At 41.8% G+C, this 72,089-nt stretch overlaps 1 long non-coding RNA gene across 1 annotated transcript; it reads right to left on the bottom strand.

Moving 5' to 3' along the window:
- Positions 1–37,178: 37,178 nt before the first annotated feature.
- On the bottom strand, positions 37,179–63,552 carry LOC129735667 (uncharacterized). The gene is made up of 4 exons (XR_008731465.1): positions 63,441–63,552; positions 61,663–61,737; positions 40,103–40,225; positions 37,179–37,970 (listed from the first exon to the last, which is right to left on the bottom strand). It is a non-coding gene; the product is annotated as an uncharacterized LOC129735667 (long non-coding RNA).
- Positions 63,553–72,089: the final 8,537 nt, after the last annotated feature.

The following is a 72,089-nucleotide window of genomic DNA, read 5'->3' as shown; positions in this document are numbered from 1 at the left end:
CTACAGACTATAGGAAAACACACTTTCAGTCAACAGTCAATGCTTTGGAAGAGGGAAGACATGGGAGAAAAAAAGGTAAGTTGATCAGCAGATCTGTTGAAAAAGAAAAGCCATGGACAGAGCTTGGAGCACTTTGTGTCATGCTGCTTCAGTGCTTTGTCTTGGCCAGGGAACATACCGAGTGTGGCTTTCCCAGCTGAAAATAGGTGTCTATTGTTTTCACTTTTGGTAAGAAGCCAGTTAGTTGTCAAATGGGGTCATCACAAAATTGTTAGTGTGCATGGCAAAGTAAAAAAATACTTTACTTACACATTCACTTTGTCAGAAACAAATTATAATGCAAGAATTTCCAGTGAGGATAGAACAAGGATTATATCCTTGATCACAGGGTAATCAAGATGCAAACTTTTATGTTAAGGTAGGCTTGAACTGATGAGGAAAATGGGTGAGGATTTATAGAAGACTGGTCTGTAACATGCAGAATAGGCATTACACAGAGTGTTTTAAATACTACAGGACAACTCCTCTTACATAATTACACCAGCTCTTGATCAGATACATAGTACTTGGGATCCAATATAGTCAGACAATAAGATTTTTCTTTTTGTTCTCAATGGTATTTGAAGAGGACATGAAGAAAACCACATTGTCACAGGTGCATGAAGCCAAAGTTGCGCAGTGTCCGAAAGGATAGATCTGCACTAGGGCTGAGCAGCAACAACAGATTTGAGATATATCACATGCCTGTTTCCACCTATTAGCATTGCAGCATTCTTTCAGTACATAATTAACACTGCTTCCCCCTCTTAGTCAATAGCTCTCTGCCTAATATGTGGCATTAAAACTAATCACCCAGGCACTGCAGATGCCACGTTTCCAGTTCAGGGATGTACACTGCTCAACCACCGCATCCTTCAAACCAGCCAAAACGACAGTGAGCAGAACAGTTTTCAGTAAGAACACTCACAGCACCTCCAAGCCTAATGAGCAGCTGTTTGGGCAGGGCTTTCCAGGCTGCCCTTGGAGTCCAGCTGAGCAAGCTCAGGCTGTGTCCAGCCTGCCAAGACCTATCATGCCTGGGGCCTCCAAGACTGGTCACTGTATGTGTGCGGTATGGTGAAGGATGATGAACAGCTGATGCACGGCTGACCTTTCTTAATATTGCTTAAATTCTTAACCACTTGCTCTGCCCGGACACAGCAAAGCTAACCATTCGTACCAGAAACAATGGCTACTGAAGGCACAGGAGGTTAGCAAAGGCCAGCAAGCATTGCGGTCTACCAGCTTGTCGTGGTTTAAGCCCGGTAGGCAACCCAGCCCCACACAGCTACAGTGGAACAGGGCAGAGAATCGGAAGGGTAAAAGGGCAAGAACTCATGGGTTGAGATAAAGAAAATTTAATAAGTAAAGCAAAAGCTGCGTGCACAAGCAATGCAAAGTGAGGAATTAATTCACTCCTTCCCATCAGCCATCTCCACGAAACAGGGCTCCATCACACATAACAGTTACTTGGGAAGACAAATGCCATAACCCCGAACATCCCCCACCTTTCTCACAGCTTTTATTGTTGGGCATGGTGTCACATGGTATGAGATATCCCTTTGGTCACTTGGGGTCAGCTGTCCTGGCTGTGCCCCCTTCCCAGCTTCTTCATCCCCCCAGCCTCGTCACTGGTGGGACAGTACGCAAAGCGGGAAAGGCCTTGGCACTGTGTAAGGACTGCTTAGCAATAAGTAAAACATCCATGTGCTATTGAGGCTGTTTGCATCACAAATCCAAAACAGGACACCATGCAAGCTACTACGAACAAAGTTAACTCTATCCCAGCCAAAACCAGCGTGTAGCTGAAGAACAGAGTTCAGGAAGACCATGTAATTTGCCTATGATGAACAGATAAACCCATGGCTACATCAAACCTGGATCTGATTCTTCCTCTCCAGTGTTGTATATATCATACCGCGGATAAAAACTTCTTTCATCTATAGCATCAACTTTTGATCCTAGACAGACTTTCATTTCCTGAGACTGCCATGTCTGTACAAGGCAATGCCTGCTCTACTAAACCCTTGGAAGGTCCAAAATCTTACCCTGTTCATTGGGCTGCTGTGCCTGCTGACCAGGCAGCAAGCCCCGGGTGAGACAAACCTGCCTGAGATTTTTGTATTCAGCCACAACCCCTAGGCACTGCTGAACTAGGCCCTTCCACCAAGGTAACAACAAATCACTGTGAACGCTGATGGAAGGAAGAGCTAGCACAGTAAGGGCTTGTTCTTACCACAGGTACCGCACATGAAATTAGGCTGAGGGATACTCCACCTCTTGGCCAGGTTTGGCTGGAGAGACCCAAACCAAATTATCTTTTCCTTGTACACATCTCTTTTATGTTTACCACAAGCATATGTGGCACATACGTTTACATTCTCTTTACAGTGGTAGGTACCATGTCTAATGCTCCATTCCCACCATGTGCATGGCTGAATGTGTATAATATACAAGGCACGCCATCCAAGTTTATTTTCAATTACTTAAGAGTATGTTTCTCCCTGAGGCACAGTTTCTGTTTAGCTTGTTTAGATGCCACAAATCCAAACATTTAAAAAAGAAAAAAAGATATAGTTGAAGAGCATTAAAAAAGCTCTGTGAAAGACTGCCCCTGGGAGGGAGCAGATGCATTGCAATTTTAAAAACTAAAACTCCTGCAACCAGTTTGCCAGTTCCTTTGATGATGAAAGCAAATTTCATTAAAGTGATAGCAGTCAATTTCCCGCAACTGCATCAATGTCTTCCTGCAAAGCCAGGCCAATAAATAAGTACATATTTAAAGGTGGATGGAACTGACATGCCAATACAGCATTAAGAAAGGCATCAGGAGTCTCTGCCTCTCCTTCCTCAAACATTCCTGTGTCAAGGCTTCCTTCCTGCAGCAGGCTCACCTTCACTAATATCCTCCTGCCTTTGCTTTTCTCCCAACAGCAGGTCAGAGGAAGGGACAGTCTCCTCTAGTGCGGTGGGTTACTTGCTCTCATGTACCAAAATAGTAACTTGTTCAACTGACACAAAAGAAAGAAAACATCCTCGCATCCTGTCCTGCTGCCAACTTTCAAAAGGTAATTAAACATCCCCCTTTTTCAAAGAGCAGAGTTCTCCAGGATCATGGTGTTTGAGCTCTGATGTTGTCAAACAACAGGGGGTTGCTTAAGCTTTGACTGACCTTTCTAAAGACCTACAAGCAATTTAATGGGAGCCCTCCTTAGTGGTGACAGAAACGTCCCATTATCTGCTTCCTATTTTCTAGACTGCTTGGGGTAATGGGGAACTTTGAGTCTCGTGGCCATGAAGGCAAAACCAAACCACTTCAGGCAGATTCACATTAATCTGTATTTCCAGGGCAAAGAAAAAAATTTCTATGCATAACTTTGTGACGTCTTGATCATAGTAATTTTATTTCCCCCCAGTTCTGTTCTCTTTGCCTACTGTTTCTTTCTTACACTCAAAAAATTGTAATAACTAAGAGCTATAAAGATCCAATCCCACTCCCAAACTAGAAAGCCATGTTCCCCATGTGTTCCAAGATTATCTGTCCATCTCAGAGCTGCTGAGAGGTGGGAATGGCTCTGAAAGACCTGACTGACAGCCATGTTCTGTTGGTATCCAGCTTACCATGTACCAGCTGCACCCACTTCTTCCCTATCCTATACAGGAGATGCTGCAGAGATGGAGGTAGTAGAAGAAGAGTCAAATAGGCTGATGCTATGCTGGGCAAGAAATCCTTACACCAGGAAAGTTTCCTTGTTCCTTCACAATCATCTAGGAAAAATCAAAAAAACACTAGGGAGCAGAATTCAGTTCAAAATTCACTCTGCCATTTATATTTCTTTTCTTTCCATTTTTCCTTCAGAGAAAATAGGAGGCCAAAATCAAACGTTGGGTCAAATTCTGTGGGCTGCAAAGCAGTAAACAACACACTTATTCCAAGGGAGACCTGCTCAATTAAGACCCATTAAGTCTAGCTCTGTTTCATGGTTTTATTGTTTGCTGAAAAGTCCCTGGAAGGCAGTCTCCCAGAGAATCAAACCTCCACCAGCCAACAGGAGATGAAGAAGTTATACTTCTGCTGTTCCTGGACTCACTCAGGCAGGACCCTTTAATTTGCAAAGTGGAAACAAGGGCCTCTCCATGCCATCCAACGTTCAGCCAGTTGCTTTGTCTCAAATCAAAGGGGAGAAGTACAGCAGGCTCCTTTTCAGCTGGAGAGAGCCCTACAGCAGGCCAGCTAAGGGGCCAGCTGGCTCCAAGCAAGGCTCTGGCTTCTGCATTTTGTCTTTGCCTCAGTGAGATCATTCTTCGCACTGCCTTCCCCTCCTTCAAGTTTTCCTCTGCTTAGCCTATGTCAAATAATTACTGGCAGGAAACCTGGCTCTGTTTTCTTCCCCTCTCCCCAGTTATCTGAAGGGCAACAACCTTCTGGGGCAATCTAGAAGTTTGAAAAAAGAATAAGAATCATTGCATTTTGCTCCTTCTGCAGCATGGTCCCTACACAAGCCTCCCCTTCGCTCCCCCCGTGAGGTACGGGAGAGGACATGGGGTTACCAAAGCGTCTGGAGCAGGATGCAGTCATATTAAGCAACATAACTTGCCCAAGCCTTTTCAAGACATCCGTGGTGTGGTGAGGGTTGGCGAGTGTTTTGACTCAGCCCAGGTAATAAAGGGAGATGCTTAAGGCAGCAGACTCCCTGCTGCTGCCCGCACCAGAGCCTGGGAAAGCCAAGCTCGCTGCTGTGCGTAGGGAGAGGGGGTGCAGCGGAGTACGAACGATCATCACACAGGGGTGATGGGGGGGGAAAGAGCAGCCTTCCTAAAACAGCTATTACTGCCTCCAGATGTCTCATCACACAAAAGAAGCAGCAGCAGCCAGCCTGGGTTTTCTTCAGGGCACTTCCCCAGCTTGGTGGCAGGAGCAGACAGGCATTAGCTCTTTTACCTTGGTCCAGCAAGTTTAATTCTGCCAGATGTAACAAAAAGATGCCTGAACTGGCCGTGCTCAAACACAGGTCAGGGTCATCCCTTGGGAGCTTCAAAAATATCATAGCAACCGTAATGGCCACAACAAATTAAAGCAATGCGTCAAACAGTCGCCGGCATTTCTGGAAAGTACCTTTGGATTATGCTTCTAGCAAAACACATCCTCACCAAAAACACACAAGTTCTGCAGTCATATGGGGTGAAGAGGTGTTGGGTCTGTTGGTTTTGTTTTGTTTTTTTTTATACCAGCTGTTGTAAATTTGTAAAGGAAAATAGTGAGATAATCTAAAAATTACTAATGTAAATACTATTTTTTTTTTACCAGTCCAAAGCACATTATTAAGTAGAGGGCTGCTTCGTAAGCTACCTGAGTGCATCCAAAGGTAATACCAACTCTGAAAAGGATTTGTGAATGCATCAATGATTTATTGATGTGGCCTCAAATTGGGCAGTTGTCAGTGCTCACATCACACCGAGGTAACTCCATCAAGTATGGTAGAGTAGCTTCATATCAGTCCCGGGATAAACAAAGAGCACTGGGCCAGCTCCATTCCCTGGAAACACCTTTTGACTTTTTATGACAACTGCAGGGGATGTATTTCTTTTCCACTTCTCTGAAAGAAAGAAGGGTTACGTGCTTTTTGTTATGTCTCATGGACTCCTCCTTTTCACCCATGACTGTGGGCAGTGCTACCCTAGCTGCAACAGAGCCCCAAAATAACACAGTTAAGACACCCCAAGTTCTGTGACCCCCTCTGGAACATAGTATGAATCTCTGTAGCATGCACGCATTTGCCTGGCTTCCTTCTTCACTCTGTGCCTGCATCCTAGATCCCATTGGAGTAAAAGCATGCAGAGGGCCTCAAGGGAGTTTCTGAGTCCGGTTAAGATGACAAAAAATTTCTGGTGTGTCTTCTTCTCTAATTAGTGTGGGCAAACAACAAGATGGAAGCCAGTGTGAATCTCTACCATCACCCCAAAACAGCTTCCTCTGAAATGGCAAAAGAACTCAGAGTTTTCACAAGCCTCGTAATGAAATTATCTAGATCCCACACTTTGTGGATTTCAAGTCTTTTAGTTTCTTAGATGCTTTTGAAAAATTTGACTTGCACTTCCATGAAGATGGAGGCAATGTAAAACATACAGAAACTGAGATACAACTTGCACAAATACAAATGAAATCAATTGAGCTGAGCTCATTCATGTAATGTTGATTTGGCACAGGGCAAAAGTATAACCCAACATAAAGAAATAACTACTTCTTCCTTGTAAGCAACTCTCAGGGAAGTTATCCATACATCATTTTGGTTAATCAATATCCTTAACATCCTTCAGACAGTAGCTCCAAAAAGTTGATTTCTCTGCCATCCAGTATTTATCATCTTCATGCATTGGCTTATCTTATAATAATCCTCCTTTATATGTCTGAAATCTCTGTTTACCTGCTCATCTTGATTTGTTATTGTGGGATTTCTTTTTTAATTTATCATCGTGCAAAGTAACTCATTAAAGCCAGAAGCTGGCAGCTAGACTGTTGGGGTTTTTGTTGGCATTGTTATTGTTTTTTGTTGGTTTGTTGTTGGGGGGGGGGGGAAGGTGGGTGTGCACTTTATTTTTTCTTTTTTTGGGGGTGGAGAGGGGGAAAGAAGAAAAAGGGAATTAGCTATGGAAAACATTAGATTCTTAACCCTTCTCACCTGGTGTATGAAACTGTATTTTGTATATCCAGCTAGTTTTGACTGAGTAAATTTGTTAATGTTCAGGAGACAGGCTCTATCACTGTTGTCTTGATCATGTATCAGTCTACAATGCACAATGGATTAGCTTAATATACTCTCGAAAATTAGACCTACTTTTCTCTACCCTGACCTATTTTTAATAGCTGTAGCAGGAGGAGTTCAAAGAAAAGTTGCTCTGCCTGGAGCTGCACCTTCCCAACACAATTGCATCACCAACAGCCACAAGAACTCTACAGTCAAAGCAGCGAACTCTCATACAAGCTGTGAAATACATTCTCACACTCAAATTCAGAAGCAACAACATTAGCAGGCCAGGCTTTGTAGATGGGGTGAAGTGATAAACAACCCCCTCCCTTCCCAATTGAGAACAAAAGAGTCAGATTCTCCACCACACCTACCGAAGGCAAAAACCCCTCTTGCTTACAGGTGTGAAAGCGGTAGGACAAGAGAGTAAAAAAAAAAAAAAAAAAAAAAACAAAAAACCCACAAAACAAAAAAAAAAAAGCTTCCACTTAAATGAATCTGAACACTAAGCTGAGTTTCTCACTCAAACACACCTCACCTTTACAACCAAAATATCTCCCTCACCTTTAATTTGCCATTGTGGATGCCCTGCTGTTGGAAGTCAAAATCTGGAGCTGGTAAGGTACAGAAACATGGCATTATCCTACAACGAGAACACTTTGTCTTGTTCAGATGGGAAAGGAGAGACCATGGCAAGCACATGAGAGGAAAAGGCAAGTACAATCAGCAAGCACAATCCTTTGAAACCTCAGGAGAAACCACAGGAGGTGCCACAGACAAACCCTTCAGTCCATGTAAGTCACCTGAGCTCCAGCAAAATCAGTTTAGCATCTGCATCAGATCACACCTGATAAAGAACAGCTGCACAACGTGACATGCACGCTTCCACCCAGGCTTGCCTCTGAAATAACTAGTTAGTAGTATTGAAATTTATTGCTCCTGAGTTGCCGCATCTTGTGTATTTTAATTTAAGCAGGCAAAGGATGTCTTCGCTTTCAAAACATGGAGTCCTCCCCCCTCCAGTAAATCCACTCAAAGCACAGTAATCAAAACTCCAAGCACCAAAAAGACAGATTCAAAGGAACTTTCGTGTCCTGAGTAAAACCCACAGGCAAAATTCTCTACAGGGACAAACAGGTGAGATCCCATTAAAGTCCACAACACAAGTCAATTCAAGCAGAAGTACAGTGATGAGCATCCAGGCAGTGACTGGGACACCCCTAAATGTAAAGTATGCTGCAAATGTTGTTGGTTATGAAAAGCACACTACTGTAACGAGATTCCAGATAGTGATATCCCGTTTGATTCAAGTAGGAGAGTCAATTTTGTCCTGTCAAGTAAGCTCCATTTGTAAAACTTCTCCTGAGGCACTTGCTTCCATCCAAAGGCTCAGCATTTTTTTAATATATTCTCTTCCTTGAAGATGTATTTTTGTGAAAGTGATGAGAGTGTACAGCACCACTCCCACCTTTTCTAAGATTGCTTTTGGTGTTATTTTGATGCCTCAGGAGTCTCATTTCAGCCTTATAATAACCCACTTACATATGAACAACTCGTAACTGTCACTGAGTGATGTTTCATATCTTCAGGCTTCCCATACCAAAAAAAGCTTGAGGCTTATTCTCTGTTTATGTTTCTCTGATGTGGGGCAGTGGTGCTTTCCTGTACACTGCTTAGAACTTTCCTTTCTAATAAACTGAATTTGGCAGGTCCTTGCAGTTGTCTATCATGGGAAAAGTAAAGGCTTATAAGTGAGTGACTCAGTGATTCGAGAGAAGTGCTGGCTGGATCAAAGCTACTGTACATACAAGTCCTGTCACCTCAGGAGTCCACTTGTGCAACAGATACTGTAGCGATGCTGCAGTATCAAGAGGCACAACTTGCAAGCACAAGCATGCCTGCAGCTCTCCTCAACACAACGGGAGAAAAGGAGCTCTCTGCAGCTGCAGAGAGTCTCCAGGGCCTCTCACATGGTCCCCATCCACACTCTGGGGGAAGGGGGTCATCATCTGGATAACCACAATGAACTTAAGATCCCTGGGTGGAGCTCTGCTACTAGTCCTGGTTTTTGTAAGGGGCTGGAAGAGTTGATCTTGCCATTAACCATTATTTGGACTGATATTAAACTAGAATATGTCTGTCATTGCAAAGAATTCACCCTGCTGTTTGATGGATGCTGTTTATCTAATGCTACACCTCTGCATTTCAAATTGCCTGAATAATAACTGGGAGCTTAATGGATGGTACAAGACATGTAACAAGGACATATTTTTACTCATATAGCCTCGGATCCAGCTAAAAAACAAAGAAACTTCACAGATTTCAAGCAGGAATGTGGGTAATACAATTTCATTTTTACTTCTCAACCTGGATTTGATTTTCCTCTTATTTTGTTTAGCTTCGGTCTGCCTAAGACCTAAGAAATTTCATTCACAGATGCACAGCCCTTATGTCTAAAAAAACCTTCTAGATTACTACTTTTTCCCCCCAGTATTTCATAAATCATTACATTTCATACTATTATTAAATTAAAAGTTCACATGTAACTTGTGTTTTCTAGAAGGGCTTCTGATCTAGATTGAAGGAACCAAGAATTGACCAGTGTACCTCCAGTTCGTTCCAGGGTTCAGTCCACCACTTATAACTGAAGCGTTTTCTCCTTTGTATGTTAAAAGCACCTGGATACAACTTTCAGACACTGACAGCTGCTAGGCTATTGATTCCTCCAGAGACAAACAACCTAATAAACAATTTCTTCATCTTTTGAAGGCATTTATCCACTGTATTTTATTGCCTCATACTCAACTTAGTAAAATGTTACTAGAAGTCCTTCCAATTCTTCTCTCATTTACACAGAAAATGAAGGATAACTTCAAAGCAGTGGCATTAAATTTGGCATGAAAACAGGGATAACTGAGTTCCAGAGTTTTTGACTGCTCAAGTTTAGAAATGCTGCCATGTGCTACTCAGATTGATTTACTCAGGTTATTTTTCCTCTTCACCACCACAGATGTTCCATTGACAGAAAGACGTTTGGGTTTTGAAGTAAACTGCTGTGGAGAAGTCTCACATACCACCTGTTACATAACAAGCACCCGCCTTGCCACCACTCACAAATAACCTGAAAAATCAGAGAGGTTTTGGCATGTTCTTGCACAACTGATGTGAAAGAGATGCTGTCCTGCCCTCACAGGACCCGCTCTGCAGTGCAGCGGGCAGGGGGAAGGCACCTCTTGTGGCTGTCAGCAGCACCCACTACAAGAAGGATTTCAGATCAAACTGGGGGAGTGAGAAACACAAACTACGCGGTTCAAGGTTGATGGGACATTTTTCCCTCATCTCGTTGGGCCACAGGAGACCACACTGTGCCCAGATGCAGAGAAGACCCTGTGTACACAGGTGTGCTGGGTACAGAGCACGCTGGCCTTTGGTGGGGCAGAAAGACATTTCCCAGCTTCTCCCAGTAACAGCCAAGTTACAGGGGGTAGAGGGGAGAAATGCTGTCTTTGCAGTTTTGTTTGGATTTTCATTTCCTCCTTCTCTCTTGGGCCCTGGCTTTTAAGAAACAGGGGTTAAATCGTCGAGACAAATCTATCTCCAGCAGTTCCGTATCCCCTCTGGCAATAAGGAAAAGGACTAGCCCCTTACCCTTTCCTAAGAGGAAAGGGGACGCACACACAAGCACAGGAATGAAAGTCTCAGGTTTTATCCTGAGCTGTTGTATTGGAAAACATAATTACTACAACTCCTTGGATACAGCACAGCTTCTAGCACCTCTTCCCTGCTCCCCTCCTCATCCCCATCTTCTTAGTTCTTGTTTTGGATTTCCAGTAATCAAATACGATAAATTTTCAAAGCAGTCCTGTGCCGATGGGAAGGAGTGCACGTAGCTGCTCACCTGATCACCTTTTCCATACCCCTCTGGTAACTCCAAATCAGCTGACATACCTCAGTAAACTCTGTTCTCAACCAGAGCAATCCAGCTTTACTGGGTTCGATGAAATTCCTCAGGTATAACTGCTCATCATGGTCCTTCATATTAAGAAAAACACTTACACAGATGTTTACAAGTTCATTTAATGTTCCTCTCAGAATACCAAAGTTCAGTGATTTACCACTCCTGCTTTCCTATCTATCTGACCCTGCTGTCCAAGTAACACCATATAAGCTACAGATGTTACACAGACTTCAGCCATCCACCCTCCACTCCTTTCAAGATTTCTAAACAACCTCCTGATGCAGCGAGTGGAGTGTACATACCAGAATGGGATTTGTTCACATACCCAGCTCCCCAGCAAAACGCTTTGGCCCTCTCAAGTGACTAGTATGGTAATAAATACTCCTTATGCTTGCTGTGGCACTCACAGATGAATACTTGGGCCTCTCTGCTCCAACAGAGACAAATGCCACAGATCTCACTGCAATCATGAGAGCTTGATGTGCTCGTGGTCCGTGTGCCAACGTGCTTTCCCTGGCATACTGACGTGTTGCCAGTGACAGTGGGAAACAAAATGTTTCTGAGTAGCCCAATATATGCAGATGTGAGATGCAGAACAGGTATGAAGAGAAGCATATTCCAAAAGCCAACACTCCCTTGCTACAAGAAAAAAAAAAAAACCCAAAAACCAAAAAAACCCACAAAAACCAGAACTCCCCTGCAGATCCCAAAGCAGTCACTCCCAATTCATGTGCTTTCAGGGACCTTTTCTACCGGTTACTTTGCCTTCCAAATCCGCCCCACAACTCTCCACCCTGGCAAAACTGAGCGAGCAACCCAAGAGCAAACAATAAACTGTGACCTCTTTTACTCCATCCGCTTAATATGTAACAGACTTTGCATTCTTGTAAGGCTGTCTGGGGAGTTATTGGGTTTGGTTTGCATCTACCGGGGTCGCCTATAGCTTAGCTCAAAAAGCCGCAAATACATGCACATGTATATCTGTGTACATACACCATATATATGTTTGGATGCACAGATTTTTAGCTCTGTTTCTATATAAAAATAAGCTAGCAATGCATAAATATCACACAGGAAATTTCCAACTGTGCGGTGGTGGGTGGGAGCCTAACAAAAAACTAAGGAGCTGACCCTTTTGACCCCTGGCATACCTGCCTTTTGTCGGAGGGCGATGTTTATTTAAGGAGATGTTTTGCAGATTATTGTATCTTTGGGAGGCACAACTACACATGCATGCACACACTGCTGGCTTTGAGCAGGCTACAATGCAAAAGCGAAGGCGGCAAGGGGTGGGAGGTCTGGGGGGAGTGAAGGAGAGAAAAAAGACTTGTTCTAACACAAAGCCGGTACACTCTATTATGCTTTACCAGCTTTACAGGCCTATTTTTCAAAGCACAGCTTTTCAAAGGAGCTGGGGTGGGGGGAAAGAAACACAACAAAACAACAAAAACAATCTGTGTATGCAACTTCAGTGTAAACTTCCTTTAAGAGCCCTGGAGATTACAGATGGTGGAGCACACAGGAAAGCACCTGTCCACCAGCACTCTATCACCTGATTAGAGGCTTTGTTACCCCTTGGTCACCACAGAGCAGATGCTTTTTCACTGCCAGAGACCAGATACACCCATTTGACCCAACATGATGAACTACACAACCATCCAAACACGAACAAAAGTCTTCATCACTGCAAGGAAAAGCTGACTTCAGATTCCTATCTGATTTGTCAGTAGATCATCTATCACCTTTCAAAGAACCATTTGTAAAAGAAAGATCACCATCCTCCCTGCCTGCCCAAGTCAGACAAACATACTGGAAGCCTTTTCATCCAGGACCAGAAGTTAAGGAAAATTTCCCAGGCAATTCCTGAGAAAACAGAAACAATTCATTTTCTGGAGTCTCTTCATTTCACCAAGTCTTTACATACAGTCTTAAAAAATCTCATTGAGTGAGTTTAGGGTTTGGGTTTGTAACTTTATTAACGTCCGTGCTTTGGTGTGTTTAGTGTGCTCACAGCAATCTCAAATCACTTTGTAGAAGGTAGCAAATAACATTACCCCCCTCAGCAGACAAGACGACCAAGGTACACAAAATCTAGAGGTGCGCTGAGAATGCAAGATGGTTCAACACCCTGTAGTGTGAATGTTCAATGTATTCAATATGTTTTATAGTATTCCAAATTTTTTGAATTATAAACACCATGAAGAGCCTTTGCAGGAAAATCTACAAAGCCACTGCAACTCTTTTGAAAAGATATGCTCTGAAGGGTGCTTCTTTTCTCAGTAGTTTCATTCAGAGATCAGACATTTATTCAAAATGGGAACATTCAACATGCTGAAAAATGCTGTAACAGTTTATGGAAAACATAAAAAAGAAAAAGGAAGACAAGAACACAAGCACTCTTGTCTTGCCTTAGGGCTCATTGTTTATCCGACCTGAATTTAACCATCCCATGTAACAATCAGCCCAGCCCAGCCTATCTCTTAAAGACAATACTCTTCAGCATTAATGGCAGCCAACCTGATTGCAATCGCTAACCTGGATTCAGACGCAGTTTATGGAAATGGCAAACTGAATTTTACCAGAAGCAGAATGAGCTAACACAAACACTGTCGTGAAGCCCTGCCCTTTGTCAACACTTCACTCCTGTCTCCAATCCTCTGTAATGGATTTGTTATACGTGTTCCCACATAACTTCTAACTGTGCTAAAGAAATTATCACTTCATTGCGTCATACCAGCACTGAAATGCCAGAAAAAAAGAACTGCAGCTTGACTGTTAGAATGCAAGAGGGAGACTTTAGACTCCAGGTATTATAAAAGATTTGCACAGAAATCAAGACAGGAAGATTTTGGGTGGGGGTGAAAGTTACAGATGATTGTGGCCAACTAACAGAAGGGGGTTGAATGAAAACAGTCAGCCTTGAAGGTAGTGGTTGCAGTAAATCATGAAGGATGCACTCTGTGTGCAATCAACACCATAGCTTTTAAAATTACTGATGGAGTTTTTTATTTGACATATTTGTGAACTGGTTGCCTTTACATATTTGCACTAGCCCATTGTCCCAGGAAAATCAGACTAAAAGAGCAGTTCTGCCATGAATGCAAAAAGATGGCCACTCTGCTAATTCAGTGCTGCTGAAAGAATAAGCTGACTCACAGACAGAACTGCAATGAATGAAGAAAAAGGAAACACTGGTTATATGATGATATTTGTCATTCCAGCCAAAGACAGTTAAAGGTTTTCTGTCAAACCTTAACAAAAAAGCGGACTCCCCCTAGCCCCTTAAAAGATTTTCCATATTTAAATAGCTGAAGAAACTGTAGTTAAAAGAGAAGACTTGAGAAAAGGGAATTATCAGAGAAAAAAATTCCTCTTTTTTTTCTCCCTTGCTGGAAAATTGATGTTGGAAAATTTTAGGAAAATGTAAGAAATGTGGGAAATTGTTTTTTCTCCCCTCAAATTATTTTGCCACCTTTAAAAAAAAAGGATGAATCTTTTTAAACACATCTCAAAGGAGGAATGAGAAAGTATCAAATTCCCAAATCCTTCTTTCAACAGAAAAAAAAGCCTTTTTTTAATATTAATTTTTTCCCATCAGAAATAAAAATGTGATGCCATTGCTTGGAGTTATATTTTTTCATTCTTTTTAAAGAAATGTTCCTTCATGCCTAACCATGCTTCTGACAATTTGCTTTGGTGGCCTCAGTTAGCACATGCTAATTCCCTCCTCCTCGCCCCAGGGAGAGCAGAGCCATCGTTGCATCCTTGACACCTTGTGGTGCTGTACATGAGGAGGAGGAGAGAAGACAGGGCTATTCACAGCAGCAGCTTGGAAATCCTGCTTAAATCTCTCTTCCCATTGACTCTTGTCGAGCTCCCGACTGCACAGCTCATGTCTCTGCTTCTCAGATGGAACAAACACCACCCTGATTCTCCAACTGGATCTCCATCAGGCTGTAAGCTCACCTGTGTAGATGGCATCTCACAGGATTTAGGGCTGCTGGTGCTGCGTTTCTTGGCTTCTGTTGGGCTACACGTAGGTACTACCTTTCTTTGAAAGCAGTAGCATTCGCTGAGGAGTGTGGCGCTACTCACCAGGAGGAAGAGGCCTGGAAACCAGCCTGGAGTTACATGGCAACTGGTGCATCTAGGGAAGAACAGAGCTCCCCGTATATGTGCAGAGCACTCCATACTTCCCCCTTCCTTTTCTTTTCCCAAACTTGACTAGGATCCTGGTTCAAAGGCAGTAGAAATCTGACTTAATCCTGCCCACATAACCCAAATTCACAGTAACACTCACTTGCTGTGTTTGCTAAGCCTGGGGTGACCAGCTAAGAAGTGCAGAAAGAAGCAGCTCGGCAACAGGTAGGAACAGCCCTAACATTTCACACAGGGTGGAAATTTCAACCTGCACCCTGCTGGAGAATTGGAAGGAAATAATATAACTCCTTTTAAACTGGCATGCCTCCAAAGGGCAATAACTGAGCTTTACTCTTTCAGTTATTCCCATTAAAAAAATAAAATTATCAGAAATGTTTATTCAACAGTGAATAAAACGTTCGAATCAGATAGGCTTTATCTGATAATAAGGTAATGACTGACTACCGAATCACATGGAAGCAAAACATTTTTCATGGATGTGGTAATGTGCCCTTACCTGAAAACCTCTGATTAAACAACAGGGGAGGGTGGGGGGCACCACAGATAAGAGCAGAGAAGTCACGTAACATAGAAATAATCGCAACACAGAGGAAGCCTCTTGGAGGGAGGAAAACCTTTGGGCATTTCTGCCTCTGCCCTGCCCTGTGGTCTGATTGCCTTTCAATTAATTGCCCCCTGACTCCGTTCACCTGGACAAATGAGTATGATCAGGTATTTCTGCATTTTATTTCTGTAGCTCCTATTGCAGGCAATGACAGCTTCCATAAGACTTCTACTATGTACATAAAACTCATAAATAACAAACCTATTTGTTGCCTTATATAACTGGTATCATGTAATTTACCCAGAAGTTTCAGTTTAGCTCCCAGAAAAAGGAGAAAGAAAAAAACACACCACTAAAACCCTCTATGTTCTCAGGGGACATTCTTAAAAAATTGTTAGACAATTACACAGCAGTAAAGTTTACAAGAAGCAATTTACTTTCTCTAAATTCAATATACACTAAGTTGCTGGCAATTTTCAATCCTATTGTATTGCAGCTGCTTTAATACTCTGTGGAAGTAGCAATTTCATTGCTAACCATTAATCTTCGAACATGTTTAGAAGCTCATAAGAGTAAGCCTTGAAAGCTGCAGTACCAGAGAGCACAGGGAGGAAATAGCCCCCAAAAAGTCATCTAAGCAGGATCAGCAATGCCTAAACCACTCCTGGCAGATGTTTGTCTAACCTGTTTGTTAGAAGCTGTGGCAATGAAGGGAAAAACACACAGCAAATCACTGAGACCAAAGACTTCAAACCGAGAAATATTCCAAAACATACCTTCCTCACATGGATAAATTTCCCTGTTAACCTCAGTATAAACGTGTTTACGGAGCGGAAGGTATTTGAGCTATTAGCCACCAAACAGTACGAATCCCACGAGATGAGTAAATTACACCTTATTTTGAATGTTCCTCCCTAGATATTGCCAATCGCTGCAACTGAATCAGACATGACACAAGTGCCAGGGGAAAGCCTGACAGTCTGAGGCACAGGCTGTTTGCAGAAGAGGGAGCTTAAAAAAGCTGAAGAAGTTTCCAGAAGAAATAAAGTCTTGATAAGACTTTCTTGGCACTTTCTAGGCCAAAAATTTCACCACGCGCTGTTCAGATGTCAGTGCTTTTTAAAAAGGTTCCCCTTTGCCCGCAACCAATGTCCTACATGGTTTGCAGACAGAAGGATCACTCACAGGAGAGATCTAAAATCCCAGTGCAGTGATCCAAGAGTGAACATGGAGAAATCAAAAAGCTGCTGTTCCTGTAGCACCTTCTTCATGGCGACCAGCTTCCTCTCATCTTAAAGCGCTAGTATGTCCCACACAGGTTACTTTGCCTTCACACACTCTGAGGGTAGACCTTATTGCTCTCTTCAACTATGTGAAAGGAGGTTGTAGTGAGGTGGGTGTTAGTCTCTTTTCCCAGGTAGTAAGTGATAGGATGAGAGAAAATGCCCTCAAGTTGCACCAGGGGATGTTTAGATTGGAAATTAGGAAAAATTTCTTCACTGAAAGCATTGTCAAGCACTGGAACCAGCTGCCCAGGGAAGTGGTTAGGTCACCAGCCCTGGAGGTATCTAAAGGACATGTAGATGTGGGCTTAGGGACATGGTTTAGTGGTGGACTTGCCAGTGCTAGGTTAACAGTTGAACTCAATGATCTTAAGGTTCTTTTCCAACCTAAATGATTTTATGATTAGGTAATTCCCTAATAGTCCCTTTCAAGATAACCCAATGTGTGGTTAAACCCCAGCCAGCAACGAAGTATCACGCAGTCGCTTGCTCATTCCCCCCATCCTCCCAGAGGAACAGGGAGGAGAATCAGGAAAAGGTAAAACTTGAGGGTTGAGATAAGAACAATTTAATTACCGAAATAGAATAAAATTAATAATAGCAACAACTGTAATGAAAAGGAAGGAGAAGGAGAGGGGAATAAATTACAAAGGGAAGGGGAAAAAAACCCCAAGTGATGCACAGTACAGTGGCTCACCACCTGGTGACCAATGCCCAGCCAGTCCCTGAGCAGCAGTTGGCAGGCCCTGCCACCCACACACACACACCTTATATACTGAGTATGACGTTCTATGGTATGGAATATCCCTTTGGCTAGTTCAGGTCAATTGTCCCTGCTATCCCCCCTCCCAGTTTCTGGTGCCCCTCCAGCCCTCTCACTGGCAGAGCCTGAGAAATGAAAAGTCCTTGACATGGTATAAACATCACTCAGCAACAGCTACAAACATCAGCACATTATCAACACTGTTCTCACACCAAATCCAAAACACAGCACTGCACCAGCTACTAAGAAGAAAATTAACTCTATCCCAGTTGAACCCAGGACACCCAAATACATCTGCAGACATCACTCACTCAAAGGCAATAGTTATATCAAGATAAGCATTTGTATTCAACACCACATGTTGGTAACATCTGGAGCACCTTTGTCACAAATCACTCCTTACATAATTCTTGGTCAATGTGGTATCCATATGGAGGAGGCTACTCTTTAACAGTGTTTTCAGGTGAGATATGGTGCTACTGGATGAAGAAAACCAGCTCAACAGCCAACTAAAAGTTCCTTTGCCCAGTGCACCTACACCTTTGCTATAGCTCCACCACACCTGTGCCCAGCTGTTTCCACTTCCATGACAGGCTCTTCAGGAAGCCTACTCTGCCCTAACTGCTGAGTATTTTGCATGCTAGCTGAGCCTGTGTCCCTGAGGAAGGACAGGGAACGGTTGGCTGTTTATCTCCTACTGCATCAAGGCACAGAGTAAACAGCCCTACAACCTGCAAGGCAGGTCCCCAAAATGGAGCTCCAGCCTGTGCAGCTGCAGGGGCTGATGTAGCTTCCCTGAGACCTTCTGCACAGGGCATCTCTTGAGAAGGCCATTGTAACAACCCAGAGTCTTGTCATATGGATCCAATTTTCCAACTGTCAGATTATTTCCAAACTCTTAATAATAAACCTGAATGTTGCTGCCATCATCTTGACCATCACCCTCATAATCCTCCTCAGGTTCACCGAGGTGAAGCCACGAAGAGGGATTCTATTTTACTGTTCAAATAACGGATCCGAAGAGAAGCTGGATATTATTACAGTTACACATTGCACAAGTATCTGTTCCGCTGCAGAATGCAATTGATGTTACATAAATGCATTAGCAGTATTGCAGTTATATAACAGCGAAGAAAATGAAGAATGACCCTAGCAAGGAAAATATGAATCAGCTTGCCCTATCAAGCAAGTAACATTAAAACAAACTATAGCAGCCTACAGATGCCTTTTAGTCAACCAAGAATTGCTCACCAGAACACAAATAACTGATAATTGAGTCAGAAATTTCATTGAAATGAACATTTTAATATTGAGATTTAAAGAATCTCAAGACATTTCTGTAATTTTAATAAGAAAAAAAGAACACTTGGGATTTGAGAAAGATATTCCCGGGAATTAACTTATCCTTTGCTTTAAAGAAAGATTGCTTTTTTGGAAGCACATTGTGTTCTCATCCCCAACTGGTTCCACGTGCTGCTGCTCCAAATGCTAAATATCTATAGAACAGCTCCAGCTTTGAACTACATTAACGACCATACATCAAGCAATTTTCTCTGGGTATGAAAACAATTTCACTCTTGGACCGAGTTACCCAAAGGAGACATTTTGTATGCAAAAGATTGCTGTGTTTGCTATCTGGAACAGTTCAGTGCAGCACTAGAGGACTCCAAAGAAAATAATTTTGGCAAAACTACATGGCTTATGGAAGACACTGCTTTCCCTTCGAGCTGGCCTTAGAACCCAAACGTTTGTAGTAGGCTGAAGTATGCCTGTTCTTTGATGCAGTGAGGATTAACCTCCTGCTTTGTACACTCAGCTGATGAAGTACACAATTAAAAAAAAAAACAAAAAACAAAAAACACTCTTACAAGTGACCCAGAAAAGTCTGAGTACAATTTGGCTAAGTCAAGGATTACAGCACACAACACTTGCCTGTTACGCTTAGAAACGCTAACGTAGACAGCATGATGTCTGTTAAAGATATGCTAAACCTATTCTCACAAGCACAGAAGAAACCGCAATGTCCTCAATGGTTAAAATTCTTACTAGCTTGTAGAGGACACCAAATGCCTAAGGAAAAGAAGTCCAGTGATACTTTCTGGATTCTTAACGCTAACACCATCAGGTTTCAATACCACAAAGACTGTTTCATGGGTAGTTTCTCAGGCAATAGTGTTTCCTTATTGCATGTGGATTATTGTAACACTTCTAGCATAGACTCGGAGGGGGGGAAAATGCTTTCCACAAGGCTTGGTTGTATTCCAAAGTAGAGAGAAAGAAAAACACTCACTGGCCTACTTGAGTATTGAAACGGCTCCTTAGCAACTGGAGCCAACATGACCTGGAGTTTGTCAGTGCTGAACGCAAGCACGCGAGTTCCAGTGGGCTTACACGCTTGCTGTTCCTCTTGTACCTAGGAATAGTTTTTGGCCTGCTCACTTAAACCCTTGCGACATAGCTTGGCAATGGATTCCAGGCACCGAAACTTCAATGGCATTTTAGAAACAGGTTTAATTTGGTTTGGCTTGGCCTAAGTTTTAGACACCTGCCTGCCATGCAGTTTGACGGCAGATCCCTGCTCAGCACACAGCCGTACCTCCTAGCCCCTAATGCTCCTTCTACTGAGAATTCAGCTGAACACAAACACCAATGATTATTATCTGTGAGAAAAAAAATTTAATATAGCACATAAGCAGAACGCTCAGGTGGCTGATTCGCAAGGAAATGAAACTGAGTTTCTCCAAATCAAATGATTAGCGCAAACTGCTTACCCCACAACGTCAAACATGCTGACAAGACATTGGCACCATTTATTTATTTATTTATTGCGCAGCTAAAATACAGGAGTGACCTGCCAAACCAGGGGATGGAATTAGCAGTTACAGTGTCACTTGGCTTCACTGTTCAATACACATACATGAAGAGGCACGACAACAGATCTAGATGGATAGCATGAGGAAACAGTCAGTACCTGGTGGGATCAGTATGTTGTGCAATTTAAACAAACAGTGTCTAATATCAAGCAGGATGAGTCACGAGCATGCATATGATCTCCAAGGTTTTGCAGTGAGCAGATGCAGATCCCCATGCTTCTTTCACAAGTGTGCAAATATCTTTAAATGCAAAACTTCATTTTTTGTGACATGTTGAACACCGGCTAGTGGTACAGCCCTTCATAGATGCGGTACTAGGCACCCTGTGATGACATTTGACTTTCTGCAGCGTTATCAGAAATGAAGCAGAACTTGCCAGAAAGTAGAGCTGCTCTATTTCAGGGCAGCAGTATTTCCACTGCTAGTTCAATGCATGAAGTTACAGAGTAGGAAGAAACACAAGGTAGATAGGAAACTAACTCAAAATGACAGCTAATAACTGCTCCTTCCTATCAATTTAATCCCTACAAATTACACTTTGTGGATGATGATACGCAATTCTCGTTAACTCAAACCAGAAGGAAGACTGTTAACACTTACAGTAGGGCAGAATGAGAGTCTGAACTCCCAGAATATTTCAAACCCTTGAACAAACAGTTCAAACTCAGTTGCTCAGTCCTCAAAAAAAAAAGCAGCAATGCCTCTAATTTCACAGTTTGATTAGGGAGTATCTGAGTTCACTAATGCATCCAATACTTATTTCAAGGTACGCTTTATGAAGGTTTCCAGAAAAGCTGGCCCATCATTACTGCAATAAACTCCTTATGTTCTGGTTTGGCATTCTGCAGGATAATACCCACACGTATGTGTGTGTGCACGTGGATTTACTCCTCAGTGTACAAAGATCCTGTGTTTGTACCTAAGTACCATGCAAGCAATTAAGAAGAGAAAATCACGTAATTGATAATGAGGGACAGTCATCTAAATCCCTAAATTCACTGCCTGAAACATCTCTGCTTAGCCATCCATCATGTGCTCTAGAGTCATGTTGCATCAGTGTTCAAAAGTCCACATCACAAGATTGTCTGGAGGAACTTTTTCTCTTCAGCCTGAGAACACACACAATATTTCCATGCACGGTATTTCACCATCCACAGAAACAAAAATGCTACCATTGGCTGCCCTGGTAGAAAAGCCATCTTCTGATTTTCAGCAGCAGAGGTTTCAAAGGAATTGTAAAAATTTGAAAATCTTTATTAATTTCTAGACTCATCTAGGAGAAAAGTGTTTGTAACCTGCCAGAAAGAACTGAAGAAATACAACAGGTTTCTGTATGGCATTAATTCTTCTGTATATTTCACAGCTTTCTAATCTCTGCAACACAAGCACCTGGACTTGCACAGTCTGACAATTTATTTGGTCAGCTATGATATATGCAAAAGAATTAACTTCAGTTTGTGGTATACAGATACCTAATCATCCATGGGCTACTTCAAAGGTGCACTCCACCAAATACAGCTCATACAAGTGGTTGTTCTAGCTGTGGAACAACACAACTCTTTCCAAAAAGAAAAACACTGTTGGAAAACTGGAGTAACGGCATTAGGCATGGCAGGCTAGGAGTCCAAAACTATGAATTCATATCAACACTCAGTCCAAAGACTGGATCTGCAATCTAGACAACACAGAGGAGGTATAGTAAGGTTGAGGGGGAGAAAAGAAATAAACGAACAAGCACACATGTGTAAATTATACATATAAATGCTTCTAATATATTATAATTGCCTAAGAGACCATGTCCACTTAGAAGCGACATATGATTCTGCACTTCTTTCTTGGAGCACAAGTTCCCAAGTAAGTGGGTGGAAGCTTGGGGACTGGGCTCTGCAGAGCAATATCTATGTCCCTGGTAGGAATCCCACTCCCCTAGAGAGCACATCAAACACAGCATGTTCTGCGACTGAAACTTCACTGTAACCTTTACCTTCCTAACTCTGGACTTCAGAAAACACAAACCCTTCCTCAAGGGTGGCTGCACTACACTTACCAGAATCCTTGGGTTAAGTTCTGCCCAATGCCCCAAAAAATCCTCTATCTTCCCCACACAGGGAAACAGAAGGCAAGTTGTTGTCTTGAAGGCTTTTAGCATTTATTGCCCGGTTTCTTTGCCTCTTTTAATATTACAAAGACAGTAACAAGTGGCCATGTGCATCTGAAGCCTGGCCATTCTCCCTTTCTGAGCTGTGATGAATAAATAATCATGTAATAAAAAAGGGAGAAATTTAGATTCAATTTTACCTTGTACACTGGTCTGCCCACAAGTTACTCATGGGTATTCCCTGCCCTGTTCAAAGCAGTTTGCTGTGACTAGCTGGTATTTGTAATTCAAGATCACCTGGAATATAACGCTTCTCTTCCCTGATGAATTAACTCCCAGAAGCTGGCTTCTGGTGGGAATACTCATGGTTCTGCATTTGCCACCTGCGCTAAACACACAGCCTTCTTAAACATTCCTGCCAGTAAACACACGCTGGAGAGCAGGAACGCAAAGAAAGAATTTGTTGAAATTTTCTAATGAGTCTTTGAAACAGGGAAAGTCATTTGCTTCATGTTTATGATTAGCACACTGAGTTCCTGACCTGGTCAGACCTCAAGGTGGTACCACAGAGTAGATGTTAATTTGCAACAAATAATACAGAAGAAAACTGGTCTAGTTTGACTCACTCAAATGTCACAAGAAAGGGCTGGTGCTGAGGCTCTTCCCCAGGGCAGCAAGCCAAGAAACCCACTGCTGTGACTCGTTTACCCATATTTCCCTCTGCATCTTCAGTCCAACTACAAACTTAGTATAACGCCCTTCCCTATAACCCTGCATGAAATCTTAGTACAAAAACATTTGCTGATCAGAAGATACCCCATCCCTCAAGCCAGTCCATTCCCCACTCTCTAGCTGCCTGCTTTTTGACTAAATGGATTCCCCGCAGAAATACGGGGAGAGACCCAGGTGAGGTTAATAGCTGGACTCATCTCACCTAACTTTAGCCATTTAAAAGATGTCTGGTTTAAACTAGCTGCCCAGGCTCTCTCTCTGGTCAGTGCAAAGAGCTATCTCTAGGAGCAGATTCAATCCTTGTACACTACAAAGCCACAAGACTGCTCCCATCCCTTTTCTGTAGCTCTGATCGAGCTTCCCGATCAGACTAGGTCTTAGATGTGGAGGTATCACTCTGCGTATTGGCAAAAGTAGCCTAAAAAGTGCCTGATCCACCCAAGAGAACAGGAATGCCAACTCCCAAGCTACAAAAGCCCAGTGGGCAATCCCCTTCTCAACAAGTACAACAATTCTAGAAAACCTAAATGGAATACAGAACATCTTTCATGAAGGGAAAAAGAAAAACCAAACCAAAAGGGGGGATGGGGGGGGTGGGCAAAGAACCAGCAACAATTTTCTATAAGACAACACCTCCAACAGAGATTCAGTCATCATACCGTTGCAAGCCTGAGTGTGCCTTTTATCCAGCATTGCTATAGAGTGATAGCACTTTCAGCCTGCTTCTCCCTAGAGTCTCAGGAGGAAAGCAAAGATTTTTTTGCCAAGTCGCCTGTTGCTATTTTTTATCCTGACTGTTGGCTTTCATCATTACAGAATGGGAATTCTGCCACTGATTTCAAAGACTCCCTGATCATAATTGTAACTTTAACTTTATATTAATGTACATGTGTTTAATTTAATTGCTTTGTTTAAAGATAAAAGGAAAAATGGATTTCAAATCTCTCAACTGATTTCACTGCACATGTTCATAGTTCTGTAGTTAAAAAAGAACTTGTGCAGCTTTTTCCTCCCCCCACGGGGAAACAGCACTATAAGAACCACACCTATCTGTGTAATGAAAGTAGCTATTAAATATTTACATTTTCTCCATTGTAATGGAAATTTCACACTGTTCTAGTGTAAAATTGATTTCTCAAGCCTTTATAATCTAATGTTTTAAGGGTAATTTTATGAAAATCTGTCTGGAGAGTAGGCTAGAGGCTTAATCACCTAAAAAAAAAATAAATAAAGAATGCTTTAAGGCCATAGCACTGCAGGTATAAATCAGTGCAGTTCTGTTACTGGCATTACATTAATTTACACTTGCATAATTTGTTTCAGAGACTTAGTCATTCTGAGGCAATATGTGACAATCTGTAGCCAATTTTATAGAAGAAAGCAATACGTCCATCTTCACATTTACATACACATTACACATTTCCATTGGGAGTAGGTGAGCAGGTTATGCTCATGTGTGCAAAGGAGCATTCACCTCTGAACTCAGGTCAATAGGGAAATTTTCTCTCAACAGCAGTCCTCTTCAGATCAAGAGAGGCTGCACAGAAACATTTACTATAACTTCTGAAGGCAGCAGCAAGCTTGGGGTGCTGTGCAGCAGTAAGCATGCTCCCCACCCTGGCTGGTGGCCAGGAGAGCAGGGATGATCTGGAAAAATCCACACCCACCTTCCCCTACAAGAAAAAAAGAGGTGATTTTATTTTCTGTAGTTAGTAGACATTTGTGGTGGGGGCAGAGGAAAGGGTAGGTTTTCTGTTGGGTTGTGGTGTTTTGTTCTTTTATTCTAATTCAGTGTAAAGGATTTGAGAATTTGGTCTAAAAGGCTGTGGTGATCTCCGTGAGTTTACACAGTCTAATGCCTTGTTCCTAAACCCCGAGACTAAGATCTAAAGGGTTTTATAAATGTTCTTCTTTTAATTACACCACCACATCCATGGGGGTTTTTTGTTGGGGTTTGGGGGCTGGGTGTTTGTTTTTAATGTGAATAGCTAGCTTCCCTTTTACTTTGTTTTTTAAACCAGGCCTTCACTTATGTATTCAACTGAAGTCAGAGATAAATTCATGGTGATTCCATTACTCTTATCTTGAAGCATTCTCTTTAAATCATATTTAATGGTTTGATCTACCGGAAAGATACGTACGTGAGAAAAATTGCTTTGTACTTTAATGGCAGCAGCTGTGGATGTTAGCCTGAACCCAGGCAGAGCAGGTAAAGGAAGTCTGACAAAGTTCACATCATCTGCCCAACTGGAAAAGGGCTTCTCCACATGTGCTCCTGCACCTAAACCAGAGATCTTGTTTCTTGCCACTCATGTAGGGTATTACACAGAGAAAGCATATTTGGTATATGCTAAAACACACTGCTAATGGAACAAGTGGGGCTGAAAGATCAGGAGAATCTGATTCTAGTCACAACATTAGCAGTGTATTAAAATAATTGTCGGTGTTTAATTTATTATGCATTTTTTATTTTTAAAAGATGTCTTATGGCCAGAGTGAGCCAGAATACAGTCTGCATACAGGACCTAATATAGTTACAGCAGAGAAAGATGAAATAGTCCCAACAACAAAACTGCCTGTTTTCTACATACTCTGTTCTCAACAGTTCAAGGGTTGCTGCAAACCATGATAATGACCATCAAACCTGCATTTTCACATTGCTTTAAGCAGGTATCAAGGTAGAGCCAGGTTTAAGTAACTGGAAGTCAAACAGCATGTTACAAGCTCACATCAAAACTGCCTTAAAAATTAACATTCCTGTAAATGGTTATCCAGATACTCAAGAATCAAAGGTAGCCTGAGCTGGTCCTGGCCACATCTCTTCATTTGGCTCCTTTGTTTGCTGAGTATCATACACCTTATCTACCTGTGAACTGGTTAGATGCAAATGAACCTGTGATTCTTTTCTCTCAACCTCTAGTGATCTTCTAAGTTTTGCCATCAGCAAGTAATGGAAGTAAGCCTCCAATGTCTGAGCCAACAATTATAAAAAAAAAAATGTTTTAAAAGCCAAAGGTTCCAAATATTACTGAAAACGACTGTTCTTGTGCTAGCACACAGGTGGGCAGCCTGTCATTACCTGGTGCAACACAAGACATTATTCGTGTGGATGCAAAGTGTTTCAGAGTGACAAAAGTGTCCCCATTGGCACTCACCTGGCTGTAATGACCACCAAATGGCAGGTGGAACTACCTTTGAAATATGTTACCTTTTCCCTATTTCTGACTTAAGTCATATTCAATCATCTGCTCTTCTCTGGCATTTAAAAGATTTATAGGAAAAAGCCTCCTTTCTCCTTTCTTTTTATTTCAGAGGAAATCCTGGAGCAAAATCACTGTTCTGTCCACAGGCACTTTCCCTGAAAAAGGGGGAGACCACCATCATTTCCTGGCCACCCCGCCTCCCTATGTACACCTTCCATTTAAAAGTCATAAAGCCAGAAGTAACGCTACTTGTGTCCAAGCTTTCACAGCTAACTTCACCCGGCCCTCCCATCCTTTCTGGTTGCCAGTATGTGTGTGGGTCAGCTGGGAACCCCATGCCAAGAGTCACATGCTCTCCCTCCTGGACCAGCGTGTCCTTAGCACGAGGAAAGCATTCAGTGCCTGGGCAGCTGCTGCCTGGGCAGAGGATCCTTCTCCAAGGGTCATCCCTCCCATTTTCTGACCTCATACCAGGCACAACCTGAAGGCAAAGAAAATGCAGGGTATTGGGCTGTTAATACCTGCTCTGTGGGTGCTGTGGAGGGGCTGCAGGAGGTGGAGACAAAGCGGGTGAATCTCATGATTAAGGCTAAGAGTTGGCAGCTCTGTTTACAGGGAAAATGGTGGGGAAAGGTTAATAATACGATATAGCCTGAAGCCATTAAAACTTTCTGCACTGCAGAATCCTTTTCCTGTAAAACAGTGAATGCATTCAGGGCTGCTGTAATCAGAAGCAACAAGAACAGAAACCACTGGGAGGCTCTTCTCACTTCAGAGCAGATGCAAGAGTGCTTTTATATTGTGGTGGCCATTAAGTGACATCTACTCTACTCATCATAGACCCCAACCCCTAATAAAGTCACAGCACCCTCCCCTAAACCCGCTCGGACTCAAAGCAAAACCAAAGTTAACGTAGTGTGACTGACAAGCACAGAAGTCAGAAGACATTAGTCTAAGTGGTTGCACCTAACCACCTTCGTTCTTCCTGGTTCTTCAACAAGAGAGTCTTGTTGAGTTGGTTTCTGTATCCAAAATCATAACACCTACTTACACATAAGGAAATCTTACTGTACTTACGGAGCCTGACTCAGCCATCTCTTAAAAATACGCTCATAATTTTTCTTCATGTTTATTTCTTGAAGGCCATAAACCTCATTGCCTAAGGAGTCATCACCATTTAGGTAACAAAATTACTACAAGAGTTAAAATTATCAGTGTGAGGTACAGTCTAAAAATGATGGACCCTGATAGATAGGATGATTCCTTGACCCAGCCCTGTTATCAGAACTTCATTTAATGTCACAGTGATCCCTTTCAATGCAGTCATACAACAAGTGACACCTAGAGATACACATTGTTCAACATTCTTAACACGTTAACACATTGTTCAAATTCTTTTTGCTCATCGGGCTGTGGGTAAGATGTAAGCTCAATGATGCAGTTCACTTTCCAGTACTTCTCCTCAGGTAGCTGGGCATGCTCTAAGCCAACCCCCCTTCCTGCTAAACACCAGCACATTCTTAGACAACTCGTCATCCTGAAAAGCAGCTGAAGCAAATAAACAGTCTGACTGAGAAGCAGAAAATAGTAAACTATGGGTCAAATAGCAATAGGTGTTTCCGGCTCTCTGCATACTGAAAGTTGTGGAGTTTTCTCCTTACTTGGGTTTTGCCAGCTGCTCTAGAGGAGAAACTGATCTCTGCTGTCCACATGTTCCGTGCTTTCATGTTAGCCATTTCAGTTCCACATACCTGTTTCCACACCTGTAGAACATGGTGAAAAATCCTTACCATTTTCCTTCACAAATTGTTGATACATGTTAACAGTGACCTATTATCAGTAAGTAATTAGCCTCCACTTATCTGTCCCAGGTAGAGCTTTAGCCCAAAGAGGTTTCCTCATGATAAACTAGAAAGGTGACCTAAGACTCCCTTCAAGGACTTCTCTTAAGTGATGTGGCAAGAACCTGTCATAATGTGGGACTGGACCAGGCACTACAGTGTACCTTCATGGCCACTCAGTTCCTTGTGGATTGCAGAGGGGAAAGCCAAAGGCTTCCACAGCTCGTCCATGCCACCCCCTCACATGCTGAGAGCCCACACGGAAAGGGTAACCCACCTTCAGTGGGATTCAACTCAGGGCACAGGCAATGGAAGAGTACTCCTTCCATCTGAATAATCCTTCCACATCCATCTTATGCTGGTAGAATATATACCTATATAGCTTTTAGGGGTCTGGTAGCTGTTCCATATACATGGGCCAAGACCAAAGTTTCTCATTCAACCCGAGCATATTGATGGTTTGTTAGGACCTATGAATTACAGGTTAGGTTTGGAACAGAGTATTTTGGAGGGCTGCACCAACTCTCTGTGCTTGTCTCCTAGCACCTCATATTAAGTCCTATTTAACTGTTTTAGTCAGTGCCCAAGCCCTACAATCATTGCTTCTGGTTTCAGTTTTCCAAAAGATCTGAGAGTCACATCCTGCCTCTCCTATAAGGGCTCATGGCGTGGTGCTGCTTCCAGGCTGCAGGACCAGCCTGCTACACCAGGTACACACTTCCTCACACGGGATCACCCCTCCAGGGAACACTGGTTTCTTTCTCTCATCCTCTTGGGCACCTGTTGCCTTGCTGAATAAGTTTGCCTTAGAGGGAAGCATTTTGTTGCATGGACTATGTATTTGGGAGGAGAAGGAGGCCGAGTGCTAAGACTGAAATTACCTATATTCGCTACTACCCCTCTAATCTTTTTCTCCATGTTACTTAGGAGTTGGGAAGAACTTGATGATTTCCTCAGTGCACTGACAGGCAGCCCTGCAAAAACATGTGATGTTACTTAATGTTCTTCCTTGCTCAGGTGTGTTTGGAGTAGTTGTACACAGATGGAAGAAAAGCTGTATGACATTCAGCTGCTATCTTCTATCTGATAGCATAGGATATCAGAGCACTGCATCTCATAGCCACTGGCAGTTACTTGTGAAAGAACATAAGAACAAAGCAAACGTACAGTAACGTATATCCTACCTGTTATCCTTCTGGATTTTGGAAATCTACGGTTTAGACACTGCAAACCCAGGGGCTGTATGTGGTCTTTGGGGTTAAGTAGTCTCTGACTACTTAACTCTTATCTCATCATCTGAGATATCCCAATCATTTTAAATTGAATGACAAAAATACATAAGCACTAAAATGATGTTATAACAAATACACCCTCTTCACACTAGCATGGCTTTGGTATAATGGTGGTTTGCTGTGGAAGACAGTGTGAAATACCTGCTCTGTACTTTAATTAAGATGAAAGGGGGGGGTGTAAAGGAGAAGAAGGGATGAGTGATGTCTCTGCAGATGAGTTAATATAAGCCAAGCATCTTCAGACTTCCTTTTTTAAGAAATACAAAACAGGTAAACAAAATAAAATCTTTCCAAATTACACTGACATTCATAAGTGAAGCTAATTAAACATCCAACTTAAATCAGCAGTTCAGAAAAGCGGTACGTTGCATACTATTTCTGGTTTTAGTTTTCTAAGGCTAAATCCTCATTTCTCAGCTCTTGCAAAAAGCAAACAAGTGCCAGCACTGATCCATGTGTCCAATTTAACTTTCTGACAGCCTTATTCCCTTTATTCAGATCCCTGCACTGAAACTTTTATGCTTCACAGTCTGATCATGGCCAGAGCAAACCTATTTTTTGTTTATACCCCTATAGCCTCCCGAGACAAACCTTCACCACCTGATGTTTTGGTTAGCACTGCATCTTTTGTCTGACCTTGCCTACCTTTACTCCTACCTCAGTCTGTGCTCCAAATAGGCCAAAACAGTTGCCCAGGTCACTTCCTCAGCTCTGCCCATGCCATTCCTCTGCTCACCTAGCACTCTCCACCCACCTGTCACACACAATTTGCTTGCCTTGACTCCTAACTTGAAAAGTCCCTGACAAATTAACTTTGCTCTATTAAAACCTTTTTGTGTGCTTCCAGTCAGGAGTATTCTCCTGCCACCCCCTTGTCACTTCCTTCCAAATGCTGATAAGCACAATGTTTTCATGCAACTCATTCTAGAAAATCCATAAATCTAATGCTTCCTCTTCCTTCAGAGCTTAGTCCATGACAAATGGGTACGGCAGATGGTAAGCTAGGGTCTCAGCTAATAATCTGCTGTCATTTTTGTCAGTGTCTGCATGTACATGATGTTCACATCACTAGTTCAGGAGAATATATTCTCATGTCACCATTGATGGCTTCATTCCAAACACATCAAAGACCTTCTGTATCAGAACAACAACAACTGAGCTGCTCTGGGACAACCAGGAACAAAAGGCCAAGCATAAACTATGCAAGAGCTGTATACAAATTCCCTTGAGAGGAACATGAGCAACAAGGACAGTGTTCCAGAGATGATTAGACAGTTCTTAAGCCTGATCATTTTCAGAGATCTCCATAAAGCCATTGCTTTAAGAGACCCTGTTCATCTGACAGTTCACTTTTTGTTCAAAATGGCTTAGGGCTAACAGCAATGCTTAAACTATCTCAAAGGTCAGCGTAGATTACGACACCGATACCAGTTTTACATAGGGCATGCTGACATACAGTATCCATGACCAGCAGAATAAGAATTGAAAAAAATCACTAATAACTATCAGCAGCATCTTACCCTCTTTTGCACCCCAATTAATCTTGCTTCTTCATGTCAACCACCTATTACCTCCTGTGACATGCTGAAATCAAGACTTCATCAAGATAAACACATGCCCTCTCTTTTTGAGGTTTTAGTTTTATTGTCTCCCCCAGAAAGGCTCAAAAAGCAGAACTTTCACACATTCCTGTAGGATCACAGCAGAAGGCCACAAGGAATACAGAAACAGTCTTAGAGTTTTGGGGTTAAGGTTGTTTGGCTGCTATGAATGCTCCTATGAGTAAATAAATAGCAAGGACAAGAATTTTCACAGCAAAATGCAAAATTCTGCCTGTAATTTGCAGGTTAAGCCATGCAAGGTTTCCATAAGTTCTATGTAATGAGGAATTCCCAATGAGCGTTTTTCAAGAAAGACCCCATTTTAGAGAATCTCAGATCTAAACACCTCCCAGGCTTTGAAGCAAATCCAGGTATCTATGATCCAGAAATGAATGAGATCACTGGAAACCATCACTGTATTACCTTTAAAGTTACTCGAAAAGAACAAATACTACGTGATAGACAAGTGTCATAATAGCTTAGTATAGGAGAAGAAATACAAGGCTGCCCTTGCAGAGGGGACAAAGTCTGCACAGACATTACCTTCGATCATACTTCTTAGCCTGCATACGATAAAACTGGGGCAGGGAGGAAGACATATCAGAAACAGGAGCCAGGCACAGAGATCTAAGAGTAGCTGAAAATGGAAATAAGTCTTGATGTAGAGTTTGGTATTTCTAATTCTGTCAACAAAAACCCTGCCTCAGGAATCAGGCAAGTTTGATCTTGCTAGGTGTATGGGCAACATCTCTGTGCCCATAAAAAAGGTCACCTGCACACAGTTGAGATAGACTTGTTAGTCAAACACAAAAACTGCCCACATCTTCACACATAATTTCACCTGAATTACTTTAGCAGCAAAGAAGCATTCTTACATTTTTCCCCTTTTCCACACACTGTAAATACCTGCTGCTGGACATGGTGAAATGCAAAGGTGCTAAAACTAAATAAATAGCCAAATAAAGCTGTCCCCATCTCCCACCACCTACCCATTCCTGAGGTATGACTGGCTGTTTCATAATCAGGAAATGTGTGAATGCTTGGGGAAGGGAACAAACAAGATCTCATGAAATAGCAAGCCTCTTCCAAAGGCTTAAATACACTCCAGATAAGAATCTAAACAGACAGGAGAGCTCCAGACATCTTGAGCTTTACCCTTCAGTAGTTTCTGACTCAACTGGTTTAGGTGCTCTTTTCAAAAAGAGGAAGAGAATGCACCCATGTGGACAACTCAATTCCATTACGTGCCATGTTTCAGCTTGAAAATTATTTTTTTTCTTGCTGCAGAACATCTCAGTTGGCATTTCCCTGCTTCACAAATCTAATTAAAACAACCCTATAGCAAACTACATGTAAGCCAACTCAACTATGTGTGTTTAGGGTTTTTTTAGTATTATTATTTTTCCTCTGAACTGACATTTACTTCTTTCATTATTCCCTAGTCACAAAATCTTCTTCTACCTTTTTTTAATGAGTCAGACGCTGCTGCTCTTACTCTGGCAAAACTTTCCTCCATTTCACAGAACCCTGGAAGATCGCTGCTAAACCTTTTCAAAAGGCATTAATTTATATCTCTATTCAAACTTGCCTGAGCTACACTTTTTTGCTCACACCCCATGAGTGCTTGTGTGCCCGACATAGCACAAGCCCCATGCCAAAGGCACTAACGTGTGTGAATGCTCAGTTCTCCCATTTGCCTCCCACCTTGCAATCCAAATAACTCAATAATTAGCATTCTGCTTGCAGCATCAGGGAGCAGAAATACTTATGGGCTATAAACAGCTGCGCAAAACACATCAGATGCAAAGACGCAGAGCAAGAGATCATTTCCACAAGAGAACTCGCCTGGTAACAAATCAGCTTGAAAGGGAGCAAACCATCTGAAGGACACGTGAGATACATTATCCACCCTTTCTGCCTCACATTTCATGCTTGTACTGCCTGCGTAAGATGCTCATTAATCCCAGGATCCCGAGTTTGGCAATTTTAGCTGATAGGTGAATTGTCATAAAGTCTCCTGTCAGCTGCTATTTGTAGTGATTGCGCTATGAGCCTGACATGCATTGCATTGTTCAGGCTGGTTTTGTTCTTTTATTTTGCTTGGGCTGGCTGCCTCCTGGAACCTCTACTCTGCCTACTTCCTGAGGATTAAAGCATGTCTTCTGGGCAAGGAGATGCAGGGACCACCTGCAGATTCTGTTTATACATCCAGCCTTGTAGCCTGATTGATCTCACAATAGGACTGCATAATGTAAACACTTCATTATTCCACTAAAGGATATGTGCTGTACCACCTAAGGTCCCCCCAACCAAGAGTCAGTTTTAGATGGTTAAAATCTGCTAAGCCACACCAAAAGAAGCTAAACAAAGGAAAATTCATCCTAGCAACATTTTAAAGTCTCTAAGTTAAAGTAATTAAATGCTATTAAGTTTGAAACTTTACCCTCCCCTTTATTCCAGGATTTTGCCATCAAGCCTCAGCAGTGCTCTGACCCATTGAAACAGCACATCAGAAGCAATGTGGCCAGTAACAACCAAAACCCAGATTATCAATGGGATTTATTCCCACTCTGGGACTAAGACACCACAAATTCAACCTTGGGAACTCCTTCGTCAACACAGGGGACCCGCAGGAGAGAGAGAGGCCCAGCTTTGGCATTGCCTGGGATCCACCTAGCAAGAAATGGGAGCCAGAGGAGACACCTCTCCTTGACTGATTTCACCATGGCACCTAACAACTGTGCCACCTCCCAGCCTGGCGCAGCAGAAAGGCAAGGGGTGAAGGCAAGTCACTGGGGACCCTTCTGTTCCTCCCAAACCACAGGAGCAAAGAGCATCAATGCTTCCAATTATTTCCTACAGGAATTTTGTATTGGTATTTCCTTTTGCCAGATGAGAAACTGAGGAAAAAAAAAAAAAAAAAAAAAAAGAGGTCAATGCCCACTCCCAGATTTTTGGAGGACAGTCACAGTTTATACCTGAACCAGCACCAAGCAGCTCTCGCTGCTTCCAACACTGAGCCCTGTATCACCTTTCCACCCCTGCTTGGGAACAGACACCTCCTCTTAGAGCAAAAGGACAAGTCAAGGGCAGAGTCGTGGCCATAACATTGTATCTCCTGGGACTCAGGGTTTAGCTCTTATGAGTATTTCAACATCGTTCTTGTGGTTTATTTCCCTTCAGGATTTGTTTGTTGGTTGTTTTGTTTATTTAACAGTGTTAATTAAAAACTAAAGACACACCCATCTAAAGCAAGGAGCAGTAATCTGAGGAACTGCCCAAGTTCCTCAAGAGGGAGGAGAAGTTTACCCTGAATTTATCTAGGTAGCTATAAATAAGAAAAGAACAGAAAAATATGGAGTACGTCAAGGTCTGTAACGCACGCACCCTGCACACATCTCAGGCTGCTTCTGAAAGCATAAACCAAAACAATAGAATTTAATTCCGCTTTAAACAAAACAGCCTATTTTGATTAGTAAACAAGGCATGAACATGCACAGATTGTCAGTGTATCTGTTGAATTGGGCATTCATAGCTTGAGTACAAAAAGCAACCATAAGGTCTTGATTGAATAAGACATAAGCTAGGCATGTAAGCACTTACTAAGGTCAATGACACTTCAAACACATACATACTTACATGCTTTACAGAATCAGAGCTTAATTGTTCAGCAAATTTCAATAGCTTGGTGTTTACAGCAAGGTGATTATCAACTGAAATACATTTTAAAAAAAAACAACTAAACTCTTCTGCTTTGGATCATGCTGTAGGCCTTCAAGAAGATGATGTGTGAAACTCTAGAGTGCTTCAATCTGTCTAAAAAATTTACATCATTACCCTGCTGGCTAGCGCTGACCCTCATATTTTAGGATGGACACCTAAATTTAATTCCCTAAATTCACATATAGATTAGTAAACAGGAATAGTTTAAACTCTGAGAATTCTCAAAATCTCTGAAATTGTACTAAGATCATTACAGTCCTAGAGGTAGGTTCTGGTCCTTCCAATCTAGGCTCATAAGAAGAAAAAGAAAAAGACACTTCAGAATGGGTGGGGTGTGCGAAGAAAAAAGAAAAATAAAGACAAGCTCAGAGTCTATCAGAGTCTATGTAGAAGCACCTACACATTAGAAGAAAAAAATTATTTATTTACATTTGACAGAGGACAGATAGAGCCAATACTTTGAAGATGGAACTTGCATTGGTCCAGGAAGGATTTCTGCCTACAAGCTTTGATAGATAAAGCAGCTTTAAAAAATGCTCTGGGCTAGAATTTTCTCTGAATCTCTCTTAGTAAATTTCATCTTTGGATGTTTATTTTTTCTATACGAAACTATACAGTTTATCCCATCTTTACCAGCAGCTTATTGGAGGAACAGCTTCTTACTGTGTGAATTGTTCCATGATTTTATTTGAAAGAAAGTCCTTATTGTAAGAAAGGAAATTGAAGCTGACTCTGAACTCCTATATGCATTGTGCTGACTCTCCCTCCTTTAAATCAATGGAAGTTTAAAACTATTTAAACCAAAAGCAGGATAAATCCATTATTTTTAACAAAACTCACCAAATTGTGCAAAAAAACAACTTTCTCACAGCTCAGTTCCTCACTAGGTCAGGCCTGCTCCTGCAATTGCACGCAGCTATTAACACACCCGATTATGACTTACCTCCGTCACCACAGGAGCAAGGTGCTCTCTCCTGAACCCTGCTAGCACCCAAGATAATAACTCTCCTTGAAAACTTTGCTAGCCCCATCCTTACACAACAGAACACGCTTGATGCTTTAAAAGGCACATGTGTCACCTGCAAAGAGCAGCACTGCTGTGTGGAGACATCAGAGCAGTCTGCAGGAGAAGCAGGCTCTTCCCCCTGCACCAGCCCCAGCAGGGCTCCGCAGGTGAACCTCATCAAGTCATTTGAGCTCCCCAGGGCCCTGGTGTCTTCCTCTGCGAGCAGATGGGCAAACCCCTCAGCACCACAGAGGAGACTGACAAGGCTACGTTTTATACTCTCCCTAACACAACCCGAAACAATAAATAAAAAACAAAACCCAAAATAAAAAGTCCTGCACAATAGAAATTCCTCTTAGCGAATAGGTCTGTAGAGCTTAATAGAGATTTATTTATTTTTAAGACTAGCATAGCTATAATTCAATTCATTCTAATGCGTCCAGACTTGTTCTTCGTGGTCTTTTCTTATGCCCAGTAGCTTTTCGTTAAACCTGCTTTCTCTTTAAAAACTTTCCCACCATCTTAGGTAGGGCCTGTCTTGCAATCCCAAAGCAGAGAAATTTTGGTTTATGATCTCTCCTAAGTTTGCAGCAGCAGAGAGTAAAAAAAAAAGGTATTTTCTCTATCAAGCAAAGCAATCCTGGCTTATTTCTTCACCCTCTCTCCCCCAACACAGAGCGCCAGCAGAGCCAGCCAGCAAAGCTGCTGTCGGCCCCTGCACGACGTGCAGCAGGAGCAGGGCCGCCAGGCTGGCCGCCTCCACGGGAACAGCATCCCTCTTACAGCACCTCTGCGGAGGAACGGCTGGAAACCCAAATCTGTGGAACATCAGTGTTGTTAGAGATGAAGCTAAGCAACAGGTTTGGAACCCAAATCTGAATTTATTTCAGAACTGAAGAACTGGGGACTTTTTTCCATGCTTTATAGAAACAAAGAGCCATGAGGTTTTGATCTGAATCAGAAAAACTCCGGCATGTTCAGAGCCTGGCTTTTGGTTTGGGCCCTGTGCCTAATCACAGCTGGTTATAAAGTGATTACTCAGCACTGCTTGTCCAGTTCATTCATCTTGCAGCCTCTGTACTACTGTGCTGTTATGCATACTTGGCATCCTTTACCTGTTTATGTCCGTGATCGGGTAAAGCTAAATGTATTTTTGCTTTCACACAAAGGAGGTAAAATGTTGGAGGGAGGGGTTGGGGGGATCACATCAAACATTTAACTTTCTCATTTCTGACATCCACACAGAGCCACAAACTGTAGGTGTTCTGTGCAAAAGCAGAGTTCTTAAGTTACCTGAAGTGAGCTGCTACTGGTATGTACCATGCAGATTTTTTCTTTGTTGGTGCTACCGCTTTATAGTGTTCAAAAATAACCCAAACAGGTTAGGTGGTAACTGAGATATTATCTGAGTAAATTTTACCTCAGGGGATTCCTTCAGAGTCAAAAATGTTTTAGTCTGTCTGCACAAATATGGCCCCAAGGAAGATTTTACAAGCAAACAAGTAGAACAGCACAAAAAAGCAGGCAAACATAGAAAGGGTTGGGGGGGAAGGAACAGAAAAAATTGCGACACATTTTAGTAGCTACGTTTTTTAATACCTTAGTACTGATATTTGTCTGTCTTTGCAAAAAACGAAAATACATCTGGGCTTTTGTAAAAAATGACAGCTTGCTTGTTTTGGTTTTGTAAGAGGCACAGGCAGGTCCAAACAAAAATCCCAGAACCAAACACCATTTGTGGTAGGAAGAATCAAACTCCCAGAATACAAGCACTCCTTTAATTTGAGTACTTTACAATCCAAATCCTCTTGTGTCTCTGGATTACACTGCTGGGCATTGTCTGACCATAAAGCCAATTTAATTTTCCAGGGCACAGATAATCTTTCAGTGCTTTTGAGTTGACCTAGAGAATTTTACACCGCTTACTTCTTCCACTGCCAGTTTAATAAGGAAAATAACTGAAGCCAGAGGTGTCTATGTCCCTTGGTAACCTTGATCTGCATATATAGCCTCTTATATTCACAGCAGCCTGGTTTAGAGAGAAGAGACACAGCCAGCTGTCTTCTGACCTGCACCTTTCCATATCTGCAGATCCCACCTTCTTCCCCTGCAACAAGCAAGAACAAAACTTTAGGACACTCATACACACGCAAACTACATGAGTACTCATATACTTATTATGCTGAATTACCCAGCCATGTCTCTCTATAGTAATAGAACAGAGCAAGAAACCTACCTATGAACCCAGACCCAATATTACACCAGCAGATTTGGATCACGTTATATATAGACTACCTAATAAGTGCATTGTAGCTACTATTTTCCCAACAGCACAAAATAAAAATTAATAAATATAGAACACATTTTGGCATGACTCCCTTCATATCTTCTCTTCACGTGCATGCTGATATTAAGTATTTTTTCCTTCACCTGTATATTTGCACAAATGCTCATATACAGGCAAGTGGGCAAATAAGTATCTGTTGTGTCTGTTTATATACAATTTATAATTGCTGTTATATCACACATATATATTAAATACCTTCAATAGGTACTACAAATATGTAACATATGTTTATATATTTCTCCACAAAAGAATATATGGTGTAGTAGTATGTTTAAACATATCTAGATGTGCCATGCTAAAAATATTTTGCCTACTGTCCTACTGTCTCTTTCAGAATGTAACAAATCAAAGGGGGAAATGGAAGAAAAAGAGTGTTTTAGCATAAATCCTCCAACACTTTACTAGCCAACCAGGGCAGACGAACAAAGCCACAGGATTTGGATGATCAGCTGTACAGCTCTGGCTGCACTAATGTCACTACAAACTGATGTTAGGCACAGTTTTATAGCCAAATCGTTTCCACTCTCCCCATTGGGTTTAGTATCATGCATAGGGTACACCAGCTCTTGCAAGGAACTTCTGGACCAAATATGCCACTGACACTAGACAGACAGCCAGAGAAACTCAGCATGCAGTACTATCAGAATTACTTGTGAGTAGCCATTCACAGATAAAAAATTTTGAAAAATATTTGTTCCTGATAAGCACTGACCAACATGATAAGCAAACCTGTTAAAAATCTTGGTCTTCACTGCATTTCTCCAGATCAGTGACTTCAGCAGGCCCACACCAAAGCTGAACTGTATTGAGATATTTGTGAATCAAGCCCAAAATGAGTTCAGAGGGAGATAAGCAGAGGCAATGAAGTCAGGACTCTAGCCAGGGACTCATCCCAGAGAGTCCTAGCTGGGTGGCATGAAGAAGGGAGCTGCATGGGTGATCCGCAGCCCAGAGCTCCCTCCCTGACCCCTGTTTTGGTCACAGCAGTCACAGCCTGTGAGCAGCACTCTAACCCCTGCACAACTGGGATACTGGCGCTATTCTAGGACATTACTCCAAGCTCTCAGGGAAGTGCTGTAAATGTCCCCATTGTATAGATGAGGAAATAAAGTGTGCAAGGACAAGATGTTTTACCATGAGGCCAGGAGATGTAAAGATTAAAAGAAAAAGGGTCATGTCACTACCTTAGATTGAGATTTTCCAGTACTGAAAAGATCAGTGGACTACTCTGCTACTAGTTAGAGAGGAACAGACCTTCTGGGGATACCCAGAAATTATATCAGCCATTTCAGTACCCCAGAGTGGTGCCATTTCCTAGAGGTATTTCTCTATGTCTATTCCCAAAGGCCTCCAAATATGCCCCACAGACAAACCTGTTTCGGTACATCACGACAGTTTATTCTTTGTGGTAAGTACATTTGCAAATTTTGCATTTGCTTCAATTTCTAACTTTCTTTCAAAAGGTTTATCTCTTCCCAGGGGCTGGTTTTGTATCCCTTAGAACAGAACAAATAACAGACAGATGAGCAGAGGTGAGCAGGACCAAAAAGAAGAAAACAACCCAGCTCTTTGTGAATTACACAAACTAATTTCTTCATTGTCTAAAGATATTCTTGCCCTTTTACTCTTAAACTTCACCCATCAGTCATTCTTCTCCCTGAAAATAATTAGTCTGAGAATTTCTGTATATCAAGGACAGCGTGCTTTTGTTATTTTTAATTTTTCATGGTACCTAAAGGGATGGTAAATTCTTAGTTGTTTAACTGGGTTTCATAATAATAAGATCAGAACAACAGATGCAGAGAGCAATGAGTATGGGCTCATTCGTTATCCTGTCCTTTTTAGTACAAGCATCTTTTTCAGATGAAAGCATCCTGAGACAAATCCATTACCTGGATATGAGATGCAGGCTGATTCCCCAGCAGTATTGAAGCTACTTCAGATTTTCATCCAGGGAAACAACAGAAACTGGGCTCTAGTTTCAAGCTGGTGTCTACCCCCATCCATGATGCTAACTGCAAGAGAAACATTACTAAATTACATCAATACTTCCCAGTGTGTAGAGGATTCCTCGGTGTGAATTAGAGCTACGCACTCATCAGAGGAGAAGCCTCGTTTGGAGATTAGAGTAATGCATTGAAAACTGCTGCAAAGCAAAATACTACTGCCATTCAGAGTGGGAAACTACTATGGCATCTCTACCCCATTAACAGAGAAAACTTGCAGACATTGGCACCATGACGGAACTTCTCCTTAGAGCTCAGAAAGGACATCTTCACCCCTACCTCATTCCTCTGTACTTCTTCTGTAACAATGAAGTAATACTTTGAAGTTATACTAAACCTGGAAAGGCTTTGGGTCCCCCAAGCAGCCCTTGGAAGACCCTCAGAGCTACAATGGGGTCAGCTCCTTTCTTCTCACATAGAATATCTGCCTGGCAAAAACCTCTTACTTCTGCTTCTCAATCCAATTAAAGCTTTCAGGGACACTGGCAGCAGGTCCAGTGACAAAGGTCCCTGTAGCACATAATCTGCACTGGCTCCAGACAATAAGGTATGGAGGCAGAGATGCTCTGAAAGCCTCACAACTGAGACTCAACAACCACCTCCATGGAGCCAAAGCTTGCTGAACTGATTTGAAAAAGCGTAGGGCTGTTGTTGAGGACAGCTGTCAGGCAGCAGAGTCTGCAGGCAAATAAGGCCTTTTGTATTTGCAAAGCCTCACGTGTGAACTCTTTCATTCATCTGGGATAAAGTTAAATAGGTGCTGGCTTATGTTTGAAATACGTCCAAGGTGGTTTACCTGAATGGTATTCATGTCAACAGAGTTTTATCACCTTTAAATTGTTTTTATTTGCCTACTCATAAACCATTCCAGGGAGTGTTTATGGTTTATTTAAAGCCTGGTGGTATTGGGACAAGTTGTATAGCATTACTGTTTTTTGCATTTCCTTGATCAGCCTCACCTACTGCACAGAATGGGGAAGGTCTGCCTAGCTTTGGCCAACGGTAACAGAAATGCTTCTTCTCCAGTGTTTGACTAGCAGAGCTACAAGGCCAGTAAATACTTTCAGGCTGCTTTTGCAAAAGACACAGCCTCACACAGCTAACATAAACAATTTTACTAGCTCCATCTATAGATCTGGCATATTCTTGAGCCAAAAATATTTATTGCCAATGGTATTATGTAGAAAATATTGAGAAGGTTTGCTCTGCTGCCACTGAGCTAAGTTTTAGTGCTGTGTTCAACTATGTCTCTCGGAAGACAGCTGGTCTCATCACCTTGATTTGGCCATCTCTAGAGGTGAAATGTTCAGCACTGTCCTGAGAATTTTTGGTCATCAGACTACCTCAACCACAGAGGAATATGAAAAAAAAATCTTTCCCAGGTATTCCCCACTTCCCAATCCCAAGAAGTATTTTCTTTGTCTTCACTGTCCCCATCCTGTTTTTCAGTTTTCGTTTGGACTGTGAATTGCAGAAGACATCACATTCCATATGGTCTTCACCAGTAAAACACTCTTCACCCAGGTAAAAATAAGCCTTAGGCTCCTGTTTACTGCTTTTGCCTGTTTTTTTACACTCAAAGGCTGCCTTAATCCTTTTGGCCATGATACCAGCCTAGGAATGCCTCTGAAGTTAGTTGCCCACTGATCCTGCAGAATCACTGACCTCCAGGATACGTGTCACCCCTTCTTATGCACCAGACCCCTTCCACAGGCATGGCCTAGCACTCCTTGTTCCCAGGTGCGTCCATTTGCATTCAGGTGCAAACTGTTTCCCAAGAGATCTCACTGTTGCATGCACCTTGTCCTCCTGAAAACAAAGCCACAGCTTCCTCTATTGCACTACACACTCACAGCCTGCACAACAGCTGCCTTGTCTTTTTGGAAATGGCTGGTTTATTTCACATTTAGACTAAATATCTAAGCCAGCACAGGCCTCCATTACACTGGAGCAACAGCTCCAATGTCCCAACAAAATCAAGCTATAGCTTACTATCGTTCCGACTCGGTAAACATCGGAGCCAATGCTTGTGTGCAGGGGAATGTATTCGCTCAAAACAGAGCCTCCTGCATACATCATACGTATTTTACTAACTCATCACCACGGAACTTAGTCTCACATGGACATTCCCAAGTAACATTGCTCTTCTCTCACTGGCCTATTTGCATGGGTACCTTTTTGGTTTCAAAGTTTCATTAGAAACACAGAAGGAAGTTTTGGAACACTTCACATGTCACTGTGAATGCAAGCAGCAGCTACACTTGCTGATTTCAAAGCAGAAAAGCTACCGGCTGCTGACCACTGGACCAGCAGCAGCGTAGCCAGCACAGGTGCAAGGGGGAGGCTGTGGCTGCCATCCCACCTGCTCTTCCTGCACTCTGCTGCCAGGTCCTGAAACGGCACAGAGGGCCACGATCATGGAAACACGATGGCAAAGAGAATTTGAAATGAAATTACCCAGTTCTGAACCAAAATTCTGAAATTTTCTAGGATAGTTTAAATAAATCACCCTCTCATTTTGATTAATTATTTTCCCCACCTGGAAAATTCCTTGAAAGATATCCCATTTTTCAGGTTACCAGAAGGAACCCGTTTCAGTGAGTTTTCTAGTATCCTCTCACTGAAGTAGAGGCCAGGCACACTCCAGTTACACTTAGTGCTTCTCTGTGCCAATTGCTCTACACAACAGATCTCAGTCGATCCCTTCTACCTTTACAGAGCATCTATTCACATCCTTGGACACAAAAATGAAATGAAAAGGATTGGAACATGGTTCCGTGAAGACAACTTTTAAGGATCTCACAAGATTATTATTTTTTTTAATAACACTCTAAACTCCATTAAGAAAAAAAAAATCCAAATGTAAGTGGTTTTGTCAATGGTGGGAGTTGGCAGGGAAGACAAGGAGCTCAGCTTTAGCCAGGTTACACAATAACTTGCTACTATTTGTGGCTGGCTCCCAGAGGGCCAAAGAAATTAACTCGTGGTTAGTTAAATAATAGTTTTATTAAAACAACGATCAGATCAAATAACTGGCATGTATGTGCAGGAAGTCTTTCAAAATACTCAGGTCCTGCAAAAAAGTTAGATCAAGAAAATGTCTTTTAAATGTCTGAACCCTGAAGTAACTGAAACCCTTGGAAACTGGATGCCTTAAAAAGAAAAAGATTTTTTTAAACCTTAATCCCGACATTCTCTCCTAAGAATAACACAGTTCTCTACTTTCAGTGTTTTCGTGCAGATGTTTTTGTTCCCTTGTTACAGTAGAGAAATTATTTTTCTGTGACCACAGCTCTCTTTTAACCTTTTATTTTATTTTTTTGAAAGAGAAATAAATGGAAGAGATCTAAAGCTGTGTGGTTTCACATCCCCCCATTGAGTTGTCCAGCGAAAGGAGCAAGTAACTAGAGAAGAGGATCACTGACTGAAGGACAAGCCTCCAGATACCCCACAAGCTGCAGACAACCACAGCTGCAGAAGCACAGGTGGGAGCCACCACAGGTACAGCTCCCTAAGGGTACCTACTCCCCTTTTTGTGCTACTGTGCATTCACGAGCCACCTTCACACGTTCACGTGTTTGCAGGCGAGAAGAGCAAATTCAGTCCCAAGTTCTGGTACTGCATCTGGACAACAAGACTGGACCGGGAGCACCATGGCTCCCTCGGTCCCCCACCTGTGGCGAGGAGCGCTGCCGGGGGCTTGGCGACTGCAGAGTCAGGTCTATGGTGAAATCGCTGTCAGCAAAGTTACCAGCTTCGGTATGAGAGGATCGCGGTGTACAGAGCAGGCTGCACCTGAAAAGGGCCATATTACCTCACAGGGTTCAACGAGAGTGCACACAGGCAGGGTGCCTGCAGGCAGTCTTTGGCCCCTATTCTCTGGGCTTCTGATCCGTGAGACTAATTGCCCAGTGGATGCTTTGTGACTTTTGGGGTTTGGGAAGGTGGCTGGAGGTACTGAGAGTTGTTTATACAATCCACAGTGCAAATGGATGCTGTCAGCAAAACAACACATGTTCAAAGGGAGCACCAACATAAAGCGTGTCTGATTTCTTCAAAACAGAGAATGAGTTTTCTTAAGTGTAAACACATGCACACACTTGTGGCAGATATCCATCTAAAGGTGAATTGCTGCCCCTAACCTGTGCTTGCATCTATCAGTTTGCATTACACTCAGGTAGCGGTGAACACTGCCTTTTGGGTGGGTGTAGAGTACTTGGTGAGCTTTTTGGATGAAGGGCAGGTAAAAACTTGCTATGTCTTGTATCCAAGATTCGAGTATTTACCTGTTGGAGCCCTGCATATTAAGGCCCACGCATTTACCCTGCAACACAACGTGGAATTTTAATGAATTCACGGACTCTGAAGGCCCCCACCCACCTCTTCTCAAACAACTGAAATCCTTTGCATTCCTCTCAGCTATGCCTACTCTGCATGCAATGGCAGCAGATCAGACTGGGAACAAACAAGCCTGCTACTGAACATAGAGAAAGTGACAGACATTTCCAGGTGCCACCTCAACCAAAGCAGAAAGTGTCCCTCTTCTCTCGAAGCACAAGGGGATCAAAAATTAACTTCTGAGTACTCCCCTCCCATGACAGTCCTGTATGGCACTAAGGTATACATCATCACAAGCCAGGCCTGATCACTTTAATCTTCCTGCTGGGAGAAACCACACTTGCTCAAACACAGAATGTTTATGGTAGACATAATCAACTGGTTATCTAAACGAAAAATCCAAACCAGCAGTGAGGTAGACCCTTGCAGAGCCTTGACCGGATTCACCATGCTGCACATCATCCCCATCCAGGGGAAAAAGGGGTGCAAATGGAAGACAACTCCCAGTACGTGGCAGAATCTGTTACTCCAGATATAAAGCACCATCTTAGCCCAAGGGGAGGGACTGTGCTGCCCACCAGAGACAGAGAGAGGCAGAGACAGTTTCTATTCCAGCATCTCAAAATGCAATGAAACACTGAAAAGATAAACTTCAGATCAATCTCGCATGTTATCTTGACAACTACTACTGACAAGGAAGTAAAAAAAAACATGTTCTATGAAGAGAGGACAGCAAAGAAGAATGGGTAGCTGGGATGGAGAAAAAAGATAAAGGAAACAATATTAAAGCTGATCAATCCTTATCTGTCTCTAGCTGGAGCCCAAGGGATTCCTCTCCATAGGCAGTAGTGGTACATCTTCTCATGCCAAGACATCCTGAGTGAATTGGTTTGACAAATCCCATAGCAGGTAAGAGGATTTCAATTAGGATAATATTTGACATTTCAAAGAAGGCATCTTAAAAATACAACCTGCCAATGACAGTCAATACCAAATTTTGGATTAAGAAACATTGGACAGCTCTGTGCTCTTCTAAATCCCAGGCTCAGCATCAAAGGAGAAGAAACAGGGTGAGTAATGCATGCAAATGGCTGTATTCATATTTGAACACAAATCAGAAATGCCTGTCATTAAAGAAATCCCTCAGCTGGTATCTCACCCTCGGAATCAGACTGCAGAACTGAGCACAACAGCACTTACACATGTGCATACTGAAAATAGTCTGCCTGCTACACCCCACGACCTAGATGGCTGTTTCACTGACTCGTGCAGTGATGGAGACCTTCAGTTATAGTGTATCTACCATGTCAGTGTTTTCCTCCTCATCAGTTACTCCTGACTGGTGAACCCCTCACTTATAGCAGAAATTCTTTTAGTAAGAGCCTTGCATTCACCTTTACTATAACCGTTCTCACATCTACTTCTCTCTGTGTCTCTCATTTTATGCCTTGATATATTGTCCAGGTATTTGGTCCTTCTGACATTACCTCCCGACTCTGTCGCAGCCAGTTTCACTAGCACACTTCCACTTTCTGCATGATAGTCCCTAGTAAAATTAGCACAGAAGAGTGGTCCCAAGATCAGTCATTAAGAGATCTCAATAACAACTTCCCTCCAGTCTGAAATGGCTCTTTTCACTTAAATCTGCCCTTCAGCTCACCTATTAGTCACAATTTTTTGCCATTACCCAGCCTGTCTCAACTTCACCTACTACACCATACTCAAAGCTAAGCAAGAAGGACTGCGCTTCTGTGGCTAGAAATACCAGTGCTTTTATCAGAGGGAGAGATTAGGTTTACCTAGACCATGCTAGATCTAGCCTCCTATGTTTTCTTTGCTTTTTTCTGTTACCATATGCCCTACTCTTTCTTTCAGACTGGTAGAACAGTTGCTACAAAGAACATGCACTCTAACGGGCTGATCTTGCCCTTCATCAAAGACAGACCTACATTCTCCAGTTGAATAGCGTCCCCCTCCCTCTGTTGAGTCCTATCAAAAATATTGTTCTTGAGCCTACAATTATATGTATCAGCTCCTTCCAGATAGCAAGATGACAATGATCCAGCCTTCTTCCAATATTGAATTCCTTGAGCTTTTTCTCCCACTTTGGCCAAAGCCATTTTGATTTCCAGGTTTTCGTTGCCACTAAAAACCTGTGATGCCTGCATATTCAGAATCAGCATCCTAACTGAAACAGAAGCAAAGTATCTGGTAAATTATTGGGCCATGCCCAACTACTTTCTTTTTTCCCTTTTATTTATGTGGCTGAATAATTTTTTGTTATTTGTTTGAATTTCCTTTGCAGAATCAAACTCATCTTGACTCCTGCCAATTCTCATTTTAGCTATACATTTCCTGACCTCTTGCATGTGGCTTTCTTTGCTGATCTGTTCTTTTTTCTACTCCTTATCCAGTCATATCTGATAACTTTTTTTCTATGTTTTTCACTTTGCAAGATACACCTGTTTGAGACATTTTTTGCACCTTTGACTCCAAGAAGGGCCTGCACTGCTTTACGATCCAGTCCTCTTGAGCTCTTCAGGCTTTAGCTAGTTCCCTAAACGTATCAAATGCCATCCATCTGGAACTGAGAAGCTTAGCTACAGATCTGGAGTTGTTTATCTTTCATTTTAATTGAAACTGAAATCACTCAAACCAAGGTTATTTTCTATTTCATTCTACAACTTAACAGTGTCAGATCTCAAAAAGTATTGCCTGTTGCTTTTTCAGTGACTGGCAAGGAACTCTGTTGATTATTGCATTCAGAATTTAGCTATTTGTTCCCCCATCTAGTCTGGGAAGTCAAAGCCTCCCATAGCGACAGACCTCTAACAAGCAAGATCTCTTATCTACCAAATCCAGTTCTTGAGGTCATTTGCAGATATAACCACACTGCCTCAGCAATCATACTTCCACAGAATATCTTTGGCTCTGTTAGGTTGGTTATTTAACTCATATTATCTCTCCTTATTTATCTTTTTAAAGGCTCACAGTAACATCACGCTGTTTACCTTTACTTCTGCCTTTCACAAGTTATGTGCGCTCCAGTACCTGCACTCCTGCTATTCCTCTCCTCTCCTACCCTCTCCCTTCAGTAACCATTTCCAGAACTACAAATACATATGTAGCCCCCTGCCCCACCTCCTTTGTCTATATCTTCAATTATTCACTTAAACTCCTCCCACCATTTCCAAATGAAACTGAAGTTGCATGATTTACTCTTCAGGGACCTCCGTTCAGTAACACGTCATACCTGAACAGTTCACGTGAAGTATCTACTCAGTGATAACATGCAACCAACAACCTTCTTAGTTATATCTCCACAATTGCTTTACCATCTCTGTTGCACCTCAGTAGTCATCCTCACCTATCATTCCTTGTCAGAGTATCTAGTAAAAAAAAAAAAAAAAAAAAAGGAAGTATCCTTCTCTGCCTCTCTCCCCCAGGTATCCAACCTTTAATTCCATATCTGTAGGATCTCCTTCTGCTCCTGGCTGTGGGCTATTCAAACTCATTCCTCGTCTAGTACGAACTTAGCCCCTCATTTAAGCATGAGGTCTATAAGACTGACTCTGCCACTACAAACTATAATTTATTTTGGCCAGATTTTATTTCTGTTTAATATATTTATTTATTTCAATATGGCTAGTTAACTATTCATATTTTGATCTCCACCTCATGCTTTATTTTCTCCTTAGTTTTCACAGGTATTACTATAATGAAATATAAACTGCCCAGAGAGTGGAGTCTTTTGTGTTATGACCTAACAGATACAGTTCAAGTTGCTCAGGATATCTTCACAGAGGGATAATATTTCTTACATAATATCCTTAAGCTATAATCTTCCTTATTCCTACCTTAAATCAAACATAAAGTACTCAGGCTCTATCAAATTTCTCCCTTTAACACAAATAAAAATAACTGTGTTTGGCAAACAGGTTGTCTATTCTCATTCTCTCTGCTTGCTGGAATTTCACCTTGCGGGAGCTCATGCAAACCATTTTTTATTGGCTCTGGTTAACATAAGTTCAAATAAACTCAATAGTCAAAGCCAAACTTTCAAAAGGTGTCATATATTTTGCCTGCTTTGAACTCAAGGATTTTGCAGGCTTTCCCTGTAGATCTGCCAAGGTTAGCAAAGTTCAGAGAACCTAGCCCAAACTGCAAGGCTGCAATAAAACCTGAAATGGAGATTCATCTAGTTTGAATGTTTATGACAATTGCTTCATGCTGCTACCTGCTTGGTCCTTCTGATATCCCAAAGAAAAGCACCAGGAGTGGATTTTCCAATATTGTCACCTGGAGAAAACTGTGTTGGGACTTTTAAAGAGCTGTATGTTATACTATTGTTATTGTCATAGCCATCCCTGTTTCTGTTTTACAAGGAACTGGTTTGAAATGAGCTACAAACTCAGATTCTGAATTCCAGCTCTTTGAAATCCCATGTGACTCAGTTTCATACCTGCTCTAACGACATTGTTTCCAACATGGGTCTGACCGCTCCCTCTATTTCCAGAGCCATATTAAAACATGATATCCTGCTCATGTGGCTGGCCTCACGGCATACTGACATCATTCAAGAGATCAGTCACCTCATAAAATCACACAATGATCAAATCTTTTCCCCACAACAAGTCTCAATCAATTACACTGTTCCTGGACTGCCTACAGATTGGAGGTCAAGAAGTGATGCATGCGTATATATATATTTATATACATATATACACACACAAAAAATAATGGTTCCCTCAAAGCTCTACACTGAAAAGAAGCTGAAAGACAGAATTCATGTACATGTTATGTCCCACACCTGATTCTGAAAACAAAGATGATTACAAACCATAACCAGAAGCATCGCTAAGGATGTATACATATTATAGACATTTCTTCCCTGCTCTCTCTTTCCTGCACTCTATATTGGCCATCTTTGCCTGCAGTGGATGTACAATACTACACACTGACCCAGCCTATGGGTACATCTGGACTTGCCATATTATGTACTGCCATTAATAACGCAATATAAAAGGACTGACTGAAGAACAAAATTATCAGTTACTACAGAAATATTACTCCAGGGAATATAAAATAATGTAAGCTGCAAGGGCCATAATATGTGAGTGCCTAGATGCTTTTACAACATATGCACAGGCGTTTCACATGTGTCCTGTTACTGACATTTAGTCAGAATCACATAGATCATCACATCTTTACCCTGTGTCTGTTTCCACCAAGGACAGACACAGTGAGTTAATTCTATAAAGTAACAGCCCAGCACTTCAACCTGTCCATCATATCCTCAGTAAAACTAAGGCCAAAGAGCCTCAAAAATCCCCACGCTGCTTCTGGGATCTCCATTTCCAGGTAGCACCTCTGTCACACAGCAGGCTCACTTTGCCCTCTGCACCATTTAACAAGGACAAAGCAGTTTAAAGAGGACAGGAAACCACCAAGATACTGGTTAATCAAATCTCAGGCCACTGCCACTGCGGTACATTTGCTAATCTCTTAAAAACCGAGATGGGTGAGGAGCAAAACCAAACAAGCAATAAACTCTCCTGTTGGAACATAGCTTCAGATCATAAGCTGCTGACTGCTCTGAGTTTACAGGAGCTGAGGCCCTTAGCTAGGTTCTTAAATATGGACACATGTGAATGAAGAAAGTATGTAGAAATCCTCTGCTAAAGGTGCGTGCCTTTGCCAATCCATTGATCTCCAAATCCTTTCCGTAAAAAATACTTGCTCACTCTCTCTCTTCTCACAGATTAGTTCTGTCTGCTCCTGGGCGCCTACTCTCTCTTTCTATAATGTGATTAAATAAGCTCCCTGTCTCTCCAGGCTTGTGCAACTGCCTCTCGCTTAGTCACCTAAGCGCTCTACAACACCCCAAAGGAGTGGAGTCAGCTGAAACAGGAGCGTTCCCAGCTCTGACATGTAAAGTACTTGCACTCGGTACTAAATAAACTTGGAAAAATGTTCACAATGCAGCTGTGTGCACAAGATGCTGCAACCTCAGGGCAAGAATAATTACACACAAACAAGATACTTAGGATTTATGTTCCCCTCAAATAAAAATGTGCACTGCTCATGCCAATCTCAGCACTTCATGGTATGCCTGCAATCTGAGGCAGAGGAACAGATTCTCTCTTAAGGTTAACAGATTAGATACCATCGGTGCTTTATTTTCCAATAAACTTTACAGGCATTCTGAGCATTGTGGGTACACATTGATATGCTTTTCACCATAGGAGGCTGAGGATTCATGGGAGGTCTTTTAAATGCCCTGTTGCCTTAATGGTATTTATTCAGGCAATTTTCTATTGGCATACATTGGGGATTCCTTTTCAGAAGTTACAGGGTTAAAGCTGAAGCCCACAGGCATGCCAGACCAAATGAAAACTGAAAACATTTCAGGAAATAGGGACAAGTACCCCTAGACTGTATCAAGCAAAGGTTTATCTAACTTGCTCCTTAAATTCTTTCATGAGGGAGAATGCCAACTGCTTGTGCAAGTAGCCAGTTGCAATGCTTAAGCATCTCTCGGAAGATGACTATTTCTCCTAGCAGCCAGTGTCAATTAACTTCATTGTTAAAGTCAATCTCTTCTTTTCTCGGTGAACACAGCTAACGATTGATCACTGTCCTCTTCGTAATGACTTTTTAATCATGGTCATATGTATCTTCTCTTCCTAACAAAAACGTAAAGCCAGTTCCCTGATCCCTTGTGTTTTTGAAACCTCTAAACAATCTCCTTGTGCTTCGGATCGGTAAGTGTCTGAATGTACCACATCAATAAGCAAGGCCCAAAAAAAAAAAAAAAACCCAAACACCCCCCCCCCCAGAAACAAAGAAACGTGGAAAGAAGTCTTGACTGCAAGATTTCTCAGTAGCCATTCTCCTGGACCAGACCTCAGCACCTCAGCAACGAACACATGCAGTGATACTTAGTTATACCCCCATGCCCTAATTAATCTCACTCTAAAAATCAAGCGAGACTCTCTTAATGTTGCTTTTATACTTATGTAGCTCTGTGCAGTGGAACTTGAAATGGTATGACTTACAGAGTTGAAAGGAGACTTTACAAGCTTTGTTAAAGTTGCTGCAAACAAGGAAAACTCAACAAACAACTTTCAGGAGTACTTTAGTAAGCAGTTGCTTGCTGGCTGGAATGCAAGTTACACCACGTTAGACCCGCTTCATATTTTGCCCCAAGGAGCCAGCAAGCTGGGTGGGAGACTGACGGGCATTCCCACCAGCCTGTCAGGCTGGATGAGCTGCAAGAAGCAGCAGTCAGTCTGATATTTCTGCCTTCCCTTTCTTGACCACAACAGGGAGGAAAAAGTTAATTCAGCTTCCAGCTTTTATATTTAGGTCAAGTTCAGTTAAAATTGTAAGAGAAAAAGGTTCAAGAGTTCACCATTTTCTTAGCCAAGTAACAATGAAAACAGAATTTGCATTCCTCAAGAAGAAGACTTACACAAAGCGAAGAGCTAGGCTATGCAAGTGATATGTGAGCAGCAGGTGGCACTTCACAGGAATTTTCTGGAACCAAGGGAGAGAGGCATAGGAAATGCCTGCCACACTACCAACTGTAGATAGACATGAGATAGCTCTCACCATCTCTTCTTCAATGTTCTGTCCACAGGTGGCCTCTATTTCCATGGTCCAGTCCAGCTCCTTGCCATACCCTTTGCTGCATGAAAAAAAGAAATATATTAACCAGGCTTGGGAAAAAGATGCTAGTCCCAAAACCCATGGCATAGAGGAAAATGTTATTTTTCCTGCTGGCAATTTTGTTTGGGCTGGCAGAACATGTCATTTTTAACTGTGAAAAGGAGCACATGTACTGAGAGCTCTGTGAGCTCACCTTGGTATCCCTGCCAGTGCCAACCAGTAGCAATTCAGAGCTCAGCTTGTTATTGAAGATGAGTCTATTACAGCTTCAGGCACCTGCCAATTTAAACCTTAGTCAAAACTGGTCAGAAATTGAGTGACTTTAGAAACCAATACATTTCTGCTTGTTTCAGAGGCTCAAATGGCTACATGCAAAAGATACTATCTTCCAGTAGACCATTTTGCAATTGATTAGAAATTAAATCCTTTGTGCTTGAATCAGGGTGGGGAAAATATTTTGAGACTGCAGTTTGATCTAAATGTTGCTTTTACTTGTGGTTTGGCAAAAGACTCTGAAATGCTGTTAAATCAAAAAGGCAAAGAAAACCTGCAATTGCTGTGTCTCTGCTTATAAAAAAAACATTTTAAAATAACCACATGCATCACTCACTACACAGATGCCACATTCTTCCCTACCCTTATTTAATAGCTAGCTGTCAATCTACATTGAAGAGCAGTTACCTGACATTACCATAATAATGCTTCAAAGCTTAATATTAAAGATGGGTATCTTCCTAGGCAAGCCCATAGGGGGAAAGAAAAAAAGAAAAAAGCCTTTTCTCTCTAGAGTTGCAAAAATGCACTTCTCTAAGAGATGATAGAGTGTAACCAGGCAGGAATGATGATCACAGATACTCCTGACTTCTCTTTACTGTAATTAAGCAGAGAGATCAGCAAATCTGGGTCTGTATAAGACAGGTTTCTCATCTCTAATTCTATTAGCTGTGGCAGAGAGGAACCTAAATGTGAACTGAGACCTCTGGCCATTAACATAACATAAACACTTCTGCCATCTTCTAGGATAAGCATTATGCTTCTCAGGACAGCTCACCGACAGCCAACTTTGATGTTTAGCCATTCCCAAAATGCACTCTTTTCACATGCTTCTGCTGTGAGCAAACACTGCGATGGAAACTCGCCTGTGTCACAGGTTTGGGAGATGCTGCTATGTGCACAAGCCAAAAATACTGATCAAAATCTTCCAAGCTGAGTTAATTTGACATTGAGTATGGGGAACTGGAACTGACATCAAAAGCACCTTTTTCTGAGCAGGATTAGGAGGAGATGGTGGGAGCCAAAGACCTGCTGAACCTCTGGGACACACAACTACCTCCTATAAGTGTGAGGAATGATGAGAAATCAAAGCATGGAAATCTGTGAAAAAGGAACCAGGTGCTAAGGTGAAAGGCAAATATAACTAAGCAGTAGCTTACCAACATATATAGCACCTTCATTCCCTCTGCAAGAGAGTAGATAAGCCCAGGACCAGAGGGAAAGCAGCAGGCAACAGGTGTACCAAGCATGTCCTCTCTCCTCCCAGCATGTACTGAGACCCCATCTGATGAGTCCTAAGTAGAGACTTTCCTTAGGAGCTGCCATCAAGAAAGCTACTGACACCAACCTCCATGATCTGCAAACCCCACACGCAACCTCTTGCTGACTAAGCCTTCCAAATCTCAGCTTTTCACTGACCAGAAACTAAACGTTGCAGGAATGCAGCTATGCCAGTCTTCAGTGTTATGAGACAAGATTACACAGACCTCTGACACACAAGACTACATTAGGGAAGCCATTAGGAAACGGGACAAAACCCCAAGTGTTTATGAGAGAAAAAGGAAGGGTAAAGATAAATTTCCTTCCTGAACTCACTCCCTCCCTCCCTCCCTCCCAAGAGAGAAAACCTGCCACTTGCACGATTTACCCTGAGAAGAACACGCTCCTGAGAACCATCTTCAAGTAGTCCACCATGGAAGGATTTGTCACCCTAATGAATATCCTTTAACTTTTCTTTCTCTGAACACAGACATAATATCAGCTAAGGATGGACAGCAGTGACATCTCTCAGCACCTTCCCCCCATATCCCACAGCTGATAAAACTATCTACAGGAGAGGAATGGCACCTACTCAGCACTCCAGGACACAGCATCTACTCAAGGCAGGGAAGGTCCTTATTCAAGCACAGAACTGTTGTGGGCAAGGCAGAATATTTATAAATTTGTACGCAATGTTGTTTACTCCGATACAGTTGGATTGCTTCATACAAGCTTTTTGATTGAAACAAGATGAGATAATGGGAACCCTGACTGCTGGAAGCCAGCTCGGTTTCAACTTGAATGTATGCATTTATTTAAGCCTTCGCAAGGTTTCCCATCGACTCTGCACATAACAGGAGCTAAGTCAATGAAGAAAGAGAGCCTCAAGAGCTCAGAATGGTATTTGTGAGCTCGTGCCATGACAGCAGAAAAAGCAAACACCACAAACTGTTTTGGATGTCACGAGCTTCTTTCATAGCAGTTCACATCTGTGTTTCCCTCTTACTCTGAAAGACTTTTTTCTGGTGTAGAAGAACGGGAAAGAGGGGGGGAAACAGTTTAAGAATGCAAAGAAGATCTCTTACTTCTTCACATCACGTTTCCTATTAGCATATAGAAAAGTTTCTATATCGGAAAAATGAGAAAATATAAAGTTTTTAATAAATAATAGTAAAATAATAAATTAAAAATAAAAATAAATAAAAATCTTTAAAAAATAAAAATATAACTAAGCAGTAGCTTACCAACATATATAGCACCTTCATTCCCTCTGCAAGAGAGCAGATAAGCCCAGGACCAGAGGGCTTATCTGGTCCTGGGCTTATTTATTATATTAAAATATAACGTTTTTAATAAATAATAATAAAATAATAAATTAAAAATAAAAATAAATTAAAATTTAAAAAATTAATAAATAAAATAAAAAGCTTTTGCTGTGAATTGGCGCAAGACCCGTCACATAAGCAATGTGTTTTCACAGGCAAACATGAACACGTACACAAACACACAGACTCATACACATATGCACGTGCCCAGAGGCAGTGACTACCACTCTTTCTAGGGGAGTTTCACCTGTACTTTTGAGAACAGCACTTTTCAGTAAGAACATCCCACTTTTGAATCTGTTTTCAAGTAAATTAACGATGGGCCTAAGCAGCAAATCTGAATTCAGGTTCAATCCTCTCCTGCGTTTGACCACGAAAGGTACCACATCTGGATTTTCTATGGATCTGTCATAGATCAAAACACATCAATAGTAACTCATCAAAGTTGTGGACCAAAACAGCATTAACACAGCTGTGAAGAATTAAATTCTTCAGTCACGAAAAATCAACAAAGTATGTCTGTATTCTACGTATTGCAACAGTGCTTTTCATTAAATGTTTGCACAAAGTATAGCAACCATGACAAAATAATTTCTGGTTTATGCATGTATATAGCTACATTAGACAGTACAGGCCATTTAAATAGTGTTAGCAATCATCGTTAGTAACCCTATGTTAAGAAGTGTGGGCAGACACTTCATTACTGTGTACATAGGTTGCCAGGATATTGTGCTGTCTCCTTGCTGCAAAAATATAAAATACAGTAGCAAGATTGAGTGGGATGATGAAGTCATCTGGCATATCTCCACTGGATGATGCACCCAAGAGCAAATGACATAGCATATTCACACCACCCACTGGATACACCACTGGACTGGAATTCAGGTGCAGACAGACATTTCAGTGATTCCCATTGCCCAAGCACGGACAAGCCACAAATCAAACTGAATGTGTTACATTTTTGGAGGAAGGGACGCTATCGCTATCTTTCTTAACTTTAAATTCTAGCAGAGAAAAAGTACTGGTAAAGCTACCAAAAGACAGTGTTGCTCAACATCTCCCATTCCAAGTACTTGATTTTTGGTCAACTAAAAGTTGGTTAAACTTCAGCTATCAAGGATGAAATTTCCATGGCCGGGTCTGCTTCCACCTATTATTTTTTTCACTTTGAAATTAAAATGGTAAACAAGAATAATAAAAAAAATAATCAACTGCTTTCTTGGGAAATGGAGATTCCCACTTTGTGAAAAAGTCCTGCATAAGCTAGTGAACAATAGTCTGCTTTGGTTCTTAGCTCACAATCTACAGATATGGAAATGATAAATTCGCTAGTAACTGAAGCACTCACATTACACCAGGAAAATATGAAGGCAAATTCAAGAACTCTTGCTTTTAGGGTCATGTCACCTAAACTTTGTTTAACAGCTATTACTGCAAAAGCTTAAGAACAAAACACTGGTGTCACAGAAGCAATACTAAAAATCATTTAAGGACACAGAGCTGGGAACTCAAGCTTCAAAAAAAGAACCTGTCACAAGTGAGAAGAAAGAAAAGGTTAATAAGACTGTAACCTGCAAAGCCCACTCAGAAAGCTTTTTTATTAAGAGGCAAGTATTAACAAAAGCAAGCAGGAACTTCTCACAGAGTGCTGTTTCTTGGCCCTTTTCTAAAGAATTTATCAGATTGTGGAGGACATCACAAAACTCCACATCTCTTTAGCAAAAAGGTTCATTTAAATAGCTATATTTTGTGGTCAAAATAAAGCATCATGATGCATTGAGGATAAAAGAAGATATTCACTAACAAGCCAGAATAGAAAAGGAACAAGCAAGTAATGTATTTATTTCACCAGCTACTTTTTTTCCACTACACTTTTTCTTTTCTAAGAAAATGCTTGGTTTATGCTCTTTCTGCAATTACTTTTCAGATCAGTTCTTTCCTGGCTGTTCTCCCTTTCCCTCCTCCTGCAAATCTATCCCCTCTGCCACGAGGGGAGGCCAAGCCCTGCCACGTTTGAGTGGAATGTTGACACCCACAGTGGGTGGGTGCAGAATTAGCCAAAACAAGTCCCTGCATTCCTTAGGATGTCAGCCCCCTCCTACTGGCTCTTTCCTAATATCTTATTAATAAGTAAAATCTCTTTCCCAAATCAGCCTTCCCCATTCTTTCACAGTGGAAAAAGTAGAGACAAAAAACTTCCCTAAAAACAAACAAAAAACTTCCTTAAACAGGTGCCCAGGCATATTTATAGCAAAGCATTATGCTAGTTAGACAATTACAGTTTTTCAGTTGCCCAATTTAAATTCCTATAGGTACCTAATAAACCATCAAATGAAGAAGAATTACCAGTAAATAGCAATTACCTTGAAAGAACAGTACTTTAAATATTAAAGTGACACTTCATTAGTTATGCTGGCAAACAGGTCAGTTTGAATCAAATGGCTATTTTAAATTAGTGGTCCTATTGCAGACGTGGGGTGTAATTTTTATTACCAAATACCCAGCCAAGCTAGTGACCTTAAAAACATTACTCATTAAATGGTTGAGAGTTAATTAGAATATTGTGCCAGGGGAAAAAAAAAAGAATAGTCTTGAACATCTCTGAATTCTTTCCAGGAAGGTGTTTTTAATAATCACAGTAGTTTACTCCATTTAAAGGTCCATATCCTCAAGTCAAAGTGAAGGCTTTTATGAAACCAGCAAAATATAGGACTAGAAAAATATTTCCATCCCTTTTCTCCAACTGCAGTGAAATATTTTCTTAAAGAAACAAAATTAAGAGCCTCCAAACCACCTATGACTTTAGAACTGCATCTCTACTACTCAACATTGACTAGAAACTGACTCCCAATAGACACTTGTACTGATATTTCCTTTTGCTGTGCAAGCTGAAATGAGGGCAGCAGGGAAACCTACAGGTAAATGTGATTTGACATTTATCGCTTTTCTTTTTTAGCAATCTATGGTATTAGAACTCATCACAAAATCAGTTGTGTACATTTTCTTAGTTGCAATCTCTCTTTTCTATAACATACACCAGCGCAAAGAGTTTTCAGACTGATAATTCAAACAACTGCTACCTGTAACGCCACTGCAAGACTCATTACATAGAGAAATTCTGTATAGTCATTGCTCCTGAAAATTGTTTCTAACCTTCCTCAGTAGAAATAATAAATAAGTTGGCACAATGCGAAAGAAATAGAAGTCCCACCATGGATTGTTTCTTTTAGACTCCTGTACAGGTATTTTTGCTCCCCACTGTCCTTTTCATCCCTTCTATTCATCTACTTTCATCCTAGTTTCTAGCCAACCTTGTCATCAGGTATTCCTCTTTACACAGTCCCATCCAGCGTATTCTGTGATGGCAGTAACCTCAGTCACAAGCAGCTGTGGTTCATAAGTTCTGCCCAGCTTAAGTACAGCATTTAAGCTTTTCTTTTTATGCCATAGCTGGGGAGAATTGCCAACTACTTACTAGACACAAAAGAAAGAACACGATACTATGAGTCATAACAGAAGACCCATGAGAACTGCCATAACTACGCTAGAGTTCAACATAACAGTTAATTCCCTCTGAGGTAGAATGACTTCACACAGAACCCAAAGGAAGATTCAAAAGGAAGGTTGAATTTGGGTAGAAAAATGTAGATAATCTTTCTGTCCAAAGATGTACTCCATTAATTTCCAGGAGGTATACCCAGCCAAAGCACAGGGAAGATCCACAGCCTTGAGAAAAACCTTTGAATTCCAAAACTGTTACAGATCAATAAAGAATTTGGGTATCAAAGGTGGGACTTAGAAGGAATTTACTTACCTGAGAAGGGGAGCCCTGAGATCTGGCCTTTGCTCCTCTGAGCTTTACATCAAGCAATAAAACGCGTGAACAGCCCTAGAAACAGGGATCAAAATCCTGTATTCCTCCTCTTTGGCTGAGTTCCCTAACCATGAGGCTACAAACTTCACTACATGCTTTCTGTGGCACTCTCGAATTATTGCCTTACTAGTGGAATAGTTTTTGCAGGAGCAGTGGAGAACATTCCCACACCTCCCTTGGAGACAGGAGACAATGGTAAGAACACTTCAAGCAAAGTGGAAAACAGGACTTGGATCTGCCAGATCTTGGATGAACTCCAGCCACTAAGGTGTTGTATAAAATGTGAGAACAAATTGACTGAAAGAGGTGTGTAAGAGAGAGGAGTGAGTCTTGTTCAGCAGTTTGGGACCAAAGCTGAGGATACCCATCAGCAGGAGAACTTCAGGACCTATTTCTTCAGGATATCAGGTGGGTGCATGGAGCCATGTTTGAATGGAGTACTGTGTGTGGTGCCCTAGCCCAAAAAATGGCCAGATTTTAGATATATTCTTGTTTTCAGTATTTCTTTTAGCTGGTACCTGGCACTTCTTGAGCCTGCTGGCTGTTTTGTATCTCATTCTGAAGTGTCTAACTGTCCTTAATTACTGTACAGGCCTCTAAAGCGCCAGACACCAAAGGTCTGGATTGCACTCAAGGTGGTTCAAGGCAGACAATTGCGGAATATAGGTCCTCCCTCAAATCCAGACCTATGTGCCTGATCCTGCACTCCATTGAGAGCTTTACCACAGATTTGAATGGGCATGGAATCAAATTCATTCCAGTCTCAATGGAGCTCTGAGTATGCACCACAGAGGTCGGCATAACCACCAAGGGAGGACCTACGACTGACTGTGCATGATTATTTTCCCTTGTAGTCATGTCTACTGAAAGCTGTGCAGTAGCATTTGAGATCGGTGAAAACAGATGCTATAGCCAAATCGGCAAACCCTGGAATGCTTGTGAGCACCAAGGTCTCAGCTGCAGCCTTGTCCTGGCCCCATACAGGAATGATACTCACCACCTCACACCATCTTCACTGCTTCACAGAAAAAGAAATTTGGTTCACACGCTGGACAGTCAGAAGAACAAGGTACCAGAGCATGTCATGCTGTGCACTCAGCTTCATCTTACCCAGACAGGGCAAGAGGATGGAGCCAGCCAGTGCCCCATTCCAAAAGGCTCTCACCACGCTGCATGGACCCAGTGACTTGGATTCATTAGCACAGCCCTCAGAAAAACCAGGCTGCAGAGTCAACATGCAGTATTGCTCAGTTGTGCAACTGCCCAGATCACTTGGAGGGAAAAAAAAAAAGCCAATTATTTCAGATTAATTGTGGACTTAGCAGTCTGATTTTAAGCATTCGCACTGGAAAATGAACTGCAAAGTACAGCTGTAGGAAACAAGGCCCTTATAATCGAAGAAGTTAATTTGTTCATTTCAGCTGAGTAGTCATTGAAATGCCTATCTCATACAAATATTTGCCTGATATATTGATATACAAATATAATTTCAGTATATTAGATGAAACGCTAATTAGGTTAATAGCTATATTTGCTTTGAAAGGTCTCCCTTGCTGAAATCAATTAAAAGTGCATGATGAAATTTCATTAAGCTCTACAATATGTTTCTCCATCAAGTGCAAAATTACTATCTTCCAGCTATCTTATTATAACAGTGCATGATAGGACTCCCAAACAGATTCAGAAATCATTGTGCCAACACTGTTTTGTACTTCTTTATCAGTAAGCACAGATATGGGGTTTTTTTCCCCACCTCCTGAGGAAACATATTTGCCTTGCCTGTAAACAGCACTGAACTCATGAATGCAGAATTAAATTTACTGAGGAATATACCTGTGGTAATCTCAGCTTTGCACTGCCATGGAGGGTTCCCTTGTACAAAGCTGAGGGGCTCAGAAGCCAGAGAATATACATGCCTCCTTCCCCAGAACAATCACTAAATTTGTGGCTGGGCGGAGGAGGGTTGTGAAAGGAGGCAAATGGACGCACAAAGAGAGGAGACGTGGAAATGCCATTCCTAGAGCCAAGGACAGTGCCAACAGTTGCACACAGACAATGATCTGTGGCCATCCCTCTGCTCGGCACTCTTCCCGTCTCACTTCCGCGAGCCTCAGTCTAAACTACCCAACTGGTTTGTCGCAATCACATGGTTTGAGAAACTACATCAGCTCTTTGCTCTCGAGCTTCCTCCTGGGTCTTGTCCCTCTGTTTCTTCAGATTGCAAACACACAGATCAGTATCTGTGGTGAGCACAGAACAAAACCTTTCAATAAGCTAGACCAGCCCTGCTGAACAGCTACAAGTTTCATTCTAGGCTTATACACCTAGGGGAACGAGGTCCCAATCCCAGGTATTCTGTGCTTCCGTAATAATTTTTCCTGCTATTACTCTGGCTGTCTCCAATGCCTGACACCCAGATAGGGTTCTCCTACCCCAATAGGGTAGGAAAAGACAGACACAAAAGGAGTGCCAGCAGAAATGTGGCCCAGAGATGCTGAAAGAGGTACACCTGTGCTACAGATGTGTGCTCTTCCTGAGAAGAGGCAACAGAAAGCACCTGGTAAAAGCAGGATCCTTACGAACATAAAGGGTGTAAAGTGAGGTAAGACAGTTGAAGAGTTCTGGAATCAAGAGTCTAATCACACCACTGAAATGCAAGGAGCTGCTTCGCATGGGAAAAATTAAGCAGGTGCCTTAGTACTTACTCTGAAGAATTGATGCACGCTGTAAGTTTGCAGTTCTCAGCTCATACATGGAATAGAACCACTAAGTGAGAGACCCTAAAAAGAAGCCAAGTATTTTACTAGGGACACAAAAATATATTTAATGTATTTTTCTAATATAAACAAGAACTTGCCCTTTTATAAAGCCAGCAAAATATAAGTTAGGTTTTTCAGATAGTATATGTATTTTCCCAGTGGGAAAAACTTCACTACTTGTTTTATTCCATCAACGGCACTACCACCCACTTAAGTCTGTCCATGTGTTGGTGTGGAAGAGTGCCGCGTCTTCCTGCAACACTCATGTCAGAATTAAAATACCTTGCATTGTAGACACATTAGGAGTGCTTTATCATGCTCAGCTGTTGCACGCAGTAGGTCATTATGATTGGGTAACTGAGCCATTAAGCTCTACAATAAGCCCACGCGGAATCCTAAAAAGGGAGCCATATATAGGCTATGGAGCTGTTGAGTAAGAGATTTACTGTGCTCTACATAATTAATTTTGCCTTCTATCTTTCCTGCATTTTTAGCAAAGCCGCTAGCTGAACACACTGAATAATTATATCCCTGGTGCAATTTCATCAGGCATCTTCCACGTCAGTGAAGCCCTATTGTGTTCACACTGTTCATGCCCTTGCCCCACAGCACAACTGAAAATCCTTCAGCCTCGGTACATGGGAAAAATACAGAGGTTTTTTTTTCTCCACAGCTGAGGTTCCTGGTTACCCTGGACCAGGGTTAGGCATTGCAACAGAGTGCATCCTCTACCACCCATGTTCCCAGTTGCCCACTTTCTCACTCCCAGGTAGTATGGAAGAAGCAGCTTTTGGATAAGAACATGGGGGGGAGCAGCCAAGAAAGAAAAAAAAAAAAAAGGGGGAAGGAAATAAATAGTAAATGAGTGAAAAAATGAGTGAAAGAATGGGAGACTGGGGCCATTTTGAGCAAACAGACTGGAGTTGGAAGCCAGTAAAGAAGGCCTCACCAGAATCAGGTTAGCTGGGAGAAGGAATACACTACACCAAAGACAAGGGAAGAGGAGAGTTCACGGCCCCTGGTCAGAGGCCAGAAAGAGGAGCCAGGCAGTGGTGTAGAAAGGGAGGAGATGTGGGATATTGTTCTAGCCCTACTGGGAGACCAGAACACATGCGTGCCCCAGTGGCAAAAGCCAGGATATGGAATTACCCTGAATTAGCTGCATGGGGGTATCATTCTAGTGTCACATTATAGCATTTTTGTTTCTCTATTTTACCTCAAAATACAAACCAACTTTTTGCCATTATTATTTATGTTTTAAAAAAATTCAGTTGACAAAGTCAAGGTTAAAGACCTTAAAAAACTAGGAGCACAATTTTAATCTGTCCCGCTTGTACACTAGCCATACTAATATAACCTGTATTAAGATGACTACTTGCTATTCTTTTCTCCTACTTGTTTTCGTATGCATGTGTTTTCTTTCATGGCTGTGGTATGAATCTTTCCAGCACACGTCTTTAATTCATAAATATTAGGCAGGGCTGTTTCTTCCCTCACTGATGAATGCATTTGAAAAAAATACATGTAATTGAAGTTGTTAATATTCATTACCAGTGCCATCCAGGGCTCTAGACTGCAGCTCAGACTCATGTACACCTGCTACTTACAGTTTCTCAGAGACCATTTTTTAATGGGATCCTTCCTCTGTTTAAAGATTGACCAACTATCACAACAAGTAAATCCGTTTAAACTTCATCATACTGAATGACATATTTTGAACCTACCTGGAGACCTTGGAAGACTTCAAAGAAGTAGAGGAATGAAGAGGACAGCAGGGCTACTCATAGGCTTTTTGCAGCTTGCAATGGGTACTTAAAGCTGTGCTTTTACCTAAAACTGAAAGAAAAAACAAAGATAGGCCTGTATAAATGGAGAATCTTATGAGTTTCATAGTTTTAAGCCTAACTAACCAAAAAGCAAACTCATAGCTTCACTAGGAAGAAAAGAGATGAGAATGCTATGAAGTGAAGCATGAAGCCCAGTACAAATTGTGTGACTGCATCCATTATATAAGCAAAAAATGATACTCTATTAGAGACAAAGCATGGTTTATGTAAGGGACAGGGGCTCTGTCTGACAAAAACACTTGCACACGTTAGCAAGAGGGCTATTCAGACAAATGGGAGCCATAGACCTAATCAACTAAAAACACTGAAATGTAGCAACCTATACTATTTTCATTACCCATAACCTTGTAGGGGAACAAAAAAAAAAATCCCAAAAAAAACCCTACAAAAGCCCACAACCTCTTGGGGACTGACGTTCCACTGACGTTACCCACCACTGAAGGGAAATTTTGGTCACCACCAGCAATCCACTGGATACTGACAAAGGGAGACAGCTGGGGAAGCGTTGGCTGAATTTATCACCAAAATATATCTTCTACAAGGCTTAAGCAAGTAAACAGATAAATCAGGTCTTGGGTAAATAAACACCTCATCATTTGTCATCTCCATTTGTCAGCAGTTTGCTTTGTGTTTCTCTCACATGCTTTTACATAACTCAGATAACTGACGCACATTAAGAAGCTTGTATGTATTCTAGACTTATGACCCATTTATTTCTTTTCTAGGCACTAATTTCCCCCAACTGTGCATCAAACTCAACAGCTCCCCAGCAGCCTCTGTATAGATTTTGTTTCAGTATTGATTACAAAAGGACAAAAGCCGAACTTGACTTGAGGAGGAACCAGGAAGATTAAATTCCCTTCACAAGATTATTTGGAATGGAGACTTATTTAAAGTACTCAGGAAGAGAATGGAGTGGAAAAGAAATCCTGCAGGGTATGACTGCTCAGAGCTTTTGATAGGTGAAAAAAAAAAATGTATAAATCAGTAACAGCTTTCCAAATATGGATGAATAGTCTATTAAAAGTAGTAGTCCTCCACTTCTTGGGATGCTGAAGAGCCTTCACCTTTATGTTGCAAATCAGTCCTGATTTCAGCAACTGATAACCACAATTGGTTTGGTCCCATGTGACCTCAGACTGCAAACAGGCAAAAACTCTGGGGACCTTTACAAGTTAAGTTTGTCTGAATACACCCCAAGGAGCGAAGGGGATGAGTCCCCCCACTTCTGTGGAAAGAGCTCTAGCACCCCACAGAGTAAGGACAAAAGCAGGGGACACGGTGGTCCTTCAGCAGCCTGGTTCAGCCCAGGGATAATGACAGGCAGTAAAAGGACCCTTGGATGACATAGCTAGAGGAGAACGTTCAACATAATGGACCACATAAAAGCTGATCACAGCAACATTTCTCAAACTGCTAATTGTCATCACAAGTTATCAACAGTAACTGCACTTCAGGAATTTTCTTCACAATCCTTTTCAAACTCCTCCAAATCAATCTTCCTGGCACATCCCCAAATGTTCTTTTCAAAAGCATACCAGTTGCTAAAAAATTATAAAAATAGTTCATCTGAGCCAAGAAAAAGTCCATCCAGACCTTAGTCCGTCTTAGATAATGGTCAACAGGTACAAGAGGAAGACTTGGTGATACAGTTGGAAGACTGTCACTGCTGATTAATCCAGCTAATATGATCGAGCAAGCAGGGCTCTGTCTTATTGGGTGAAATGCCTGAAGCACAACAGGCAAGATGAGTTTCACCCTCAAATTCCAGGAAAGCATTGTGCACATGCTCTGCGTGGGAAGGCTGTCTTCACATGGCCCATATGACTGGGTAGAGTAAAAATGTCCCAAGTCTCCCCCTGGTGTAATTGCATCGCACCCAGTGGGGTTACACCAGAAACAAACTGGCTTACAAACCTAATGGTCCTCCATGAAGGAATAGTCAACAGGGTGGTAGCAAGAAAGGGATAGGGAGAGAGGAGCTGAAACTGAAGTGATGCTTTTTGTCCAGATCCATGCTCTGACACCTCAGGCCTGATTCAGCTCTTGTACCCATTAACCTCACATCACTGTAACCCCAATGACATTAGTAAATTCATCCTGAGTAAGCTAAATGTAAGACCTGTGACAGATGTGACTGACCACCCAAAGCTGGCAACATCTGAGCCTTTTATTTATTTCACATAAAGCACCACGTAGGAGCTCATCTAAAGCCCTAATAGCACAAATGGCACAGCTGCCAATGACCTGAAAAAATGGCATTTCAAAGCAGCAACATCCTCAACTTTATTACTAATCTGATGAGTTATCTACCTTTAGATTAGGTTGTTCCAAAATAGTGCTTCAATACCTATGAGTAACTGTGCCACTGATGAATAAACACCTTTCAGGGGTTGGGGGAGGAATCCATAAAGCATCTCTATATTTCACAGGATACCCTCCTGGGCAAATGTTCACAGATGAGAAGTTAGGTTGGGTGTTCTGTGTCTTTTCCCCTCAAAAAAAAATCAATATATTCAGTTGTAAACTACCAGCTACCAACATTTCTCACAAACCACCATATAAATCTTCTCAGCTGACCTTCTCAATTGGAAAGGTTAAATGCTGCTAATAGCTCCAAGACTTCCTTGGCTTTTTCCCATCTTGGAGGTCTTGCTACAAGACACTCCGGATTTTTTTGTTAGCCTCCTGTTGCATCTGGATGAGATGCTGGCACTAGATGAACAACAGAGGAATGACACAAACAATGAAACAAAATAGAAGTATCTCTTCCAAAAAGCCTTTCAAATACAATCCAGTGAAAAGAGCTCAGTAGAAAGTCAACAATATTATTCATTCATACACTCCCCCAAAGACATACATGGAACATAAAGCTGAGGGGGGGGGGGGTGGTTTTGGTTTGGTGTTTGTGCTTTTTTTAAAGCGTGTAGTATAACGCACGCACACACTAACAGGAACTGCTTTGTCTGATTTGGCGCTTGACTGTGTATTCCTGCTCTGTGGATTGCATACGGGAATAAAAATGACAAATGCAGAAAACAAGCAGTGCTCTGACTTCTGCAACTCTTTGCTGTAAAAAGACAAAAATGGTACTCCAGTGAACTGCAGGTTTTAAGGCTGTCATGGCTGCTAGGTAAATCAAAAAGTAAAGAGAGGAATCCTACCTTACCCATTTCTTCAGCCAAGAGAGCTGTCTGGCAATGCTGCATCACCTGACACAGAATTTTGTCCCAAATTCATCAGTGAGAGACAAAGCTCCATGGTACTCGGGAGAACAGTTGTACCTCAAGGGCACCTCAAAGCTACAGGTCTATAAGTAAACTGAAGCACGAATTACACTTCTCTTTTTGGTATGTTATCCCAACCACATTCAGTAAACAAATACCAGCACATCTTGAAATCTCTAACCAAATGCAGTCCGAAAGGCCTATAAGACATGGGTTAATGAACTGGCCAACTATAAGATGATGTCTAACTTTAATTTCACATCTGCTAACATCTGCACATCAGTGGGCATGTTGATGGTAAACACAAACTTCTTAGCAGAGATACTGATGATTAATTCTTTATTCCCACTAAATTAAGAAAGATCCCTGACGCAGTTGAATAGTACACTCATTAGACAAGTATAATAGATATGCTGCAGGGGTAAGATGAAGGAATAATTATCCTCATTTGGTCAAGATTATTTGAATATCTTGCCTTTAGAGAGTAAAGAAGCCTAAGGGAATTTGGTCCCAAATCCCACATCTAAATTCTTTAGACTTATTTTAAAATCTAGTTCATGAACCTTGGAGTAAGACTCCTAAATGTCTTTTGAGACACCTGTCTGAGTGTCTGAGGGCTTAGTACCCGGCCACTTTGTGGATGCTCAGCATACCTGAGCAAAACTGGCCTCCCAAATAAGGAAAATGTGGAGGACACAGTCAACAGTGATTCACTGGGTTGACATTCTCCCTATTGTTCTTTGAGTCCTCACAGAAGGGGGTGGAGGATTAAGGAACTAATAGGCATAAAGTCAATGAGCTGATTTATGAGCAACACAACTGATGAAGCTGAGTTACCTGCAGATGTATGCCCTACATCCCCCGATTACACCTACTTTCCTTTGTAATCTTGGTACTTCTCAGTTCCCTTCCACGTGCTGATCTGTCAGCCTGCTCGAGCAATGGGGCACACTGCATCTGGTTTGGTCCTACGTGTGCTGACTAGTCAGGGGGCTTTGGTGTTAGGCTGGGTAAGGGGCGGGTCGTTAACGCTAGTCCTTCAACTTCAATAGGAGGGAATAGAGCATTATAATAGGAACAAGGCATTAACAGGAGTACTTTTCCACCCAGCCATTGACAGTCATTAAAACTGTAGACACCTAAAATCTTCTTGTCTTTCACTCCACGACTCTATCCCCTATCCAATTTGACCAAGGATTTAAAAAATTATATAGAGGGAATAAAGATAAGCCTTTTGTCATAAAGTCTTGATTCCTAGGAACCAGGCATTGTGTAAGCTGAAGAAGCAGTATTGTGGAATGGACAAAAAAAAAACAAAGTCAAAGGGCCATTCAGAGAAGCCCATTTTCCTGTTCTTAAAGCTAATTTGATTAGTTGCCCTAGAGGTAGGGTTGGTTACTTACTGTCAATAAAAATTATCATAAATACTTTTCATTTTTAAGTCTCTGAGTTAATTCAGTGCCATCTGAGCCACCCCCACAGAGAACATGGATTCTGGCAACAAGGGTTTCTTGTTGCCAACTCCCTGCCAAGTGTTACAGAAAAAAATGCAGTTTTTTTCTGCCTGAGCATCATGCACAGCACATTCCAGATGGCAAGGGAAGAAATGGAGAAGACCTAGTCAGCAAGGATTTAACTGGGGAAAGTGCTTTGCACCCACAAATTTGTCAGGATCCAACAGGAGCCGCTTCACCCATCAGAAACTCCACAGATCAAGTTTCTTTAAAAGAAACTTGAGACTATCTTGCTAGAATATCTCCTATGGAAAGTATAAAAATGGAAGGTGACAAACAGGAATTTTAGCAATCAGCAGCAGAAAGATACTTTAAGGATTTCATTTATTACCTTCTGGGGTTTTTTTATCTATACAGTGTCCAGCACAATGTGATCCGGAACGCTACTCAGTATTTCTAGATACTACTGTATTACATGCAGCATATACATCATCAGGGAAGAGCACAGAATGGCTACACTCTAAGACCATCAAAGCATACAGCCATCTCCACCAGAGTACGAAGTTCTCCTTCAGTTTGTCAGATTATGGGCGTTTGCATTACACTCGTGAACCTTTGTGGCAATAAATGTTTCCTACACCTAGCAGTGTTGTTGCAATGGCAAATCTTGACTTAATCCTGCCCCTGATGCCCACAACCTCAGGTAGAAGCTCTGAAGGCTGAAATAAGCTTAGTGTGTTTTCAAGCATCTAGTTCACCACAGTTTGGATGCTCTGTCTCTCTGTATTAGCTGCTGGTTGTCCTAATAAGAAGTAATGCAATGTTGGCTAGTTGTTTTCCACTATTCCAATGCCAGCAATGAAATGCAGAGACAACTTTAAGAAAAGTCAACACAAAGATAGTTTCGATTCCTAGCTGCAGAGTATGGGTAAGAGGAGAGAAAGGCTTTTATATTTTCATTGCAACCATCCAATCTTGTGGCTGAATTCCCAATACAGAATTAAGTCACTTGAACGGCCAATAAAGTTACTGCTACTCCAGCATATAAGCACCATTGGAGCATAAAGGCTGTGACTGTCTTCTCTGTATCTCCTGAAATGCTCCACACATATGGAATATATATCTACATCCATCTGTGCAGGAATAATTTTTCATTAGCCAACTTCACATTGTCTTTCACAGTGCCATGAGGTGACAAAACTGGAAGAGAGAACAGTGCCTAATGTTGGTAATCCCTAGCAAAAGTATCAAGAAACAAAATCTGACCAGCCTGTTATATTAAACAACTCAAGGATAAGATTAATTCAAGTGACATGGCTATAAAACACAAGACAGTAAAATACAATAGATAATTTGCCTTAGAGTCTGACAGGGTACTCACTACAGTCATGGATGTGAAGATATATGCTACTGATGGATTTAAGAAAGGGATGAATCATTCTATGGATGGGACCTCCAGGGGGTATTTAAGCTTCTTATCCAAGAGTGTAAAGCCATCTTTTCCCCCCCTCCCCCCCCCCCAAAAAAAAGCTTAGGAAGAGCTGTTCCTCATGTCCACAGCCATGAACAATTACATTGCACATTCTTTCCCTTATACCCAGCAACATTTGAACCAGTATTCCCTGCACATTCAGTGACCAGGGTGGAGGGGAAAGCACAGGACAGAGCACTGGCAAAGTTAACCACAGCAGAGGTAGAAGCGTGGGGGATTGAACCAGTGGGACTTCAGCCATCTGTGAACCACAGTGCCTTAAATTTAGCTACAAGCAGGATACCAGGCTTGAAATCTTAATGATCTGCATTGACGTGGCAGATCTCACGTTGCTAGAGAAAACAAAGAGCAGGGCAGAGCTCCTTGAGGCAAAATGGGAATTCTCAACAACAGCAAATCCACCCTCATCCAAAAGAAAGTCCTATGTCCTATGGAGCTCTCACTTTCCCCAGAAGTAGCTGGCCACTCAGCTGGGGACCTTAGAAGACAAGAATTGCACATTGTGTAACTGTTGAAATTTCATTATACCATTAGAGCTGATGACAGAATTCACAATTTATTATAGGGCTAGGAAACCAATACAAGCTTTCTGTTATGAACAAAGCTAAAATCAGGCTGGAACTTTTCCCAGAGTATGGGATGAACAAGAGGAGCCTGAAGCTGAGTTGTCACCACCTTCAAATACAGATGACTTAATTAAAATAAAAAAGAATATATCTGATTTGACTGTTTTCCCCCCTTACCCCAAAGTCAGCACATTGGAAAGTGAACACAATTTATCTTACTGAAGAAGCACATGTCCAGGTGAATCTAAGGGAGGGGCTGGAGACATTTGTAATGAACCCCTCTTTGCACAAGTTGGGAGCCTACTTCCTCCTTTATGCTCTGACTGCTCTCTGCTGCACTGGGATTAAGCAGAAGCCTTCAGTTGGGTATGGGTTTAAATACCATTTATTCCCTCACTGATGTTCCTCTATGCTGCCACAGCAGCGCAAGTTGCTTTACTGTTGGTCCATAGCAGTAAAACAGCAGAAGTACACCAGCCAGGCATGAGGATCGGTCCCAGCAAGGATACAGTTACACCAGTATCAGGGCATCTCACACTAGCAGAACTTATTTCACTCCCTCAAACAGAATAAGATATCCCTGGAGAAGCACTTTCATCTCTGAACAGATCTGTCCACCCCGTGTATACTATGCACCCCACAGAGGGCAACCTCAAAGCCCTCTTCAAAACCAGCTTCATGACCATACAAGCAGCGAACCAGTACATAAAGGTGCTGACACAGCTGAAACACGTAGTCCTGAGCATGCCTGGACACATAAAGGAGGTTGGCAGACTGTCAGACATGTCTGGCAGGCTGTCCACAAACCAGTCCTGTGGACACAAGATGAGCAGTAGATACATGCTGCTACAATTAAGATGGTGTAAAGGCAAAACTGTAAAAATCAGTTAGGACTAGGCAATATATAAATCATGGATCAGCCCTATAAATTTTAAGCGCAACTGATTCTGCAAACAACCCTGAATTACACCTTCTTACGGGAAATACAGTTACCCAACGCAAATAACCTATTTCTTTAGGGTCCCTGAAATCACCAAAGTCCCTCTTTGAGCCCTCAGAGCCATGCCTAAAAGACTCACACTGGCCCTAAGCAGGGCAAAAGAGTCACGCTATTGCAAAAGATATTTTTCATTTTCTCTTCAACATCCTGCTCCTGGACCTAGCACAACCCAGTTTTGTAACAGGCAAATTAAAAGGCCCGCACAAAGCACACTGACTCCTCACGTTCTAAAAATAATAATAAAAAAAATAACCAAACACACTTTTATTTATATAGTGTAGAGATGCCATACGAACAGACAGTTAAGACAAAACCACTCATCAAGTTAATGAATTTTTTCCTTTCTGTGAAGCATCTACAAGATGAAATCCCATCTGAATCTCAGTTGCACAGCCTTGCCTTATTTAAACAATTCAGCTCCTTTTGTCTCTCATTTATACTGCACATTGTGCGTCATTCTGGGTTGTTTCACTGCCTATTGCACAATTACAAGTGTTCAAACATACAGAAGGCAAGAATAGCTCAGCTTGTTTCGGTTGCCTTACAATCAATACCTCTGCCTCAGGCACCAAAGAATGTATGAGAAAATGAGTTTTCTGTTTTTATAAACTTCGTCTATCTTCAAGCTCGCTTTGATCCATTCTTCTACACAAATGAATAGGGTGGAGCCATTACAGAACAAGTAGAGACAACAACAACGTTCTGTTAGACTGAATCTCAACAGAGGTGACCACACCAAAGGCCACTTTCCTAATGATCACGCTTTTATTCTCCAATTCATTTGGAA

Source organism: Falco cherrug, chromosome 3 (genome assembly GCF_023634085.1).
Source record: "Falco cherrug isolate bFalChe1 chromosome 3, bFalChe1.pri, whole genome shotgun sequence".
In the NCBI taxonomy this organism is placed as follows: domain Eukaryota; kingdom Metazoa; phylum Chordata; class Aves; order Falconiformes; family Falconidae; genus Falco; species Falco cherrug.
The sequence above is the reverse complement of the archived record's forward strand: the minus strand, read 5'-3'. Positions and strand labels throughout refer to the sequence as shown.